This window comes from Mangifera indica, unplaced genomic scaffold, assembly GCF_011075055.1.
Source record: "Mangifera indica cultivar Alphonso unplaced genomic scaffold, CATAS_Mindica_2.1 Un_0003, whole genome shotgun sequence".
Taxonomy (NCBI): Eukaryota; Viridiplantae; Streptophyta; class Magnoliopsida; order Sapindales; family Anacardiaceae; genus Mangifera; species Mangifera indica.
In genome coordinates, this window is record NW_025401095.1 from 1268173 (window position 1) to 1340261 (window position 72089).

A 72089-nucleotide genomic window follows, 5' to 3' on the forward strand; every position below is an offset into this window, starting at 1 on the left:
AATGCACCTATTAGAGCGTATTTTTTATCTTTGAGTTTGCTTGAAAAAAGGATTTTTCAAAAACATAGGGAACTCCATGCCAAATTTTTCCAAAACCTTATCAAATGCATTTGTTTTAACACTAAAACTTGGTAAATATATTTGTTAAAATGTGTTAAAGTGAGGGGGAGCATATAGACATTAAATAAGTGGGAGTAATTTTTTAATTGATGTTGTTTTTAGCCTTGAATTGGAAATCAAATGAAAATAAAAATTTAATTTTTTTTTCCTTATTATTTTTTATTAATGCCAAAAAGGGAGAGAGATTGGTTGAATTAAAATTTTATTCGTTAAAAAAACTAAAAGAAATATCAAAATTGACAAACATTTTGGCATTTTGTGCAAAATTTTGACAATGTTAGGGGGAGTATTTTTTTTCAACTACATTTTTTCTTTGTTAAAATTTTGATTCAAACTTGGTTTTTGTCATTAATAAAAAAAGGAAGATTATTGGATCCCTACATGTTTTGATTATGCTAAAAACACAAGTTTAAATAACTAAAATTGTCCAAGGAATGTGTTAAAAACATTATCAAATAGACACAAATTGATCAATGTAGATAAAGAACATGCACACCCATGTTTCATGCTTACACGCCCGTGTATTAAGCTAAACACAAGGAAAATTTGCCGATGTAGCTTTTGCTTGCAATTTTGGGCAAAGTTAATGAAGTCAACTCAATACATGCTCTTGTGTCTTCCAACACACGCCTGTGTATCTTTGGGATCAAGAGCACAAGAAGTTTTCATCATGCAATTCTCATTATGCTTAATGAAGAAATCAAAGGAGAAATGAATGCACACCCGTGCTTATAAGGAGCACACCTATACATAGGTAAAATGGATGTTCTATGATGAAGAATATCAATTTGCATTCATTCCCCGTTCCATTACTTATACATAGGTAAAAGGTAATGAACTTATGCAAAGTTCCTATACATCCATTTCTTTGTATAGGTAAATTTTAGAGGCATGCAAAGTTAATAAAGTCACCTATACATGTTTCTCATTCCTTTCCTGTGTGATTCCCTATACATGCCTCTAAAATTTTGGAAGAATATCAATTATAAGGAAGGCATGACCGTGCTTCATCATAGAATATCTGTGCCTAAATTCTTCGAGAAGAAAATTTGATTGTTGAGAGCTCTGACTGAGATTTGACTAAGTGTGAAAAAGAGAAAATTCAAATGACACATACCTGTGTATCGATTAGTTTCAAGAAGAAAACTCTGCTTTCTAAGTTCAACGGATCTATTATGCTAACCAGTAGTCATATGAGCTATTCTAGCCATCCAAGATTATAAATTAAAGACTTTTTTATGTGGAATAGGTTAGAGTTCATTAATGTAAAATCCTATACTTTCTTCTTCTCTGAAAACTCTCTCACTAAGCTTATAACTCACACACTTAAGAGAATATTGTGCTTACTCTTGTATTAGCCTTGTAGAGGCAAAACAGACATAATTTTCTATATTCAAACACTTGGCGAAATCCTAAATAAACTATTATAATAGGAGCAATCCCAAAGAACTAGTGTATGTAAGCGAAATCTTGGAGAACTATTATAAAGAGATGTTATCTTTAGAAGTGAAACTTCAAATAGGTTGCTTAAAGAAGTGGATGTAGGAGGCTGGAAGAGAAAGCTCTGAACCACTATAGACTCTTGAGCATTTTTATCTCTCTTTTTTTTATTTTAAGCTTTATATATATGTGTTGGGTGTTTGAGAATTTATTGAGTATTGATTATGTTTGACTACCTTTGTTAAAATTGCCTAAGTGATTTTTTTATCAAATATTTGTTTAAAAGAATTTATTTGGTTTAATTTTTTCGATAATCTTATTCAACCCCTTTCCTCTCCCTCTCCTTTTCCCCCTCTAAAATTATTAGCTATTTGGGGTTTTTCAATGATAATAACCAAGCCTTATAAATATATCGATCAACCATATATAAGTAGATAAAAACCAATAGGAATGTATTGTTGGCCTATAAGGTGTTTGCCAAATACTTTGTTTTGTTCCAGTACTCTATCTAATAAAAACCTATAGAAACTCTATTTGATCCTATCATTCAATAATGAAAACCAATATAAAGAAAGTCCTAATATAAAACAAACTATATTTGATCTTATCATTTTACAAATGGAATGATAATTCTAACTAATTTTGAAAGACCAAATGACTATTTCAGACCCAATGTTTGATATGATAAATTCTCTCCCTTTGAATTTTAAAAAGCTAAATTTTGAACCATCATCGATTCAGTTAAGAATATATTTTTTCAACATGAAAACCCAAAATAATAATAACCAAACCATAGAGATATATGAATCAACCAAATATAAATTGATAGAAACTAATAGACATGTATTGTTGATTGATAAGGTGTTTATCAAAAACAAAGTTTGTTTTGTCTCAATACTCTATCTGATAAAAACTTATAAAATCTCTATATGATCTTATAAGTCAATAATGAAAATCGACATAAAGAAAGTTTAATACAAAACATATTATATTTGATCTTATCATTTTACTAATAGAAACACTATTAGTTGGTATCCACTATTTTGGGTTGCTGGTTAATAAATGATAATTCAATCTAACTAATGTTGAAAGGTCAAATGACTATGTTCCACCCAAGGTTTGGTGAAACAATAAATTCCCACCCTTTAAGTTTCAAAAAGCCTAATTCCCACCGATTATCAACTTCTATTAGGGAATTTTGTTTTATTTTCCTCGAAATAATTGTTATGCCCTTATATTAAAATTACAAAACTATTATTAACACTTGATATAAATATTAAATTACTTATATATCATTACCAATGCAAAATTTGTATTACTTAAACCCCTAAATATATTAAAACTCTAATCAATATTAAAATATTATGTTTTGTTCAATTATTTAGGGTATAACTACCTTTTTTGAAAAGGTTTTTTAAATTTTAAAATTTTCAAAATCACCTAAAATTTTTTTTTCAAATTTCTAAAACTCCTAAAAATTTTAATTGACACCCTTAATATTTTAAAAAAATTATAATTACCCTCTAAATATATGATATTTTGAAAAGAAAAAATAAGATAATAAAATTATAGAAATTGACATTTTTGCCCTTTTATTTAAAGGAATTTACTAATAAAAATGAATAATGGGTGAGAATTCCATTTTTTAAAACTTAAAGGATGAGATTTTGTCATTTCAACAAACCTTAGATGGGAAATTTTTAGCCAATGTTGAAATTTTGAATTAATATATTTGTTGAGAGACATTTACAAATAGGTTATTTCTCAACTACCTAAAGAAGGGTTATTCAATATTTATTTCTTTATAAGCATCAATACTAATATATTAGTTGAATTAAAATTTGTAACATAGCTTTATTTGATTATAGTGACTATAACTTTTGACTTTTCTATATGTGTGTGTGTGTCACACACACACAAGTAGAAAACCTTACTTGAGTTGGATCTGAATCGTCTGCACACGTGCACACACACAAAAAATTAAAAAACCTTACTTGAGTTTGATCGTCCTTTTGCATACACAAAAAATAGAAAACTTTACTTGAGTTAGATGTAGATCATCCTTGCACACACCAAAAAAACAAAAAAATTGGAAAACCTTACTTGAATCATATCAAGTAGTGACTCATTTATATTAACTGAACCAAACCCATACTGAAAGAACTTTTGACACTTTAAACTTGCAAAAAAGTCATATCGCATTTCAAAATAGCATTTGATAGAGAAACCATCCTTTGAGTGGACAATTATATGGCGCCTCCTTTGGCTCATCTAACTTAACCAAAATCATAACTCTTTTTAATGCAAACTAACTTCATTACAATAAAAGGAGATAAAGTTATGTTTTCCTTGGCATTAAGAGGATGCATTGGAGAAACTTCTTCTTTAGTACAACCTTATTAGGTTGGGCTTAAGAAATAGCTTCTTCAATCCTCTGTCCAAACAACCTCATCTTTCTATGGATACTTAATGGAGCACTTTTAAAAGGTAAACTTTTGACCCAGTATCATAACAAACACCATCATTATTCAAACTTCTAGAAGACATATGAAAAACATATGACATCCTCATCACCAAAGGAATAACAAACAAAACTTTAAAGATAAATGTCAATGTGAAAAAACCTTACCTTAGTGTAAGCAATAAGGAAGAATGTGAAAAATGCTTAGTTTTGAAAATTAGCATTTCTATAACTAATGTAAGAATGTTTAAGGAAAACTTTACAACTTATGTAAGATCCAATAACTCACTTAAAAGCAATTGAGAAAAGAGTAGAAGAATATCTACACCATTCAAAGCCATTCTTTAATACTTGTAAATCATCAACCTAAGGTGGAGAAACATGACCCTCAATACATCTTAACTTTTGAAGTGACTCAACTAGCATATGAATCACACATGTGATGTATTAAATGTTTATCATCGACTATAATCTAGCTAGTTGAAATCCGAATCATACTTGTAGAGTTATATTGTACAACAAAAGAGTTTTAACATTGTTACTCACATTCCTTAAACTAGAGGGCAATTGTGATAAGTCAAAATCTTATTTGAGGTCAACTCTCAAAGACTACTCTAACGGATAACAACTTCATAGATAAAGATTAACAAAGTGATTTTAAATCCAAAAATCAAAAACTTAAAGGAGAGTATTCACCTTTTAGAAGCTTCATAGCGAGACAGTCGAGATTACATGTGCCACAACTTTTACAGTAACTCGGTGATAAGGATAATTTTCCTATTATTACAAAATCAACTTCCTATAATTTAAAAATAAAAAATGAACTACATTTACTCTTCTTAACGTTTTGGAGGTTACTACTACATTATTACTCATAATTACTATATTTACTCAAATGTAACCCCTCACTATAATATAAACAGTGAGTTAGGAATTGAGAGAGGCAACAATCAAATTATCAAAAGACAAATTAAGCTCTTTTTATTATCTTGTAATACATTTTGCTCATATCACTAATCATATTGTGGATAAGGGCTCTCAAAGAGTTTCTTAGCTGAACCATATAAAAATGACTTGTTTCATCTTTTTCTTTCTTGACTCTTCATATTCTTGTGCCTATATCTCATTGATTATTTGGTATACTTCTCGTTGTAACAATTTACACATCAACAAAAGATTATGGACATTAGGCTTTCACCTAATAACTCTAGAATTTAATTATCTTATCATGTTATTCCTCATAGTGAAAATCCCCCAAACAAAAACACTTGTTAGTCTTTTTTCTCGAAAACACAACATACAATAGAAAAAAATTAATAAAAGACTTAAAACTGCGAATTCTCTAAATTTATTTTGGGTTATTTCATAGTTTATCATTTTGTTATGAAATAAGAGATAGAGACAAATCTGCTTAAAAAAGAATTATTCAATTCCAAGATTGTTTAACTCAAATATAATATATTTTTTTAAAGTTTGGTTGCATATTCATGATTGTTTTTTTTGGTAACAAGGAACCCTTTTTGAGCTAGACCTCCCTTTCAAGATTGTATCGATCATACCTAATATGTCAAACTCTGAGTACAGTGACTGACCTCATAATCATTGTATCAAGTAAGTCAAAATTTAATCTTGATATAGTTTTGCCAAGTCTTATACCCAATACCTCCATCTTGGGAATCTTGAGTTAACACCACTCAAATTACCCTTAAGGGTATGTCCATGATATTTTCACTATTGTTTGCTTACTTTAATCCATGTTGTATTGCTTTTGATTTTCTTTTTCAGAAATATTATTCTTTATACATGCATCTAGACATTTTGGATACATTTTTATAGTTGAAAATTATTTTTTTTTTACAATAATACCATATTGTAAAAAAAAAATTATTCTTCTTAATTTTTTTACTTTTATTAGCAGATGGTAAATTTTGTACACATTTTGCCCCTAAGTTAAAAAAACAAAATAACTAAGCTGAAAATGAAAATCTCAAACCACAAACCATTGATGACTATCCTTGGAGTAAGAGCCTTGGTTAAGTAGCAATACCTCTAACAAACAGCAAAATTTCGGGAAACGAGAAGACATCGATAATGGCTTTATGGGTAAGTTAGCATTTGTTATGTCGTATGTAACACTCAAATTCAGGTATGCTAGTAAACTCTACTTCCAAAATTACCTCTAGAGTTGATTTTATAAATTGTTATTTAAAGAAATTGTAAAAAAAAAATTAAAACTACTAAATGAGCAATAATTTTCAAAGGGGGTAAAATGGTCATTTTAGAAGGATTTAAGAGACAAAGTGTGAATGTAAATTGAATGGCACACTTGAAATTATATAATGGTGCTAAGGGTTTTTGGTAATTGGCTAAGGATAAAATAGTCATTTTTAGAGAAGGTTAAGGGTAAATTAGTCCAAAATTCTTATAAAACAACCAAACTATTCATTTTCTTCTTCCTTGGCCGAGAATTCCTCCTAATTTTACTAAAGTTTTTCTTCAAACAAAATTCACCAAAAGAAACCTAGCTAAATCACCTAATTTTCATAGTCTCTAGTTATAAAAAGTTTAGATCTATCAATTCGAGTAAATTCTAAGGTAAAAAGTTTAATTTTTAAGATATGTCAAGTTTAGAGTTTTGATGGATGATTATGTTTTTGGTTGATTAAGGTTGCTAGGAAGAAGAAAAGGAGGAGGATGGACTTAAATCACTTAATTAGCAAAGAAAAGTTAAGAATTTCATACTTTACATACTTGAAGTAATTTGAGTTAGGTTATTCAAATAACCTTTACTTGTATACGTGTGTAGGGTATAAAATTAAGGTGATTTATGCTTAAAAGAATAAAGAAATTTATTAGGACTTATGATGTAATTTTGTTTTGCCATAAGGGTATTTTAGACATTTCTTATTCCATGGGTTAGCTTAGTTAATTTTGTCTATTGAATATGTAAGAAATGATAAATTGATGGAATAATTTGTACTAAGGGTAGGCATATAACTTTTGACCATAAGGACAAAAGTGCTATTTTATGTGATGTAGGTTAATTTTGCTTAATTATGTGCATGATATGTGTGAAAACTATTATAATAAATATGTATATTCATATGGAATGCATGAGAAAATAATTTGATGCTCGATGAGGCTTGAAAAGAATAAGGAAAAACAATGAATGGACATATTTCATCTTATGGTTATACATGTATACATGAGGAATCATAGCATATGCATGATTTCAGAAAAATAAAGAAAGAGGAATAATATTTTCTAAGTTATGCATGTTTTTGAATAATGGAAGACAAGTGTTTTTGGTTTTATAATGACTCATATGATATAGGAAAGCAGAAAACATGCTTAAAATCCTTACATGCGAGCTATACCGTATAGAAAACAAAGAAAGATATCGGCTGTACTGTGTGGATAGCAATGAAAGATATTAGTTGTACTGTGTGGACAACAAAGAAATATGTTAACTTTACTAAGTGAATAACAAAGAAAAAAATAGTGAAATATGAGTGTAAGAGAGGATTGTACCTTGTATGGTGACTGCAAGTACTGTCCTATGTAGTCTAGACCGATCAATAAAAATATTTGACAAAAAAAAAGAATTAGCAAATATTTTATGAAAGTCATTTGCATTGGAATCATGCATGCAAGCCTGTGTGGCTGATAAAGAGTTGAGAAAGATGTAGTCATGACACTCATACATGCATAAATCATAACGAGTAAATCATATTTGTATAGTAAGGAAAAGAATAAATGTGTGAATGCAGAGAATTATGCTATATGGTTAATACGTGTTCCGTGTAAATTTTTTGTATATGAATAGCCCAAACATGTTGAGTATGGAAGAGATTAGTACTGATATGAAATGCTTTGAGTATTGAGTATGATTTTCTTACTAAGCTATGGTCACTCACTCCGTTTAATTTAATATTTTACAAGTAAAGAGTTGTAGCAATGGTTCCCGGGAAACACTAGCGAGACATGAGGTTATGGGAGAAAGGCACCAAATTTTTATCAATTTATATGTTTTTGGTGTTTATGTGCATATATGTATGTATATGTGACTTTATGTGTGTATATATATATCTTCTTGACGTATATAGGTCCATGTGTGTGTGTATATATACACACACACACACACACACACACACACACACATTTTGGTTTTTATATGTATATATGTAGTTATTGTATTGATGTGTCTATACCTCTATCTGATGGATAGTATATACTCATGAAAAAATATATATCTTTCTAATTATTGGATATATGTGATTGTGTGTATATATATATATATGGGGCTAGTCGTTGAAATTAGTTATGAAGTTTCTGTGGGTGGTAATTTTTATGATGGTTACGATTAAGTATTTATTTTATTAATTGTGATTAAGTTGATGAAAATCCAGTCGGTTAGTAGGACTCGTTTATGTGAATTGCTAATTAGGAGTGTTACAGGGCATAATAAAAAAACAATTCCCTAGACCCTCTAAAATAGGGGAACTCTTGCTATTTTTTTGTAACACACCTATTGGTTAGGAGAGGTGATAGCGCCATTAATTGTTATTATTTCGATTTATAATTCCCTTATGTTGTGTGGAAATTTAATTCAATCTAATGGAATTACTTATCTTTTTGCATTTAGGAAGCTTTGAGCAATTTTGGAATAAGTTGGGCCAAAAAGATGAAAAAACTGGAGCAGATCTATTAATCTGGAAATTCCGTGATGCAGACTAAGCGTGGGCACGTGAAAGATGAGAGCAAAATTTAGAAAACAGCTCTGAACACCTAGATCAGCTGCAAGAGTCCACTAAATATCAAGATTTGCTTCCTAGAAAAGGGATAATTACCATCTAGAAAAGAGGATTAATTGAGATGGATAAGTTAAAATATTTTTAGAGGAAGGATTTACATTAAAGATACATATCTTTTCCTTTCTTTTTGGGGAGATATGTATCACTTTGCTTGGTTGGATTAGGAGATTAGGATTGACTTTCAATTTCCAGATTTTTAGTAGGAAGATAATATATATACTTTTATTTTTATTTGAGATTATCAACCACTGTACCTAGAGAATTAGAGAGCAAAATATGGTTTACAGTGGCTGAATAATTTTTCTTGGTTGAAGGGATCTGAAACCATGGAACTACAATGATTGTGAGATTTATTTTTGTTCTTTAATGCATCTTTTTAATTATTTGAGTATTGATTATCTTTCTGAATTATTTTTCATGATTGTGTTGATCGATTTCTAAGGTGCGCAATTAGTTTGTCAATTAATATAATCTATTGCTAGTTTAGGTGCTGAATCCATAATTGTTCAATCCATCTAATCGAAGTGGCGACTAGGTTTATCGTTTGCTGCGTCAGAAACTATAAATCCTAGGAAAATAATCAACTAGATTAAATGCAACGTTGTACGTTTGTGTTGTTTTGCTTCGTTGGTCTTTCTAATTCGTAATGCTATTGTTTAATTAAATTCTAGATCGTGTCTGAATTATTAATCAATAAGGGTTAATTGGAATACATGTTTTTGGTTAACTGACCGTAAGGAAGGACAAGTAAATTTAATACCACAATGAATGTTTGAATAATTAATTTGATATTTTGTTTTGATGATTAATCGTAGTTCGAATGGTGGATGTGACCGAAGACCAAGGTTTGTTAAATTGATTTATTCCTTTTAGATTATTTTACTGAATTTTTATTTATTGTTTTCATTATAATTTGCATTCACTTCAAAACCCCCCCTTATTTCCTTGTTTCGATTTATTTGTAACGACGTACTAATCAAAGCTCTTTGAGGGAACGATCCCTACTTTCCTTTACTACATTTTTGTTGCAAGAATTTAGGATTTAATTTGGGTGTCAACGACAGCACGTACCAAATTTTGGTGCCGTTGCCGGGGAAGTTTTTAATTTGTATGTTCGTTACGCGATCTTCAAAATAAGCTAGTTTACAGTTTGATCGAGAAATTGAAAAGACTGTAAAAGGGTTGAGAAAAGAAGCAAAAATGAGACTGCAAACACACAGATCTACTTGCGAAACAGAGGAAAACATGGCTAAAAATCAGACTTTAAGAGAGCTTGCTGCTCCAGATTTGAATCTACAACTACACTGCATTACTTTTTCTAATTTAGATGTTAATACTACCTTTGAATTAAAATTTGGACTAATTCATCTTTTACCTATTTTTCGTGGCTCCGTAGGTAAAGATCCTCATAAACATTTGAAAGAATTTCATGCGGTATGCACTGGAATGAAACCAAGTGGAGTAACCGAAGAACAAATCAAGATGAGGGCTTTCCGTTTTCTTTAAAAGATGATGCGCAAGATTGGTTGTATTATCTACCCGTTGGAAGTATCACCACTTGGCATGAGATGAAAAGACTATTTCTGCAGAAATTTTTTCCAACATCAAAAACAGCCAGCATAAGGAAAGAAATCTGTGGCATTAGGCAGCAAAGTGGAGAGTCCTTATACGAATATTGGGAGCGCTTTAAAAAACTTTGTGCGAGCTGCCCAAATCACCAAATTAGTGACCAACTGTTTATTCAATATTTCTACGAAGGACTTCTATCAAATGAGAGAAATATGATTGATGCAGCAAGTGGTGGAGCATTGGCTGACAAAACATCTGAAGTAGCCCGAAATTTAATTACAAACATGGCATCAAATTCACAACAATTTGGGAATAGATTGGACCATTCGTCTCAGCGTGTCAATGAGGTAAATATATCTTCTCTTGAGAGACGACTTGATGATCTAACTACTTTTGTACGTCAAATGGTTGTAGGAAAAATGGAGGCGGCAAAAGTTTGCAGAATCTGTTCATTGGGAGGACATCCAACTGATATGTGCCCAACATTTCAGGATGACTACTCTGAACAAGCTAATGCAATAGGCGGATTTTTAGGATAGCAGCAGCGAAATCATAATTATAATCCCTATTCGAATACTTACAATTCAGGTTGGAGAGATCATCCTAATTTTCGTTATGGGAATGCACATGTGGATCAACCTTCGAATAATTTTCAGTCATACCAGCAGCATTATATTCCTAGACAGTAGCAACTAACTCAAAATTCTGATTCAGGTATATCTCTTGAAGATATTGTTAAAACTTTGGCTACTAATACTATGAAATTTTAGTAGGAAACCAGAACCAGCATTCAAAATCTGGAAAATCAAATAAGCCAAATGGCTACTGCAATCAGTAGGCTGGAAGCACAAAATTCAAGCAAACTGCCATCACAAACTGTGATGAACCCAAAGGAGAATGTTAGTGCCATAGAGGGAATTTGATAGCGCCATTAATTATTATTATTTCGATTTATAATTCCCTTATGTTGTGTGAAAATTTAATTCAATCTAATGGAATTATTTATCTTTTTACATTTAGGAAGCTTTGAGCAATTTTGGAATAAGTTGGGCCAAAAAGATGAAAAAACTAGAGCATATCTATTAATCTGGAAATTTCGTGATGCAGACTAGGCGTAGGCACGTGAAAGATGAGAGCAGAATTCAGAAAACAGATCTGAACGCCCAGATCAGCTGCAAGAGTCCATTAAATATCAAGATTTGCTTCCTAGAAAAGGGATAATTACCATCTAGAAAAGAGGATTAATTGAGATGGATAAGGAAAGATATTTTTAGAGGAAGGATTTACATTAAAGATACATATCTTTTCCTTTCTTTTTGGGGAGATATGTATCACTTTGCTTGGTTGGATTAGGAGATTAGGATTGACTTTCAATTTCCAGATTTTTAGTAGGAAGATAATATATATACTTTTATTTTTATTTGAGATTATCAACCATTGTACCTAGAGAATTAGAGAGCAAAATATGGTTTACAGTGGCTGAATAATTTCCCTTAGTTGAAGGGATCTGAAACCATGGAACTACAATGATTGTGAGATTTATTTTTGTTCTTTAATGCATCTTTTTAATTATTTGAGTATTGATTATCTTTCTGAATTATTTTTCATGATTGTGTTGATTGATTTCTAAGGTGCGCAATTAGTTTATCAATTAATATAATCTATTGCTAGTTTAGGTGTTGAATCTGTAATTGTTCAATCCATCTAATCGAAGTGGCGACTAGGTTTATCGTTTGTTGCATCAGAAACTATAAATCCTAGGAAAATAATCAACTAGATTAAATGCAACATTGTACGTTTGTGTTGTCTTGCTTCGTTGTTCTTCCTAATTCGTAATGCTATTGTTTAATTAAATTCAAGATCGTATCCGAATTATTAATCAATAAGGGTTAATTGAAATACATGTTTTTGGTTAACTAACCGTAAGGAAGGACAGGTAAATTTAATACCACAATGAATGTTTGAATAATTAATTTGATATTTTGTTTCGATGATCAATCGTAGTTCCAATGGTGGATGTGACTGAAGACCAAGGTTTGTTAAATTGATTTAGTCCTTTTAAATTATTTTACTGAATTTTTATTTATTGTTTTCATTATAATTTGCATTCACTTCAAAACCCCCCCTTATTTCCTTGTTTCGATTTATTTGTAACGACGTACTAATCAAAGCTCTTCGAGGGAACAATCCCTACTTTCCTTTACTACATTTTTGTTGCAGGAATTTAAGATTTAATTTGAGTGTCAACGACAGCACGTACCAAGAGGTCACATCGTATATTTGGGTTTATGCCTTTTTTATGCCAAAAAGTTGGAAAAACCCATTGTGGCTATTATTTGTTGAGTGTTATTTCATTGATGAAAATAGGATTAGACAAAATGTGCACTGTTTGTGGTGGTTTCCATGACAATTAGGGTTTTAGATTTAATCCTTGAATTAACTATTTTGTTATGATTTTTTAGTTTGGTCATTAATAGTGTGGCATAGATGTCTGAAAGTGTAGCTGTGGATGGAACGCAAATTTGCAAGGAACTGTAAAAACCTTACAATATTATGCAAACCATGCATTATGTGTGTTGTGCAATGTCCTACAAACTACACAAACCTGCAATATGTATAATATCATGCAAACCGTGAGGACATTATGAGACAGGATTATCAAATAATGACAGTCACTTCTTAGCCTATTTACTGACTTAATGAAATAGTATTGTCTGTGAGAAGAAAACCAACAAACAGACGTCAATTTTAGGTAATGGTACGACAAAGATAATAGTAACAACACGACATTAACTTATTTGCATGATCTTTACAAGAAGTTTAGTTGGTGTGTAAGATTTTTATAGAAAACAAGTGGCAATTGGACAAGGTGATCAAGTTGTCAACATAGGTTATTTTTATGCATTGCCGTTATTATTAACTACATAATTATAATCTATGTTTGTGTTGTATTTTCAACTCATTGATAATTACCTAGTATTGTTGCACCATTCGTACCCAAATGCAAGCTGGATGTATGTTGATACATCCTTTAATAGCTGACTACCATGTATTTTACAGAACTAGGATGCAACTAGCAAAGAAAACTTTGAATGGCCCCGAGTGTTACTAGATCCCATTGAAAGGATAAGTCAACAGGTGACAGATTGAGCAAAAGATATGGGATACATCCTATAGGTGAAAGTTGACAAAGTAAGACATATGTTCAACATTATACAAATGCAAACACTTTGACAATTATGATGATTTTTTATTAACATTTGGTTATCATTTCTGCAGTTATACATTTCTATCAATTATGATTGTCAACATTAGGCATGTTGTGAAATTGACCTTAGAGTATAGGCCTTGACTGTATACGACTTTTCAACATAAAGCCATTCAGGCTTGCACAATGCACTAATGTTCCCTAATAGAGTACGACATCAAGTGATTGTGGGCTTTTCATACTTATAAATATAGAGTACTTAGCCACTAGTCGCTTATTTAACTATCCAGTTGAAGACATAATCCGTATGCATAAGATGATAGCATCCAAGATTTTCTCTTATGGACACAATGTTTGATTTTTTTTTACTAGGTTTATATATATGTATATGTTTTCTGTTTCATGCTTAACGTACATTTTTTTTTTCCTATTATGTTATCATGTTATTTTATGATTGGAACGAAGTTTGGGTGGATTGAATATATGTATATATTGAGTGTGTTTTTAGATAAAATGGAAACATGAATGAAATGTACAATGAATAACAGAAATAATATAAGGGAGAGCATGCCAAAACTTTTTCAAAACGTCTACCATTCAATGTTTAACAAGTATAAAATGCAGTAAAAAAAAAAATTACATGTTTAACAAGTTTAAAATACAAAAACAAAAACAAAAACCAAATATTCCTTCCAAACAAGGTTATATTGTCAATGATAACATTATAATGTAACAATTTTTAAGATATATGGTTGATAGCAAATTAAACCATCCTTACACACGTTCAACACCCATAACAACACGAAATAAAACATAATTGTAAAATATGCTATTTCAAATTCCATGTTTAATAAACAAATTGATACTTGAATCATTATGTAGGACTAGTAGGCTTGTCCCTTGTCCTTTACTTGCCTTGGTAAAGGATCATACAAGTATTTCGAGTGTGTCTATGCTCATAACATTGATACAAATCAGTTGTCATACTTTCTCTTTTTGCGATGCCCTCTTGTTATGTTCCGATGGGTGGCCTGAACATCAATGTTGCATCAATGGTGAAAGGACTGTGGGAAGTTCCTCTGGATGTTCCCATTCAAATAGATCTTTCAATGGTTTAACATTCTTTTCATATACCAATTTCCAATAATTGGTTAAATAGTACTTGCTCACGTATTGATAACAATCAGAAAGGTTTTGGAACCTAGTCATTGCTATAACGTGTGTACATTCTATATATGATAATTGAAATTTCTTATAAGTACACTCCCTCATAGAAAGATCCACTTTAGTGACTAACCCATACTATGCACTTCATATCTTTGCACAATAATTAGCTTGACAATCATGTTGGCTGATTTAAGGATATGACCTACCAATTTCTACTCTGTCCACGAACTGAGTGGATTAACATAAACCTCTGCATGATTAAACAAACATTGTAAGTATACACTTCATCATTATACAGAAAAAAATATAATTTGAAAAATTATATAGACCTATTAGGCTGCATCGGGTATATAACCATTTCTATATTATGGAACATAAACGCTCAAGTAGCATTATAATTGGTAACTTTTACATGTGTCATGCCATAGCATTAAATGAATCTGCAATGTTTGCTGTCATCATATTATATCAGATACCAAGGAAGTAAGCACAAACCCACCATTGATAGTCAATAACTTATAAATAAATATTCACTAATAGATTTTCATCATTAATCATGTGCATTGCCTCCTGAAAATTTGGTATCTGATAAGCTTTTATGCTCTTCAAAATAACCCATCTACATGTTTTGTTTATTTATACCTATTGCGTATATTCCTTTTTATATGATGGTTGCACTAGTTATGGTATGCATTTAGGAACACTTCTTTCACAGAGTGAGTGATAGCATAATGTTTATCTAAAATAATGATCAAATTTAGAAGGTCACTTATGCACTCATGTAACACTATAAGGAAAGGGGTCCAAGTCATCACTTTTTTATTTCCTCTTACACCAAATGCCAAAGGATAAATCTGATTGTTTTCATTCTTGCCCACAATAACAAACACTGTACCTTAGTATCGTCCTTTTAAGAATGATCCATCAATACAAATGACAAGATGATAATATTCCTTAAATGCTCTAATAGAGCACCCTAAAGCCATAAAGACAAAATGAAACCGATTATCAACACTAGTGTCAATGTGTGTAACAATGTTGGGGTTTTTTCGTTCCAAGTTTAACAATATACTGGTAATTATCTAAATAACTCCTTAGGAGAACCTATAATCTCATTCAATGCCAAATTTTTATCATGCCAAGATTGAGTATAAAAGATATCAATTTTGTATTCTATCTTGTTCATCATGATTTTTTTTAGCCTATAAACATGGTCAGTCACCGTAAATATAGACTGTAACATTTTTTTCAAATGCCCTTTAATTTGTCTATCTATGTTAAGGCATAATGACCTCTTAAGGGCAACTGTAGATTTCTAACTTCTGCAACACAAAAATCTCAGTGTTTTGTAATTTCACCCCTTGTGCTTTTCATTTACATTGAGCATGTGCATATTTGATATCCCATCTTTTTTTGTTTGAACTTGCCATCTTGAACTAATAACTATTTTCCAAGGCATCCTTGTACATCATATCAAACAACACCTATTTACATGTAAATTGATCTTTCACTTTGAATTTCTCATCTTGTGGTTAAGCTAAATGTAATGCAATACACTCATTTTCCATATCCCTGTAAGGCTCTAGACCCACAAAAAGTAGATTTGAAACTTGTACATTAATAAAAATGGCCTATAATGCATTGTTGGAGTGTCATGAAATGAACTTCCCTCAACTAACCCATTTGGACTAACCCTTGCTTTATCATCACCCCTGTTATCACCCTTGTTATCATCCTTATCGTCATCAACATCATTACACTCATCATCACCATTATTATCACTACCACTACTATCATCACCAATATCATCACCCCTATCATCGCTAACATCATCACTCTAATCATCATAACCACCATATTCTTCTTCATTTGATAGGAAATTATCTATTAGAACATCACCTATCTTATAACATTTCTTCCGTGTAACTCGTAAAGGTTCTTACTACCTTACTATTTCATCATGTACCCCAACCTCAACACCATCACCTTTCAGCACACTTTTTGGTTGTTTCTCATAATATATATTATCCAAAGAGTTAACCTTATCCATGGCTACAAATGAGTGAAACCCAGGTTATGGTTCGATTTGTTATTGTTGTATGTTGGTTCTAACTTCTGTAGGACTTGTAAACATGCAAGAAATAATGGATTCCTTTTATGTGTCCTAGATAACCTCACCATAATCTGAATATCAAAGTCATCCTTTAACAAATACGGTAAATCACTGAAGGTGGTCAGGTTTTGCATATAAATTTTTACAACATTGCAACTTCAGTTAATGCATAAATGAGAACACACTGCATCTACTAATCCATCATAATTTATTTTTCTATTAATTGATACAAATGTCTAAACCCCACCGATGTACTTAAAATTGTTATCTTCTTCATCTACCTAATATCCACCATATCCAAGCAAATATATTAGCTTACCTATTTTCTTGAAAACAGAAAAATTAAATTAAGTAATCAAGAAACAAAATAAACAAAAATAGAAACACAAACCACAGAAATGTAAAACACGTAAACACAAACCCCACAAACCCAAACCATGCAAAACTCATAAATGCAATTTATCAGAAAAATAGCGATTTATATTTTCCTTTAAATCTAGGCATTAAAATTTGTTCACTTTGACAAATATGACAAATATTGACTGTATACAAATAATGTAATCTTTTAACTAAAAAAACGTTAACCTTTTTCACAAATCATCATTAAAGCTTTTGACTTTTATCCTCAAAAAATTTTTCGATTGAAAGTTTTGGATACAAGTTTTGATTTATGTATAAGAAACTTACTTGGTATATGATGATGATGATGATGATGAATGACAGAGAAAACAACTAGAATATGTTGTCATCAGAGTGTTGAGAAAAGAGAGAATGGTGAAAGTAGGGAAAAGAAGATTAGTTAGGTTAAGTGAAAACGAGGTATTGTTGGAACAAAAATTTGGGTTTGCTTAGAAAGGTAAAAAGTACAAAAGTTGGCCTAAAAAAGTAAAAATAGTAGCTCCTTTGCCTATTTAAATTAATTTCCCTTTTAATTTGGATGACTTATAAGCTTCAAGTTATTTTCGTAATTGTTTTCAAACACATGTTTCCAAAACCTTGAGATTTTGGGCTCTCAAACCTAACCATTTAACCAAATCTTGAGTTGGTCTATCTTCTTTGGTTGATATTATTGGTACAACGTTACAAGAGGACACTTGTTGAAGTTGTTTGCAAGAAGGTTGTGTGTTGGTTTACTGACTACTTAGAACTCGTGGTTGAAATAGGACAAGGAAGACAATAGATATCACTAGTTGATTGCTCCTAATTAACAATACTTGTGTCATTAGGCCACAACATCATAGGGCAAATTTTAGGAATCACTGTACAACAACATGTTACTGTAAAGGAAAAGCTTAACCAAATAGAAATTAGACAATACAGTAGAGATAACATTAATAATTATATTTGCCAGTTTGTATCACTGGGTGGTGTTTGCATTGCATCATTTCGGCTTAGAGTCAAAGACCCTCAATCTTAATCCAATACAAATTATGATCGTATTAAAATGTTTTAATCTTAACCCAATATGAACTATATTTAGGTTGATTTGACACAACTTAAATTAACCCAAATTATTTCCACTCTTCAAAGTAATTTTAGCGTTCTAATTTTTTCACCAAATTACCTTTAACCCACTGTTAACAAAAAATACAACATAACACTTTAAAACATGTCAATAATCTAATTGACCAAATCTAATTCTCACTATTGATAAAATAAAATAAAATTTGTAAATGAAAATCAAAAAATTATTGGAGTAATTACAAGTGATAGAACTATATGCAACATGTAAGAATTTTAGAAGTGGTTGATAACTGTCCTTCAACATTTATTTTCTACACCCCTAACAAATTCCATCATAATAACATTTTTTTAAACATTCAAATCAATTCAGATTAATTTGGATTACTTTTGTATTTGTTCCAACCCAAACACGACTCAATTTAGTTTTGAATAATATTGAATTGATCCAAATTAAATTTCAAATTAAAAAAATCAACCCTTGATTTTGTTTTGTATTATATCATGATATTAATGGATCATTTTGGATAGGTCGAAAACACTATTTCCTACCCAAGGTATAATGAATTCTCAAAGTAACCTTCTCCAACTTTTGAAAACCCAAACTTCCACTCATGAGAAAAATTCTATTAAAAAATTTAATTGAAGTTAAGGGCAAAATTATCATTTAACAAAAAAATTTTAAAAACATAAAATTCATTATATTGCCCCCTAAGTTTTTTAAAAACTATCAACTTTACCTTTGCCTAACATTTTCAAACTTTAAAAACTAGCATCCCCCCCCCCCCCAAAACTTAGTGTTTTCTTTCTCCCAACTCGAACCACCATATCTAATGAACAACAACTAGACTTTTTTCCTCTTGACGACCTTAGACGACGTATGGATTAAAAAAATCCATCCTTTGTCTAGATCAAAAATCTAAATGAAGGAGCCATTCATCTAGACGATGAAAATGCCATCCCAAATGATGACAACACCTTGGTCTCGTTGTCATTGTCTGGGATGACCCATTTGTCTTCGTCATCTAGACGAAGGGCTCTTTCCTCTGGATTTTTTGATCCAAATGAAAGACATTTCAATTTTTGGGTCATTGGAGGAAGCAGCTTCATCAAAAGGAAGAAAAACTGACCGTCATTTTCCTAAGATGGTGGCCAGAATTGGGAGGAAGAAATGCCTAAGTTTTTCTTTTTTTTTGGGGGGGGGGGGGATGATACTTTTCAAAGTTTGAAAACTTTAAGTAGTGGTGAAATTGTTAGTTTTCAAAATTTTGAAAGGAAAATATAATGAATTTTTAAAATTTTTTTGTTAAATAACAGTTTTACCCTTAATTTTATCTGAGTTTTGTAACGAAATTTTGCTCATAGGTAGGCATTTGGGTTTTTGAAAGTTAAAAAGGGCCACTTTGAAATTTCACTATACCTTGGGTGGGAATAAGTCTTTTGGCCTTTTGGATATTATCAACTATATCAATGTAAGTTGAAATCCTAACAAATAAAAAATAGACCTAAGATAAACCTCTTGAAAGCATGGAAGTAATCAAAGGAACATGACAAAGTACAAAATGAAGAAGAAGCTCGAGAAAAATGCTCCTTATTGCAAAAAATTCCATAATATGACACCTTTAGAAGAATTTGAACCTTTTTAGCTTTTAAATATGCAAAATGAAAGAAAAAATAAAAGAAAGGAAAAGGCTACACATTGATTATAAATAAACAAACGTCTACTTGATAACCAATGACTTCATCAAGATCTTTGTAAAAATAACGCTCGAGTGTATGATGTAAGATTTATTTTATAAAAACATAATAAAATCAATCAATCATAAATCCACAAGATCTACATACAAATTATAAAATACTAAATTAAACTTTAAGGTAGAATTATCTTGATCATTATATAATCTAAATACATAAAACATTTGGAAATCACCTGAATTACCTGTTGAGATCACCTCTCGATGTGACTTGGCCTTCAACTTCAGAAACCTTTTTGAATGAAAACTTTGTATGGACAAGCTATTCTGCAGTCATATTGCATTAGGTTTTGAAGCAAGGACCTAACCAATTTATACTAAGTTAATTGACTTCCTATCAAGATCCAATAAATCTTAAAGTCCATACTTATACTATCCAACTAGATTATAACTTTTAAGTGTATTAGACTTATCTTTATTGATCGCTTAAGCCCATCCATTAGACTATCCAATTACCTAATTTTATTAAATCAAAAATATAATTAATGTTAGCCTACATTAGGAAATTTCTAACGTTATCTCACTTGGGTAATATTAATTATTTTATTTTATTTTATTTTAAGAAAATAAAACAAATTTTGACTTTCGAATAATTGACATTTTTAACTTTAAGTGACTACTATTTTAGAAAACAAAATAGTCCAAAGATAATACACTTTAATAAACAATGTAGTTAATATGACCATCAATAATTAACTAAGACATTACTTATGTTCTCTATCAACATAAGATTATCCTTGATCACAATTACTAATAATCAAATCAACACAGATCAAATCTGAGAGTGTGGTAAAAATAACACTCAACAAAGTGATCATAACATGTGTTATATTTCTATCAATCCTTTTTATTATTTCTCTTTAACCTTATGTTTCAAATAAAACAAGAGAAATTCTTTTGCTTCTAACGAAGCCTATATGTTTCAACCTTATTCGAGACTTATGAAACATATACATACAACTATCATACTTAAGAGAAATCTTATCTTGAGACACATGTTATACCTTAACTATATATACGCGCATACATTCATAGATAAATAAATATGTCATTATGATCATGATCAATAAATAAATAAATAATAAGCAAGAAAACATATAAATAAAAACAATGATAATAAAAACTCCCACTAATTGTAGATATCAAAAGCCCTTAAACACTCTCATATTTTCAACATAACCTTATGAGGTTTAAGTATTATTCCTTTGGTTAGAGGCTTAAACTTTATCAACTTTGCATTTTATATTTTAGCCTAATGTCTCCTTTTTTTATAAGGTTCTTGACTGTAATATATTTTATTTTATATGTGTCAATTTACTAGTGGTCTTTTACCTAATTGCACTATTATAAAGTCTACATAAGTAGTTTAATCAAGTAATCTTTCAATCACACACTTGAGAAGTTGTCCCATCGCAAACTACAAATCCAATATCTATGGTTGATATTGCTATTAACAACTATTTAGTGTTTTTCCAAATATAACCCATTCAATAAGTATAATACTATATCAAAAATGAACTTTAGCTTATTTTTGCAACCACCAAAATCTTAATCTTTTGCAAACATCCCATTACCTCTTAAACTATAACACAATAATCAACCTTGGATTTGAGAGGTATAAATTAAGAACCTTAAATGCAAAAGTCATTTATGTATTCATCAAACTTTAAATATCACCATCACAAGGGACATTTCACATGGATTCCCTTTCACCCTTATTCTTTACTCAATATTGATGTCGAGCTTATCTCATTTCACAACAGGAACATTGTTTGCCCTACAATTCTTCATGTTGAGCATTTTAAACACATGCTTCAAATATGCAATTGAGATAAGCCACTAAGTCCATGAGTCCTTTCATAGTGGATGTTAATACCAAGAACAAAAGATATATCTTCAAGTTCCTTTACATCAAAACTCTTGAATAAAACTGACTTGATTTTGGAAACAATTTGGCATTAATACTACAATCATATTGAACCATACTATGAAGAAAAAATACATTTATTCCAACCATAGATAGACTTCTCAAATTGGAAACAATTTGGCAACAATTTAGTATGCTCTCATTGATCTTCATGCTCCTATATTGATCCAATTCATTCCATATGAAGTTATGAGCAATTGCACTTTATTAAATCTGAGATACTATTGTCAATATGTTTATTCTAACCATAGATAGACTTCTCAAGATCACACACCAGAAACTTCATCCTTTATGCTTTTGATAAACCTGATTGCACTATACAAACTCATTTATTAAGACTTTCATTCAGAAAGACAACTTGACATTCACTTTTTATAGCTCTAATCCAAATAAGTTTTCAGTAACATAGTCTTCCTTATTGAGATATACATAAAAAAATTCTTAACGATAGAAAATCTTCCTTTTATAGTAACCTTTTCATCAAGGTTTCCACCACTATATCGATCATATTTAGCTTATCTACTATATGATTAGCTATCAGTTTTTTGGTAGGAACATCTTTTAAGGTGATCTTAGATTCCATAGGTCTTTGTAAACCTTATTGACTCCCACTATTATTTTAGCCATGACATTATCTAACTTTATGAATATTTCAAGAATTAGATATCAATCACTTTGATACCTTAATTGAGGTAATACATATTATATCCTTTGGAATACTTTATGCAATCAATGATGTAACAACAAATTTATCTTGAATCCAGTCTCTTTTTAATAAGATCATAAATATTTACTTAAGTGAACTATCCCCAACACAACTAAAACTTTAGCCTAGGTTCTCTTCATATTCAAAACTTAAAATAGATCTTTAGCATAGATTCACAAATAAACTCATTGAGAACATACTATGCCAGCTTGACTACTTTACCCCATAAATATTTAGTCACATTTACTTCTTATCATATCTTTAAGCCTAAGACTGAGTTTTATAGCAATATTATTTTGGAGTCCCAAGATCTTGACAATTTTATCAAAATTTCTTTATACCCGTGTTGCTAACCTTCATGTCCATACAATTTTCAAACCTAAATGTGGACTCCAACTTACCTACTATTTATCTATTGACCAACTTCACATCCAAAACCTTAACATTATTTGGGCAATCAAAACTAGTATTTTTATTATTGCTCTTTCCTTTGCAATTGAGTATCAATTGAACAACCAAGCCTACCATTAAAGGCTTATTCACTTTATGCTTCCCTTATTTAAGAATATTTAAAAGTAAAATTAATAATACCTCATATTTGATTCTAAAGAATATATTAGTCTTGATTTAATTGAAGAAAAAAGAGGATCTGATAGTGCCTTTTAAACTATAACACATGCTCATTAATCTTTGACTCCTTCATGACTACCATACCTTGTTAGAGTCACACCACTCACCAAAATAGTATCTCCAATATTGTGAGATATTTAGTAAACCTTAGGGTAAACTTCCAATAAAGTAATCAATAATTGATTTTTTATGACAAGCAACTTAACTTGATGGATTTCTCCCACTCAACATAGAAGTCCTTTTATTCAATTAGACTTTCATCTTGAGCTTGGATGGTTCATCAACTCATTAGGCCAAAGATATATCCTTAATCAACAGTGCAAGTTCAAACTTTATCTTTAACTCTTCAAAGTTAGAGCCATTCAAAACTTCTATTGTGGCATTATTATTATTGTTTATAATAATGGATTTGATTAGAGATGAGATGCAATAAATAAACAATATTGTTAGCAATAAATAGCTTCAAACCTTATAAGCTATTATTCATAAGGGTTTTAGATGCATCATCATATAATCACCTTTAGGTAGGGAATACAACACACAATTAGGGCCTTTGAGCACAAGGTTATAAGTAAGAAGAGTAAATAACTTTTCGAAAGTCTATCACCTTTGGGCAGATAAACCCTCTAGGTTACTGCTCCTTTTTATACCAAAAGGAAAAACATATATTAATTGAAAAATCACAACCACCTTTAGGTGAATTGAATTTTTCACGACCAATGCAGTTTCACAAACACCTTATGCAACCATTAATTTTGACACATAATAAGAACCTTTGGGTAAGAAATTGTATGTGTCAATTGAAGAATATCTCTTTCACCGAATATAGAAATTTTGCAAGCTTCAATGAATGCATCGCTTTGATGATGAAACATCCTAACAACTTACAATAACTTCTACTGAGACTAAATAATATTGCCAAAATTAAGATTTTATAAGATATGTCACTGAATTATCTTTGACAATCTTAATTAAGTATTGCAATAAATTTGTATTGGGCAATAATTAAGGTAACTTTACAACTGTATAAGCCACAACTTACAAGGATTCTTGGTGTATCATCATTAAATCACCTTTGGCCAGAAAAATGACATGCTATTAGGATTCCAAACACAAGGTTAAAGTCATACGAGAACCTTTAGAACATATGGTTTTTGAAAGAAATATCACCTTTGGGCAGATAAAACTTTATAAACCGTTATTCCTCCTCCACTTAATAGGAAAACACGTGTCAATTGAATAAGCCCAACCACCTTTAGGTGCATTGAGTTATTTATAACCAATGTATTTCCAAAATTAGCCTTATGCATTAAAAACAAAAAAATGTGTCATTATTAAAGGAAAAATTTTGTAGGCCTCAACAATGTGCCACATTGGTGATTACTATCATGAAAACTCACAAAATATTTCAATGATACTAAAATTATTGCCTTTAATAAGATATCATGAGACATGTTACCTTATTGTCTCTGACAATCTTTATTTAAAACTGTTGCATCTAACCCAGTAAACAATAATCTTGTCCTAAGAAGGTAACCTAATCACACATGACAACGTTGATGTTATACTTAAATTTATTAAATCTATTAATAGGAGAGTATTTTATGCCATAATATTTAATAAAAAAATTAATTTACTTTCAAATTGAGACCTATAGAAGTCTATATGACTTTAATATGTTTAATACATTATTTGATACTCTTAATACACTTTAAAAACCTTTTACATGTACTTGCGTGCCTAGAAAATTTAAAATCTTATCACGTGCAATAACATGACGTAAAGGAAAAACTTCAAAACTTTATTACATGCTATTATAGGACATTCACATACCCTAATATGTCTATATGATCCTTTATGCATGCACACACCTATAAGGAACCAATTACACATTATTTACATGCATTAACACACTTTTGGAAGAACCTACAAGTTACTTGCTCACATCATAAATCTGCATATGCCCTTAAAGACTGCCAAAGCATTAAATGAATGATCTCATGCATTGAATAAGCCTCTAAAGCACATTCACATGCCTCATCCTAATTAGAAGCATTCCATGCACCTCCCAATTGTGGTAACGTGCTTTTAGATAAGCCCTACGTGTAAAAACATGTTTCATCCCATATGCATGCGCTTCCATGTGTTTGAATAGTGATTACACACGCTTCACGTGCGATTCATTTCCATATAAGATCATGTGAGGTGTGTAAACACACATGTAAATAATGGTCCAAAGTATCCGAGTTAGGTTTAATCTAGGTAGGATTTGGCCTGGTTTGACTTTGATCAGGTCGATTTAATTCTTTTGGCTTTGTGGGTCGGTCTAATGGGTTTTCCTAACTCGGTTTTGACCCACAAACTGAAGGAAACCCTAGCCTAAAATTCTTCATTGTCAATGTCAATTTGTCCTTGTTTTGATAGTAATCGAAATTCTAGAAGACGAAAAAGCTCCATAACATGTCATCGACGTGTGATTTGGTGTCTTTAACTCTGATTATCCCTAAAAAAATGCAAAAGAAGCTAAAAACATTCGATCTTAGATTATAGATTTTAAGCGCAATTGCATCCTCGATTGGTTTACTAGTCAAAGAAGGAGGGAAGCAAGGGTAGGACTGACGTTGGAGGTGGTCAACTGCCTCCAATTTCGTTGGGAATTATGATGTGATTAAGAAGACATTATTCAACTACTGTTTATGGCGAATGAGCGGGAATTTTTTTAATTATTAATTCAAAAATTTTAGATCTGATTTCTATTAAAAAAAATGTTGAATTCAGAAATCAAATTAACCAAATTGAAATTTAACTTTTAAAAAACAAACTCTTAGATTGTCAAACTCTGACTTGAAGGTTCAATCGATCAATTTAAAAACCTAATTTCAAATAAGAACCCTAATATAAAACCCTAATTTCAACCTAAACCAAAACCATAATTTCTAATTTCTAGAGTTTGATTTATAGAAAAATTTAATGCACCAGCATGAAATTCGTTTTTCAATTTATGTAATTTGGGATTGCATAATCCAACTATGAAGATTTGATTCATCAATTAAAACCCTAAAATTGAAATTGAATTAATCCCTAATTTAAAAATTTAAGCCATAATTCTGATTCAAGAACCGTAATTTTAGAATTAAAAATTTCAGATTTAAAATCATAAATATCCAAATTCTATAACCTAATGCGTTTCGCTTTGATACCACATGTAAGATTTATTTTATAAAAACAGAATAAAGTAAATCAATCATAAATTCACAAGATCTATGCACAAATTATAAAATATTAAATTAAACTTTAGGGTTTTAGAATTACTTAGATCATCATACAATCTGAATATATAAAACCTTTGGAAATCACTTGAATTACCTGTTAAGATCATCCCTCGATGTGATTTGGTCTTCTACTCTGGAAACCTCCTTGAAAGATAGTTTTGTATGAGCAAGCTACACTATAGTCATATTGTATTAGGTTTTAGAGCATAAATCTAACCAATTTATAGTAGGTTATTTAACCCCCTATCAAAGTTTAATAAATCTTAAGGTCTACATTTATGTTATCCACCCAAATTATAATCTTTAAGTGTATTGAACTTATTTTTATTGATCAATTAAGTCTATTTATAAGCTGGTATTAAATTATTTAATTATCCAGTTTTATTAAACAAAAATATAATTAATATTAGTCCACATTAGAAAATTTCAAACATATGACCCATGGAACACTAAAAGTTGCAATTAGGAGAGTCATTGTATTCGACTCTTCAAAATTGTAGTGGAAAACCAAATGCATCAATCAAATAGGTAATGATGAAAGAGAAAATTATCATTTTCTCGTGGACTGTTTAACTTATAAGTGTAAGGCCACAAGGCTATTTCCAATCCAAGATTAGGTGAAACGGCAAGTTTATTTAGGACTCGAGATTTCGATTCACATTTTTTTTAATATTTACCAGAGAGTAAAACATAAATTTGAAAATTACTCTTTCTTTAGCTTACATTTTTCTTGACTTTCATAACAAATATTTATCTCTACTTTCTCAAAACAAATTTATGGGGTTAAACTTGATAATTAGAGTGGGGTACAGTAGATTGGCTAACCGAACAAAAAAAAGTTTAATAAAAATTTACAATGGGTTAACAAGAGAAAACTATAGTTGATTGTCACCTATTAACTTAAAAAAAATTAGTTTTCCACAAATTATTAAAGTTATAACATTAGTTTTAACCGTCAAAACATTCTTACCAATTTGTAAAATATATGTAAGTTAATATTACTTACATATCCAAAAGACAACCAAAATACGTTTCTTTGTCTAGTATTTCATCATTAGATCTCTATCTTCAATTACAAATAAAAATTAACCAACACCATTCCAAATGGCACAATAGTGTCACTAAATGTGATCTCCACTAGATCATACCACTTGTGTGTAATCTTGCTTTAATCATATCCAAAATGATGAATTTAGGTATAATTACACTTAAGATTGTGTGATTTAATCAAATTTAGATTGAATTACATCGTCGTGATATTATTTACGCTAAATCACACTGAGAAAGATATGATTTGGTTGAATCTCACCCTCTTATATGCTATTTCGGTTAAATCATATCTTCGATTCCAAATGTGATATGACTAGGATTACACATAATTAGTCATTGACAATTTTTATTACCAAATACTTATTTTAATTTATAATTAGTAGCTCTAAAATTAATATAAACCATGAATGAGAAAATATTTAATAAAAGTTTGAGGGCAAACCATTATTCAATTTTTCAGTCAATATTACAAAATATAATAAAAGTTATTTTTATGTTATCAACCTAAGGGTCGGTGTGAAAATTGACTATCAAATGTTAAAAAGTGACAAGCTTAGGCGAGAAATGTTAAAGAGTCAAAGATAGCTAGTATGTACTTGCAAGCATGCACATCTAGCGGACCTGTACCACAATGGCGCCAGCTTTGCATTTGGTTGAGTCATGTCCTGTGTAAATGCATCCAGGTCATGTCTACTGGCTACTGACGTAAATTAATTAATTCAATCATATATAAATCAAGATAAATATCTCTGAAAATGGACAATTAATAATTATATTGCAGGAGGACAGAAACCTTGCTCTCTTTCTCTACATATTGTTAAAGAGGCTTTATATATATATATAGCCTCGTTATTGCTTGACGACAACAAGAAGAAATCAAAATATATAGAACGCAGCAACCCAACACGTTGTCTGTGTTAATTTTTGCAGAAAAGGTCAAGAGAAGGAATTATGAGGGTCAGGAAGAGGGGAAATGGTGTCTCCGACGCCAAAAAAGACATTCTTCCACATCTTGAATTGAGTCATAACTCTTGCTGCACGTACGCCACTTACTAACATGCTCTTCCTTAGCTTCTTAAACCTCTTCCCAATTTTGAGCTTTAGTCTGCATAATCGGATCCTCAGAAATGAGGGTTTTCTTCGAGAGCTTGAGTGATCAGCTTTCTCTAATACTTTGTGGATCAAAAACTGAGCCCGTTGATGCTTCAACTCTTCTGGATCTTCCTTGTCCATCTTTGTGTATCCATTTCTTGTCACTAAACTCATTTTCTATGAAACCGCAGAACAAATAAGAAGAGATAATGATGGCTCAAGTTTATGAGTCGCTTGATTTATGCATTTATATAATCGAAAATGGTAAGAATGTGGGCCTTGAGGTTTATGAAAGCATTGCATGTGCAGTCATGTTTGGTTCAATATTTTAATTAACGAAAATTGATACTGCCTCAGTTGGCCCTCCCAACTGACCCACCCTGGCACCTCCTGCATCAAAAAACTACTTAATAATTTAATTATGAATATTAGATTAATTAAGACATAATATTTATTAACTCTCTTTTTTTTAATTATTGGTTTAATGAATTTTTCACATTTCTAATTCAATATTAGACATCTTAACAGAAATAATTAATTTTTAAAATTATTTGTCAAATAATCACAATTAGATTTTAATTATACATAATCTAATAATCATAAAAAGGGATATAGCCATAGTGTAACCAATGGGTCACCTAACCGTACTAAATTTTTTTTTATTTGTGACCATATTAAATAATTTATAATACTAAAAAATATTTCCATTAAAAGATAAACAAATATATATATATATAATCCTCACATTATTTGCACGTATAAAAGATAATTCTTTTTATTATTTTTATATTTAAAAAAACCTCATTGATAATTTGTAAATTATAATATATCTTAGTAAACTCCTAATTGGTGATTTCTTCCAATTTCTCAACTCATACTTCAAGCTTAAAGTAGCTTTAACACTTTCTTTGTTAATTAGTAAATTTCTAATATATTATATTAGATAAATTAAATTTTCAGTTATCCAATAATACAAATTTTGTGTCTGAATTAGGCCATTAGCTATAGACAAGTTTCTAATCTGATACTATTTTCAATGAAACAATTATACAAAATTTTTAGAATATGAAGAATCATCGGGGGCAATTATAGAAATGATAATTATGTATAATTTTAAAGTTTACTTTTAGATTAATAACCATATTTATTGCTTTAATAAGTTAATTTTATTGCAAATTTAATTAGTTCAATATTTTGCCTCCAATAACAAAAATCCTTGCTAGGCCTTGATCATAAATTATACCAAATATGTAAGAATTAATTATCATGTAGTCAATTATTTTTAAAATCATAATTTATAATCATAATCAAATAATCATGAACTTTTTCAAATTGACACTTTTTATAACATTATTTAATATTAAACTCATTTAATCATTTTAAAAATTATTAAGGTATCTTATATAATTATTGAAAAAGAAAATTATATAAATACCTTAAATTAAGGGGGTGTAAGCGAAATTATCCAAAACAATCAAGATTAAGCAAAAATGTCCCTTTTTGTGAAATGACCAAACTACCCCGATATATAAACAAAGGATTTTACAAATTCTTTCTTTTATTTTCCCACGGTTTTACTATACAAATTCAAAGATTTTCGCGTCTCTCACGATCATCCCACGGGCAAAGCAATTTTCATCAAATTTCGTGTTTTTTGACCATAAAAAATGACAAAGAATGTCAGTACATCTTCCCTATTATTATTTGAATTAATTTATTATTAAGATTATTGAGATTTGAGGGAAATTTTGAGGTTTAGGGTTCTAGGGTTTTGATTTTGAATAATGCATAAAATGTTTTGATTCATGATTGTTTTGGTTGAATTTCTTAAGGGGTTTTGTGTTATAGGATATGTACATTTGATTTGTGTTGAAATTGGAGGCAAAAATGATGATTTTTGGGTTGGAAAAGGGGTTAGAATAGCTTGTGCTTCTGTCCATGGAAACAGCGGATCCCACGATCAGGAGGAATTTTCCCACAGTCAAGACAAACTGACCGTGGGTTAGGGGGCGAAGTAGCTTTTTCAAAATATTAGGGAGTTGGGGGAGAGCGGTTAGTCCACTAGGGGTCTTTGGAAATTTTACATAGGACATTGCACTAATGTCATGAATACCCTGGGTTGGGGGGGAAATTTATTTTTTACATATAGGGTTTCTCGACATGTAGTTTTCAAATTTTATATCTGTTTTTTATGTTTTAGGGCTTTTCAATATGTAGTTTACGAATTTGACATTCGGTTTTTTCATTTTTGTACTTTTTTGGCATATTTTTCGATGTAATGATGAAATTTCTATTTGATATTTTAGTTTGTTCATTTATAAGATATATCAATTCGTATTTTTGAATATTAGTTTTATTTTTTCGAATTTCACCGTTTTAAGATATATTGACTCATATTTTTTAGATTTCTAAATAATTTTTTGATTATTGTCATTCTAAAGTATCTCAACTTATAGAATTCGAATTTCAATTACATTTTTTCAATTTTTACCATTTTACGATATATCAATTCATATTTTTTAGATTTCCAAACAATTTTTTGATTTTTCACATTCAACGTATAGAATTCAAATTTCAGTTCCTTTTTTCGAATTTCATCATTTTTGAATATATCGACTTGTATTTTAAGATTTTCGAACGATTTTTTGATTATTGACATTTTAGGGTATTTCAATGTATAGAATTCGAATTTCAATTCTTTTTTTTGAATTTCATCATTTTTGAATATATCGACTCATTTTTTCATATTTTTGAATTATTTTTCGATTGTTGAGTTTTTAGGGTATTTCAACTTATAGAATTCGAATTTCAGTTTTGTTTTTTTTATTTTCGTCATTTTAGGATAGGTTGTATCGTATTTTCAGATTTTCAAATAATTTTTTCGATTGTTGACATTCTAAAGTATTTCAACGTATAGAATTCAAATTTTAATTTCGTTTTTTTTTATTTTTGCCATTTTAGAATAGATCGTCTCATATTTTCAGATTTTTGAACATTTTTTTTTATTGTTGACATTCTAGGGCATTTCAATATATAGGAATCGAATTTTAGTTTTATGATTTTCGAATATATCGACTTGTATTTTTTAGATTTTCAAACGATTTTTTAATTGTTGACATTCTAGGGTATTTCATCTTATAGAATTCGAATTTCAATTTCGTTTATTTGAATTTCATCTTTTTCAAATATATCTACTCAAATTTTTGGATTTTCGAATGATTTTTTTATTGTTGACATTTTAAGGTATTTTAACATATAGAATTCGAATTTTAGTTTCGTTTTTTTGAGTTTCATCATTTTCGAATATATCAACTTGTATTTTAGATTTTTAAATGATTTTTTTATTATTAACATTCTAAAGTATTTCAATGTATAGAATTCAAATTTCTGTTTCATTTTTCAGATTTTTGTCGTTTTTGTTGCATATATATACCACTGACAATTTTCATCCTCGTACTAAATATCCCATCGCTCCTTGTCAAACTTCTTGACCTTGAATTGAAATCTTTTCAGTAGGGCTAATTGTTTCACAACATCTTTCAATTGTTCTTTATTATGGAAAATATCACCAAGCTTTACATCATTCTCTTCTCGAATTGATCTTGTACCATCTGATGATGATGATGGCTATGGAGGAAAATCAGGAAGCCACTTAAATGAATCAGTGGGGACATTATCAAAAAATGGCCTAGAAGTATTTTCATCACCCAAAATAAAATCTTCAAGTTGTAAATTATTCAAACCTTCAATAATAGGCGGTTTATGTTTAGGCTCTATCTCTTCAAAAGGAATATCAATAATGTCATTTCCATCAAAGTCAACCCAGTCGGAAACCCTATCTTTCTCTCCATGAGCCTATAAGTTTGCAATGTACAATGGGTCATTATTGAAATCAATCAAGTTTTCTAAATCATATTTTTTTTTCACTTCACTAATTTCTTCTTTTTCTTCTTTTTCCTGTCCTTCAATTAGGGTACATGTAACAAAAACAGGAATACATTCCTATAAGTATTGAGACATATCAATAAGACCTTGGACATCTTCATCATTTTGGATCTGTACGGGCAGTTGAGCTTAATTTTTCTTGGTTTCATTGATAGTTGAAGGTAGTTTTTCACTAGATGAAGACCGGAAGACTCTTTCAAAAGATGAATAAATCTCTTAAATGTTATTCCAGAAGGAATTTTAATCAATAGTTTAGATCCTCCAACATATTTCATTGTGTTGTCGTCACTTTGAATCTATTCTCCTTGGTAACAAACCGATGTATAGCCAACCATTTTAATTATCAATCCTATAATGACAAATTTTTGAAAAAAATTAATAATTTATATCAAACAATCTGCAATAATCATTTAAAACTGTCTTACAATGATTAATATTAAAATACCCCTCATATTTTTCTAATATTTTTTTAACCCCCTATAATTATCTAACATTTTATTTAACACCCTTCTATATTATCTTGTATCAAAATGCATCTATTTATTCTTAACATTTTCTTTAAAGCGTTCTTACAATGATTAATATCAATATACCCCCTATATTTTTTAAACATTTCATTTACCCCCTTAATTATCTAAGCTTTAATTTTATACCTTTGTATGTTGTCTTGTATAAAAATGTATCTATCTACTATTAACATATCATTTAAAACCGTCTTATAATGTTTAATATCAAAATACCCTAATATTTTATGAACATTTAATTTTTCCCTTATAATTATCTAATATTTCATTTAACACCCTTGTATGTTGTCTCATATCAAAATACATCTATCTATTCTTAACATGTTATTTAAACCCTTCATATATTGTATAATATCAATATAGCCCGATATTTTTGTAACATTTCATTTAGCCCTACATACTTATCTAACTTTTCATTTAATACCCTCGTATGTTGTCTTATATCAAAATACATTTATCTATTCTTAACATGTTATTTAAATCCTTCATATATTATGTAATATCAAAATACCCCTATATTTTTGCTAATAGTTTATTTAACCTTCTATAATTATCTAACCTTTCATTTAACTCCCTTGTATGTTGTCCTGTATCAAAATATATCTATCTATTCTTAATCTGTTATTTAAATCTTTCATCTATTATGTAATATCAAAATACCCCTATATTTTTTAAATATTATTTTACCCCTATAATTACTTAACATTTTATTTAACACCCTTGTATGTTGTCTTGTATCAAAATGCATCTATCTATTCCTAACATTTCATTTATAATGCTCTAACAATGTTTAATATCAAAATACCCCTCATATTTTTATAACATTTCATTTGACCCCTATAATTATCTAAGACTTCATTTAACACCCTTGTATGTTGTCTTGTATCAAAATATACTTTTCTATTCTTAACATGTTATTTAAATCCTTTATATATTATGCAATATCAAAATGCCCCCATATTTTTTTAACATTTTATTTAACCTCTAAATTATTATCTAATATTCAAATACCCCCTTTACATGACACACAAACTAGATTTAACAAATAAAATTAAGTTTTGAGTTAAGATTCATATAAATACCTTTTTTTCATGAATTAATTTTTTTTTACTCAAATTTAGAAATACAAACTTTTTCCTTCTGAACGAACCAGTAGTAATTGATATTGAGAAAAAATAAGAGTAAGAGTGAGTGTTTGAGTGATATGAGAAGTGTGCGTAATAAGAGTGAGAGTGAGAGGGTTTACATAGATGTGGAGAAGGGTAATTTGGTATTTTAAAAAAAGTTTAGGGCATTTTTGCTTAAGAATAGGAAAAATGGGCATTTTTGCTTAATGAAAGGGTAAAATGGATATTTAATATAATTTCCCAATTGAAAACCTTGTATAAATAGGGAGACTTTTAATAATTTGAGGTTTTTGATTATTTTAAAAAAATTGAAAATATTTCATATTAAATAATTCCACAGTGAAGCATATGAAACAAACTCTAATTAATATTTATATATTTAAATAATAAATACTTTTATGTGTATTCAATTTTAAGTATCTAATTAGGTACTTAAATAATATATTATCATGTAATTAAATACTTATTTATTTTAAATTTAAAATTACTTATTCACGTAATATCACATCATCTAAATAGATATATATTGTACAAAAAGTAGTTAGAGTAAAGGAACAAAGTCTATAGCTTATGCCAAATAAGCACAAAAAATTACTCTTTAGAATATCATATATTGGACCAGCAACTTAAAAGCTTTCAGTGATTATATATCTCATTATTTAAGATCAATTATAGTTAATAAAATATAGGACTATATGCTGGCCCAATAAATAAATAAATATTAATAAAATATAATTTAATAATATACTAATATTTTACTTTTACAATAAATCAAATCAGAATAGTAGTTTTCACAAGTTAGGGTGCCTTTTTGAGGTAGTCGTGAAGACTTTGTGGGCTGTATTTCAGTTCTATAATGAAACGATGGCATGAGGCCTTCAGAATATCAAACAGACCTAGGTTGATACTTCAAAAAATCATTAATAAAACATACGAAAAATAATATATATTGACCAGTAAATTAAGAAGAAAATAATTAGTGTCAACTTGAAAGTGAAGAACTGCTTAGCAGAAAAAAAAAAAATTGAAGAATCAAAGAAAGGCAAATTGTTGGTTTAAAATTTCAGGTGGTTGGGCAGTGGCTTTCTAATGAGTCAACTTGATGACGCCTAACACCAATTGGGGATTCATTATTTCGACTTGGTTTAAAGGCTGGCACGGCAAGCAGCTCTTAATGAGTTGGTTAAATTTTGCGTGCAAGTAATGTGATTTATAAGTTGAAAATGATCTTTCATAGCTTGTATTTGGAAATTAAAATATTTTCCTATCAATTTATGGTTTGTTTATATATAAAATTGTTATACCATAGAAAATTTCTCCTTAAAGTTAATTGTCAAAGTATGACTAATTATGATCACTTGTGGATAGCGATTAAACATTATTCCAAACTGCTGTCTATAGCCGGCTGAAATTCTATCCAAATTATAGATATTATTTACATACGACTAACAACTAAAGAACTTCAACTTAGCAATCTGTAAAGTGAAAAGCTCTCTTCAATTCTTTTTTTTTTTTTTTTTTTGGTAAGTGAAAAAATATATTAACAAAGAATTAACAAGCCTACAAGAGAGATTGGAGGACAACTTAAGCTCTATTCAAATTGAAACCACAATCATACTTCTACCAAATAACAAACTTGCTCGAATTTTTTTGTATTAAATCTCAATAGCGCTCATTCAACAGGACATTTAACATCCTCGATTTGATAGAATATTGTAGATATAAACAAGATTTTCTCTCATTTAAGTTCAAATTATGGATGACGATCCTACTCTAGAAGAGTTTAAATGTATTTTTCCCTTAAAAACTTATATATAAACAGGCAAAAAAAAAAAAAAACAAAAAGGAGAAGAACACAATTGTAGTCAAAATACAACTACACAAATTATAATATTATTATATTATACTCATAATAGTAACTAAGACTAGATTTAAACCGAATCAAACTTGTGTTCATCCAAACTCAAGCTCAATTCGATTTACATGAAACCAAACTCGAATTTTGCTCATGTCAAAAGTGAAATTGACATTATGGTATAATTTTTTTATCTTAGGACCATATCTTTTTCAACTAATCAATTAAATATAAAACATATTTCATTAATATATTCAGATTCTTCCATTTTTATCAAAATTAATATCCATAGGGTTCATAAAATATGGACCAATAACACAATCTGAACACAGTCATTTGAAAATGGGTTTCAATTTGGTTTTATCGGTTTGGGTTATTAATAGGTTACCCCATTGATAACCTGTTTCATATCGACCCATGTTTGGGTTTAATAAAAGTTATTTGATTAATTTAACTTTTTCATTAAATTTATTTTAATAATAAAGTTTTGAAAATATAACAAATAACATATAATATTTGTATTATTCTTTTTTTTTATTTTGTCCAAATTGCTAAATTATTTTTCTTATAGTGAAATCAAATTAATTGTCCTAAACATTAAGAGCTTAAACAAAATTGTCCAATTCTGTTTAACTTAAGCAAAAAATGCTCTATCAACATGAAAAAACTGAAATACACTCATATATAAACAAAACAAATTGATATCCCAACCCATATTTTCCCCTAAATCACTATTCCCATAACCTGAGAAATCTTGAGTCTTCCCACGAGTTCTTGCAATAGCATCAACTTTCAGCTTTTGGATGACATTTTTGATGTTTTTCGGCAACAAAAAAGACAAAGAATGTGAGTACATCGTCTCTTATCTTATTTGAGTTATTTTGGTATTTAGATTTCATTGATTAGATGAAGATTTTGGGTGTTGTTAGTTTAGGGTTTTTAGTTTTGAACAATTGATTTTGTAGCTTGATTTTTGCTTATTTTGAATGAACTAGTTTAAGAATATTGTGTTTTAGTATGTGCATATCGTTTGTTGTTGAAATAGTAGTTGTAAAATGAGATTTTGGTTGGAAAATATGGTTTTTTCATGCCAACATGTCACCTCGAGGGAAATACTTTCACCTTGAAGAACCCTAAGTTTGATAAATATCCCTTGAGTTGGATCGACGCCATGGGGGAGGGGGGGGGGGGGGGGGGGGGGGGGGGGGGGAATGTGATTTTTTAAATAATAACCATACCAATAGGTCCATGGGGAACCCCAAAGGAGGGGAGAAATTGTGCTTTTTTTAATAGTGTCCCACAAGATAACCTCAAGGGAGGGAGGGAGGGAAATTTTGATTTTTTAAATAGTGATACCCATGGGAGGGGAAAATTGCAAGGTTTGTAAATATTTTAGACATATGGGAGAGAAGGAAATTTTTAAGGGGGCAAATTGATATTTTCTTAATTCTAGGGTTTATTGATGTGCAGTTTATGAATTTCATGTCCCTTTTTTCACATTTTATGATTTTTCAACGTCTAGTTTTCAAATTTCGAGTCAGTTTTTTTATTTTTGTTCTTTTTAAGTTTTTTGACATGTAGCTTTCGAATTTTTTATCATTGTTATTTTAGAGTTTTTCAACGTATAGTGCTTGAAATTTAGGTCTGTTTTCCAATTTTTATCATTCTAGGGTTTTTCGACATGTTGTTTTTGAATTTTAAATCTATTTTTCAATTTAGAGTTTTTTTATGTGTAATTTTTGAATTTCAAATCGATTTTTTGACTTTTGTTATTCTAAGGTTTTTTTTTTTTTTACATGTAGTTTTCAAATTTCAAATTAATTTTTTATTTTTTTTTCATTTTTATGGTTTTCAACGTATAGTTTTTGAATTTTAGGTTGATTTTTTTATTTTTGTCATTCTAGAGCTTTTTGATGTGTAGATTTCGAATTTCAGATTGCTTTTTTTAATTTTTATCATTGTAAGATTTTTCATTATGTAGATTTCAAATTTCAGATCAAATTTTTTTATTTCTATAATTCTTGAGTTTTTTGACATGTAATTTTTGAATTTCTGGTCAATTTTTTTTATTTTCTTCATTTTTTCATTTTTTCATTTTTTGACATTTAGTTTTTGAATTTTAGGTCAGTTTTTTATTTTTGTCAATCTTGTGTTTTTTAACATATAGTTTTTGAGTTTCAAGTCTGTTTTTTTATTTTATCATTCCAGCATTTTGTAATTTGTAGTTTTTTAATTTCAAGTCTTTTTTTTTTAATTTTAATATGCATTTGATATTAATTTCATATTTTATGTGTATTTTTTTTAAATTCTTATCAACTTTGTCATGATAATAATTTTTTTTTACAACAAGTTTCTGAAAAAAGAAAATGTGGAAACCCTAATGACGAATTAAGAATCTTGGACGAGGCACAATACTTTTGGGCAGCGCTGACTTCATGTGTACAGTGAAATGCAATGTCCAAAATCCACATTGACATAGACACAGTTGAGATTGTTTAAGAGGACATGTTTTGAACATTTGCTTAGGTTACAAGATATAAGATTTAGCAGAATGTTAATGCATTAATTCATGTTACGACAGTTGTATCAAGGTTTAGGGAAAAATGAGTTTTGATTTAGAATTAATGAGGTTGACGTGAGGTTCAACCTATTTGAGTTTGTGTTTATGATCGAGCTACCATTTAGTCATATCATTATCATTGCATCATATTTTCCTTAAGATTTTGGAGATAGAATTCGGGAGACCTATTTTCAGGGATGTTAGAAGATGCAATATCATGATTTGCAGCTAGCTTTCTTGACGAGGCCATAGAGGGATAATGAAATCAATGTCATCAGAATGGCCTTCTTGTATTTCCTTCTTATGGTGTTACTAGCAAATGATAGACAAAAAATCTAAAATCAGTGAGATGATTTGCTCTGGTTAGATGACAGATATGCATAAATATGATATCTATGGGTTTCCTCTCCTCTTCCACATAAATGTAAATTTGTAAATTATATATGTTTATTATCAAGGGAAAAAATATTAATGAAATTTAAACATTGATGTTTACATTACTGCTTTGGATCTATGAGATAATTGACACCCTATATAATTGAGTGGACTTTGTTGCTATTAATACTTCTCCATGAATGTTCAAGTGGCATACAAGAGATATTCCTAGATAGAGTCATATGGGAATTATATTTACCGATGATAAGGTATGTAATTGTTAATTAATTAGTTGATTGATTAATTTAAATATGTCTGATTATACATTTGAATGAGTAGGATGTGTTACTTTCTTGCTTTGACTGTTACCAAATAAGAAGACTACATGATGGTATTCTAACATCATTGCCTACATGGGTATGTTGGATCCTTGGTCATCCTTATCCTCTTTGGCACCCTCCTCAATAAAAGATAAAACTTCTCTCGTTATGCCATTTGTGGACATTCATGCCCCTAGTCCTGAGACACCTATCAATGTTCAAACCCTAGTTACTGAGTAGACTACATGTCCAACCATTAAGACAATAGCCACTAAGCCCAATACTCTTTATGGTGTTCAAGCCCTTGCAACTGACTACACTACATACGAATGCCTATTAACTACACTACCCGTTTTGTCTCCCTTAGATGTTGCATTAGCCTACTAGGGTAATACAATATTAGATAAAATTTCTAGTTTATTGGAGCAGATGTTTATCTTGCAAGACCAAATGTCTGCTTAGATGTCTTATCTATAGGATTGGATAAGTTGTTTGGAAGACATCATGACACATACACGACTAGATACAGTCGATTAGGTGAAAAAGCCATAACTTATTTATTCGTTCTATAATTTTTATTTACCCGATTGTTTAACATGTATATTTACTTTGTACAGGGCACTCGCAACGGTGCTGGGAGGCCTTCACCCCTTGGCCCTGCGATTTTATCACCTTCCCAGCCAAGGTTTGTAATTATTTATTGTTAGTATATTTTATATTCATTGACTAATTTATTATTAATATTCATATAGGATAATGGCCATAAAAGGACTTTTGGTTGAAAGTTCCATGGACACCATCCCCAATTGTAGAGGTAAGTAAATTGTTATTATTCAATTAGTTGAATGCAGTTAAATCCAAAAGGTTGGTAAATTGTTTTTTTTTTTTTTTTGTCTTTTCAGGATGAACAATTGTGGTTAATTGTTGACCTCTCTAGCACAAGTAAATAGGTTATTGATATTAGCTCACGGGTGGATAAGCTACTTGATGTTATGTTATGGGAGATCAGGATGAGGTATATCCATAATTAAATGTATATTTACTTCTATATAATAATCACTGATAATATTAAATTACTTTCTTAGTCCATCCCAGGGGTAAATATATTTGACTTGACAATCAATTGAGGATTCTCTTGCCAAACCTCCTCTTTCATGCGTCTATAAGGTAACATTAACCTATTTCATTGAGTGTATTAATTAAGATGAATTATTGAATTAATAATTTTATGTATTGTTTTAGTTGGTGCGGACCACTCATGGTAGGGTCATCCAAAATGGTTCATTCGTATGCACTTCGTACACAAATATGCTTAAATTAAGGGCAAAACGATAGATTTAGACTATCCATCCTTGGTTACATAGCATGAAGAAGCTTTCCTCAAATGATACAACGAAGCTACAACATCAGACGACCATGAAGTCTATTACATATGGGCCAAGTCCAAAACTGCTTTTTGGCACACTATTGTCAGGTTGTGTTAGTGGTTAACAAACAATATAAATGGTCTATATCCATTGACTTTGTTTAAATATTTTACATATTAATGAAATCATAAAACAATTCATGTTTTTTGTCGATCATCAACATGTAGATTCCTTTTTGGCATTACTATGTTAGCACTAACATAAGTAGTAGGTCGTCGTCCCACAAATTTGGACAAAACCCACACATTCTTCATAGGCCATATCAACATGGCATACGATAGTTGGAGTGACACCTCACAAGGTGACTATAAGTGGTTAGAGCTTTTCATAAAGATGGTGGAGGCGGATTACATGTCGGGTTTATTTTACAAACCATGGAGGGTGATCAATCGAGTACTACATATGTATGTTTCTATTATAATTTATTTATATACAACACGTGTCTCCATTAGAATTTCTCAATGTTTGTAGATTTTTATACTAATAAATTTCAACTGTCCCGACTGGGTCGCGAGGGTCTTAGATCTGCATGAGTGCAAGATTATTGTATATAACTCCTATAGCACTTTTACAAGTAGCTATGAGGGGCTTGCTCATCGGATGAGATCATACACTGCCTTTATCTTGGCATTATTGGCGTTCATGTGTTTTTTGACCATCTCAGGTCGTATACCATGACAATAGGGCATAGGATTCAACGATTTCGATGTTTTTATGTTACGCTTCATATAGTGTCTAGTGTTTTATCCAAGTTTGGATTTTCCCTACAAGTCCTCCACTTTGATCCGTACACGTTTGATCTTAGAGTTATTTTTCTATTGTATCAAGTAGATCACCAATACATATGTTTATTTAAGAGTTATTATGTATATATTTCATATACGATATTTTGTTAGTTATGCATATGATTTCATGTTTTATCTATTTTATCGAATGTCTAAAACAACTATACCAGTAGTTCATAATTAATTTTAATACAAATATAAATCAAACGTAATAACTGATTAATAAATGTCTGAAACATAAATTTTGTATGATATAATATTCCAATGATTATATCTCATTTCAACATAAACAATATTGATACAAGATTCCAATTATTACATCTTATTTCAACAAGTATATAAATCAAAATAAATCAAAGGTTTAGGCTGTGAAAATCTCTTTCCTTTATTTTTTCTTGATGAACCTGATGACACAGAGCTTGGAACTGGCGTTGGACTCTTATAGTGTGATTATACATGCCTAGGTTGATTACACTGACTACAAACCTTCGGTATAATGACTCCACCTTGTAAAAATTCAGGTGTGTCAGTAAACTCCACTTCTAAAATTACTCCTAGAGTTGATTTTATAACTTGTTGTGTAAAGAAATTGTAAAAGAATTATAGAAAACTACTAAATAAGCAATATTTTTCAAAGGGGGTAAAATGGTCATTTTATAAAGATTCAAGGGACAAAGTGGGAATTAAAATTGAATGGTACACTTGAAATTATATGGTGGTGCTAAGGGTTTTTGGTAATTGGCTAAGGATAAAATAGTAATTTATGGAAAAGGTTAAGGGCAAAATGGTCCAAAAGGCTTATAAAATATATATCCTATTCATTTTGTTCATCAATTGCCGAGAACTCCATTATTTTTTTAGCTAAAGCTTCCCTTAACCAAAATTCACCAAAAAATCTATCTAAACCACTTAATTTCCAGAAGCTTCAGTTATAGAAAGTGTAGATCTGTCAATTCTGATCAGTTTTAAGGTAAGAAATTTAATTTTTAAGTGATGTGAAATTTAGAGTTTTGATGGATGATTATATTTTTGGTTGATTAAGGTTGCCAGAAAGAAGTAAAGAAGGTGAATAAGCTTAAATCACCTATTTGGCAAAGAAAAGGTAAGAATTTCATACTTTACATACTTGAAGTAAATTTGAGTTAGGTTATTTAAATAACCTTTACTTATATAAGTGTGTAAGGTATTAGAATTAAAGTGATTTATGCTGAAAAGGATAAAGAAATTCATTATGATTCATGATGTAATTTTTGGCCATAAGGGCAAAAAGGTAAATTTTAGCCAGAAGGGCAAAAATGTCATTTTATGTGATATAGGTTAATTTTGCTTAATTATGTGCATAATATGTGTAATAACCCTTATATTAACCCTACATTGTATATTTTGAAATTAATTAAATGTATGAGATATATAAATGCATGAGAAGAGAATATGATGTTTGATAAGGAATGAAAAGAATAAGGGAAAACAATGAATGGGTATATTTTATATTATGATTATATATGCATACATGAGGAATCATAACATATACATGACTTAGAAAAAAAAATAAAGAAAGAGGAAAAACATTTTCTAAGTCATGCATGTTTTCAGAAAATGGAAAATAAGTATTTTTGGTTTATAATGACTCATATGATACAGGAAAGCAGAAAACATACTTAAAATCCTTACACGCGAGCTGTACTGTGTGGACAACAAAGAAAATAATTGGTTGTACTGTGTGGACAACCAGCTGTACTGTGTGGACAGCAAAGAAAAAATATCAGCTGTACTGTGTGGACAGCCAAAGAAAAATATTAGTTGTACTGTGTGGACAGCCAAAGAAAAAAATATTAGCTGTACTGTGTGGACAGCCAAAGAAAAATATTAGCTGTACTGTGTGGACAACAAAGAAAAAAAAATATGCGTGTAAAAGAGAATTATACTTTGTATGGTGACTGCAAGTACTGTCATATGTAGTCTAGACCGGTCAATGAGAAAGAAAGAGAAAAAAAAAATTAGTATATAATTTATGAAAGTCATTTGTATTAGAATTATGCATACAAGTCTGTGTGGCTGATAAAGAGTTGAGAAAGATGTACGATCAGAAAATAGAAATGTCATGGCACTCATCTAGGCATAAATCATAACGAGTGAATCATATCTGTATAGTAAGGAAATAAATAAATGTGTGAAAGAAAAGAATTATGATACGTGTTAAATGCGTGTTCTGTGTCAGTTATTTTGTTGTAAATAGCTCAGACGCGCTGAATATTGAAAAGATTAGTACTGGTATAAAATACTGTGAGTATTGAGTATGATTTTCTTACTGAGCCATAGTCGCTCACTCTGTTTAATTTAATATTTTACAGGTAAAGAAATGCAACAAAGGTTCCCGGGGAGCACTAATGAGACATGAGGCTGAGGGATGAAGGCGCCATATTGTTGTTGATTTATATGTTTTGATGTATATGTGAATATATGCATATATATATATATATATACTTGATGTAGATATGTATATATTTTGTTTCCTATATCTATATATATATATATATATAATTTTGTATAGCTATATCTATATATGTATATATATATATGGCTAGTTATGAGAATTGATTATAAAGTTCTGTGGGTGATAATTTTTATAATGATTATTATTATGTACTTATTGTAGTAATTGTGATTAAGTTAATGAAAATTCAGTCGGTTGGTAGGACTGGTTTGTGTGAATTGTTAATTGGGAGTGTTACAGGACATAATGAAAAAGAGAAAAAAAAATTCCCCGGGCCCTCTAAAATAAGGGAACTCTTGTCGTTTTTCTGTAACACACCCAATGGTTAGGAGAGGTTACAGTAAAGGACATTGATTCCTATTTGAAAGATGACCTGGTTGACGATGATCAAGAAATGATGGTAGGATAAGTCTTCCTCTGACATGTAACCATTCTGATTGATCCCTCAGTGGATTAACAGCTTCCATATAAATCAAATGGTAGAATTTTATGGTTTAGGATGGATGAACCCATTCATAGACATTGGCAATCCTTATATGTTTTGTGACAACAATAGCATATGTGTATGGAATACGTGAACACTAAAACTTCATGCATGTACATGCTTGCTCATAAAAGTCCATAATACAACGTATCTGTCACTACCTATAACCTGGTACCGAACATTTGTGATTGAATGAAACTAAAAGTTTGTCAACTTCAACACATGGTGGCTAAACTTCTCTGCTGTCCATGGTGTAACCCAATAAGCACATTTCTCTGTAATTTTTAAAAAGCATTAGCACATCTATTACTAAATACGCATAAGTGTAAAAAGCCATAATCAATTAGATAATTAGTATTAATACTATATATACTTGTATGATTTCTCCTCTTATAAAACCATCGCTATAAGGAACCAAGAATGAACTCTGCCAGTATTGTATGGGCAAACCCCATGCATGTCTAACAAATGCATTAAATAACTCTGTGATGTTGGTTATCATTATGTTAAACTTGTTGCTCCGAAAATGTGCCATACTTTATCATTGATTCCCTACCTCACGTAGGTAATCTCCCGTTTCAACATGCACCTTATCAATAGATCATATCATGAACTCAAAATCTGCCTCTGTATAAGCCTTTGCTGTTTTCTAGTATAAACACGTGACTTGTGAATTATGCTTGTATTTTGATCAATTGTTACGAAGAAGGTGTTGACAACAACATCCATGGTGTACATTTGGAAATACCTTAACCATTGTAGAGTAGATAACATGATATCAATATGAGATTATTGCTAACTTTGGTATTTCACCAATGCAATCTTTAAGCTTTGTGAAAAACCAACACCATATTGAATAATCTTCTTTTTTTCCCATGCCAAAAGCTATTGGATAGATCTGGTTATTACCATCCAGGGTTACAATAAGAAATAAATGTCCAAGATATCGACCTTTTAAGGAAACAACGTTAATGCAAATAACTGATACAAGATATTATTAAAATGCAAGGATAAGACAACCTAATGCCATAAAAAAAATTGAAAGCGACATTCCTTGTTTGTTTTTATATACTTCACAATACCCGAATTAGTAAGCTCTAAATTATAGTAATAATTTGGTAAAAACATAAATAACACTTTCAGTGAACCCTCAATGATTGTATTACCCAATTCTTTGCCTATAAAGCTTATGAATATGATATATCAATTTTATGCCTATCGATGATGTCGATAATGATCTTCTTAGACCGATAAATATGGTCAATCAACATAAATTTTGATTTCATTAATTGACCTAAAGCTTGAGCCCTAGTTTGCCTATAATGTGGTTTTATATGATCTCTTAAGCATGTGTGTTTAGGATTCATAAAACGAATTCAAAATATGTCACTTTTTTCTGATATATACCATTCATATTGCTTATCATTGCATTTAATCTTCCATCTCTCCGTGTTTGACTTAGCCACTTTGTATTGGAATCCTTTCTCCAATACAAATTAAACCATTACATCTTTCAAGTGTTTTTTTTATCCTTAAAAATGTTACCAGTTTTTACAACATTCTCCTTTCACATTGATCTTACACCACTTGATGTTATTGAAGGCTATGGAGGAAAATCAGGTAGCCACTTAAATGAATCAGTGGGGACATTATCAAAAAATAGATCAATATAATTCTTGTCACCTTGAAAAGGATCTTCAAGTTGAAGACTACTTATATCATAGTTAACAGGTGATGTATTGTCTAGGTGTGGCTTATCAATAGGAACATTAGTCATCTTGTTTCTATCAAAGTCACCTCAACCTAGAATTTTCTTCTTGTCTCCAAAACCGATTATGTAGCAATATATAATGTATCGTTATGAAAATATGTCAACTCTTCATTATCAGATTCCTTTTTCAATTCACCATAATTGTTGTCACTTATTTCTTCTTTTCCTTGTGCTTTGATGGGGGTACATGTAACAAAAACTAGAATACATTCCAAAAATATTTTGATATGTCAATAAGACCCTCGACATCTTCATCACTTTCAATTTTTACAGGGGAGTCTAACTCAATATGTTTTGGTTTCATGCATAGCTAAATGTTATTTTAGATTGAATCGATACCACATTTTTCACTTAACAGTTAGATAAATCCCCCAAGTATTGTTTTGAATGGAATTTTAACCACTATTTTAAAACCTCCAATGTATTTCATTATATCCTATTAAATCCATTGTCTTTTGAAATGAAGAGTAGCATAATCTATCATTTCAATTATCAATCCTATATTAAACATGATATATTAAACTTTACCTGTACAAACAAAATGCCCCTTGTTTTTTTCTTGTATTTTTTAACCCCTTTATATATTATTAAAAGTCAAAATACTCCTAAAATTTTTCTAACATATACAAACTTGATATTCTTATAATATCTAAATGCCCCCTAATTTTGCTATATTTCTTTGGCACCCTCATATTTTTTTTCTAATTTTAAAATACCTCATATAATTTTCTTAATTTCGTTTAACTCCCTCATATATTATCAAAGATAAAAAACCCCTTATATTTTTCTAACATAAGTGAACTCGATATTCTTATATTATTGAAATACCCCCTTAATTTTGGCATATTTCATTTAACACCCTCATATTTTATCTAATTTTAAAATACCTCTTACATTTATCTAACGTTTCATTTATTACCTTTATACATCTTCAAATCTCGAAATGTCTCTATATTTTTCTAATATTTTACATTTAACACCTTCATACATTGTCTAATATCAAAATGACTCTCACAATTTCTTAACATTTTATTTAACCCCCTCATGTATTATCAAATATCCAAATTTCCCTCATATTTTATCTAATTTCAAAATACCCCTACATTTATCTGATATTTTATTTACCACCCTTATATATCATCAGATCTCAAAATACCCTTATATTTTTCTAATATTTTTCATTTAACACCTCATTTAACCCCTTATGTCATTATATAAATAAAATATACAGACTTGATTTAACGAATAAATTAAATTATAGATTAAGATTTGTAAAAATACTTTGTTATCACAGATGGATTATTTTCGACTCAAACTCGAAGCACAATTTTTTTTCCTTTCAACTAAACCCATAGTGTCAAATATTAAGTGAAAAATGAAGATTTAAATAGTGTAAGGAAGGTATGAGGATAAGAGTTTATATAGAAGTTGTGAAGGGTATTATTGGTATTTTAAAAAAATTGGGGCTTTTTTCGAAAAGAGGGCATTTTTGCTTGACATTATGTTTTGAGGGGGGGAGGGGGTGCAGGGGGGCATTTGCTTTAATTTCCTTTTCTATTATTACTCATCCTAAAAGAAAAAGTCTCGTATTTTGGCTATGCATGTCATCTTTAAGTGCAATAAAGGTATTTTCTTTTGATTGTTTAGTTTTAAATTTATAAAATTTAATGATAAAATGGGATAGTGTCATGATTTGCTAATACTTGGATATTGTTTCAACTAAGGGTAATCGGTTCAATACTTTGTGAAAAATTATGGAATCAAAATCAACTAATTCCTAAAATTAGGAATCGTCAGAGAGTAAAATCATACATATGACCTACAATTCCCTTTCACTAAAAGGGTAGGAAGAATATCAAATGAATGGGAATAAAGTCATAAATAATTGGGATGAAGAAGTGATATGTGTGCCCAACTGAATACTTAAAATTAAATACATATAATTTTATTGATTCAAAAACAATTGAAGGTTTAATGACAAAATCCTAGTCCAAAGTTTGTCTAGTAGCTTTAGACCCAAAACTCCCTCTTAAGACACAAGACTTAGGGTGCGTTTGGTTAAAGGTTTTTAAGATTACATTGGTAATCTATCTTTTATTCCCTTGTTTGGTTTGTCAGTAATAAAATATTACCGTAATATTCTATTACCAATGCTGATGTCGCAGGTAATATAGGTGGTAATCTGATTACCACCTTCACCTTAGGTATTTAAAGATTACTGGGGTAATCTTGAGTTTATTATAGAAAAATTATTATTTATTAATTTTTTGAGATAAAAATAAATTTATTTTTAATTAATATGACAAATAATATAAAAAATTATTTAAAAATAATTATATTTAAGGGCATTTAAGTAAAATAATTTACTAGTAATCTTTTATTACCTTTAACCAAACACAATAATTATTTATACCTATCAAATTTTATCAAACATAGTAATCATTTATACCCAGTAATCTTCTAAGTAATCTATCTTCAAGGTAATCTTTCTATTTTAGTAATCAAACATTACTCAAACCAAACGCCCCCTTAAGGCAAAGTGCTGAGGACTCCTGATACTAAGAGTTCCTTTAGATAAACCAGTTTGAGCCACCAAAAAGGGAGAATTGATGTGGCACATAAGTTGTTCCACTTGAAAATCCATTAACCATTTTTAAAGCTCAAGATAACATAATAAAGCCCATTAAGGGAATAAATTTGTTATGCAAAAGTAATAAATTATAGTAAAATTATATGTACTTATAATATATACTAATTTGTACATTAATAGTGATATGTCATAGTGCAATTGAATAATTTTGAATTTATAATAAAATAACACCAAATTATACGGTGATATATCATTGTTAGTATATAAATTTGTTTTTATTATTAGTGCACATAATTTTACTTGCTACATGCTACCAAATTAACATGTGGCAAGTTTCCAAAGGTTATAAATTAATGAACACTTTTGGGTCCCATTTCATGGCTGATAAAATAGAAAGAAATTGTATTTGTAGTATATTAAACTATCTAAATGATACATGAATTTATACCTATCATAGATTTTATATAAGAAAACACAAATCAAAGTAATCGATATACAATAATGTACAAAGGAAAAACATATATTTAGAATATATGCTAACCTAGGATATATTCTAACATAGAAAGTATATATTTGAAATGTATTCTAATATTTTCTAACACTTCCCTCAAACTTAATTTAGCAAACTCAAGTGAGTAAAGAATTTGTTGAATTGAGTTTGTAATGCAAGTCAAGAGGTGATAGTGCTAATGAAAAAATTACTATGTGAGTGTACCAAACTAATAAACTTATCTTTCCACGGAAGTGGTAGTGTGAGCATGCCAAACTAAAAACTAATTTTCCACGGAGGTGATGCATGAGTGTGCCAAATTAAAAACTCATCTTTCCATAAAGGTAAAGGCGTGAGTGGGTTAAACTAATAAACTCATTTTTTCACTTTCCACATAAGTGAAAGCGTCAATATACCTAAACAAATGAACTCATCTAGATCAGAAATACAAAGTTATTTATTTTTTAACAATGGCATTGGACTTCGTTCTAAAAATTTATCAGCTTGAGGGAGGCTAAGTTATCAAGACATTCATGGCCAAGCTATAATGTTTTTCTTCCTTGCCACATTAACTTAAGGAAGGCTTTTGAATTGGATATTCTTAATTCATACTAGATTAGTATGTTGTTTGGGTAGGTATAGCTTACTTATACCTAAGATGAAATATATATGAAGGAAATGTGATGAATTACCTATATATTGAAGGATCGAATGACCTAAGAGGGAGGTGAATTAGACAATTTTAAAACAATCTTTACCAAATTAGAGAATTAAAACAATTTATTCAAATCAATGAATGTTGCCTATTTTTAATCCCATTTATGAGAATAACAAAAATATTTCAAATAATCAATACAATCAAAATAACATAACATAAAGTATGAGAAGAAAAAATCAAACACACGATATATAGTGGTTCGGCTCAACCTAGCCTACGTCCACTCCCTAAGCTTTCTCCTTTGGAGTATTTCACTAATCCTTGGTTGACCAAAAACTCAACCAAACTTTTCTTCACAACCAAAATAGCTTCCAAGGTGCTATTAATCTTTACAAATGTTAAAGCTCAATTTCTCTCCCTAAAAATTTTCTAATCTCTCCAAGAGTGAATCTCACTCTTTTATAGTATGAATTTTAATATAAAATCAAAATATGATCTCTCTCAAAGAGTGTATATGAAAGTTTAAGCTTAGTACATCTCAATGCAAATGAAATTACAAAGTGTATGAGCAAGAGTTTTGATTAGACAAGAGAATTTACAAGTAAATAGCTCGAAACTAATTTGCTCTCAAATATATGAAAGTTCTTTTCGAATGAATTTGATTAGGTTTATATAAGGGAAAATGAGAAAAATTATCGTTGTGCATAAAGACTAATTGTTTTAATTTTCCAGAAAACATATAATTCGATCAATCAGATGTAATTCAATCAATCGAATGTGACATGGCACTCCTATGGTGCTTACATGGCACTAGCCGTTAGAAAGTTCAAACTAAAATTCAGTCGAGCGGATTTAATTCGGTCAACCAAATTTCTGAAAGCCAAAATACATGGCTTTTGGACAATTCAAAAGCTACCATCGAAGAATTCGGTCGACCAAATTTTATTATAATTTACCCCTTGAATTTTCAAAAATTATATTTGACCCCTAAAACTTTGAAAAGTGACAATTTAACCCATTTTTGAAAATTCTTTTAAAACCAACTTTAAGATATGAAAATGTAGTTCACAAAAATTCATCATTTTAAATGAATTAATAAACTTTAGTGAAAAAATTGGCTTAACCCAATAAGTTTGAAAGACAATATTTTAACCCAAAATGTGAAAGATATGAGAATAAATTTTCAAGTAAGCTATCACATGCAAATAAATATTCTAATCAAAACGAATGCTCCAAATTACAAATATATCTACTTAAACTTGAGTTTTTCTTTAAATCTTCAAGAATTCTTCACTTGAGTCTTGTCTTTCATTTCCATCTTGAAACTTCTTCAAGTGCATTAGATAAATTTTTGTAATCTAAGCTCACACTCAAGTAAAATCATTAGTTAATATGCTTAAAGACATATTAGTTTATTATCATCAAAATAAGAGCATAATGACTCCTTGAGTCAACATATATATGTATGTAGGTTTTGGAGTTAGTATATTATGTTCTAAAGTGAAATGCAATTTATCTTGATAAATTTTTTTGCATTGGGTGTATTTAACTTCTTGTAGTGTTTCTAATGAAATATGAAAAAAATATTGAGGTATATATGAAAAGCTCAAGTTCTATACTGATTATTGTAAAAAGAAAGTTTTAACTATTCAAAATGGAAGTGATTATTTGAAGAAAATTTTATAAAACATAGTTTAAATTTTTTAAATTTGTATAGAGAACTACCCCTTCATAAGTGAAAATGAAACCTAGGAAGATAAGAAGGAATTGTATTGAATTACAATTTGAAATTGTTTATTAGTAGATCAATTAATTTTGTGCACATCATTAAGACATAGAATAATTTCATATAGGAATTAAGGCGTAAAATATTGGGTCTGGGTCCCTGTTTCATGGTTGACTTGATCTGATTTACTAATTGCTAAAGGGCAATTGGTAGGGAAAAGTTATTGGTAGTTAGACATTTATTTAAATGTCCAATTTGCCTCCCTAACCATTTATGCTACGCCATTTTTTAAGAAAAGCTTATTTTTCCCTTGGGAAAGAAAAAAATTGAAAGGTAATAAACATAAAGACTAAGTCTCCTAATCAAAGTGCAGTACTCTGGCAAATAAGGGTCATGGAAATGACTAACCTTAACACCTCGTGTTATATCCGGATTGCTTTTGTCACAAATTAGAAACTGGATACATAATTTGTGTTTACTATAATTCACAAAATTCGATTTGGAATGCTTTAAATTATCCAACATTAGTATCAGAGCATCAGTTATGTGTATACCATGTATTCTGTGAAATTAAATTTTTGATAATACGAATTATAAATGAAAATTTTGTTAAATTGGCCTTTTGGGTATGAATTAAATTCGTCCAAATTGCATGAAATTGAAGGTTACAAATGTGTTGTTATGATTGTCGGATGTCCTTTACATTTTTTGTGTGAAAATCATGTTGAAAATAGCTTGAAATTGACAAAACGCAAGCAAAAAATCGAGACCAAAGCTATGTTCTTCTAGTCATCATATTACCAGAATTTAATGACATTTGTAGCTGCCATTGGTCCAAGTATAACGATCGATATGATAGCTACAAAAGCGCTAAGGTTTTGTCACCAAAAGATGACCACTTGAATGACAAAAAAAATTAGGGTTCTTTGCTTATTCAAGTTGTAATCAAGTTGGGAAAACCCGATTGTCAAACTTATTTAGTCAATGGGTTATGGTTAGCAGGTCAACTCGTGATAAATTGAGTTAAACCCAGACTAGTCAATGCCCACATAGGTTAATTATCAATAGTAGGTCCACTAGTGAGTGAGAGCATGTGAAGGCATGTGTGGCTCAACCCTAATGCATGAACATACGTGCATTTATTGTTTCAGTGTGTAAAGGCATGTGCGACGTTATCTAGGTGCTTGAATGAGCATAAGGCCATGTTTTGGCATGTGATAGTGCATAAGCTATTGTTTTCAATGTGTTTACGCAAGTGAACCCATTTTTTGGCATGTGGAAACTGTGTGATGCTTGGATCTACTGTAAAATATATTTTATAGGTCCTACAGTGTGTAAAGGCATGTAATACCTCATTCCGACTCATGAAAACACATATCCATGTTCCAAAACATATGTTTATAATTCATGTAGGTTTGTTGACTAAGGACCATCACATTTAGTATAAGATGTGATCATTTAATAATCAAATAGTGCATGTTAGGACTATATATACATAATCAGTCATACTCTTTTAATTGGCAAAGAGATGGTATATAGCCTAATCATATTCATGCATGACCATTAGCCCTCATAATAAAAGATCTTGTTTGGGACAAGAAAACGAAAATTTTTGGGACTGAGTGGATACATTATAGCTTGCTAAGAATAATACAGGTTGATGGAATCGTCCTAATCATAATTAGTGATGCATTTGTTGTATCGCATATACTATATGTTAAATGTGGGAATTCTGAGATTGGTAAAACTTAGTGAAATTCTCATCCAAAATTAATATTGATGCATTTTGATTCAATTTTAAAATATTAAACATTTGAGTCATGGAAGATGATTGGGAACATAGTGAATTTATGTCTTATATGAGATATTTTAAATTTTAATATGCAACTGCAATAATTGATGTGTATTTGGTTGCACTGATTAAGTTGCATCAGATATGTCTCTGTGATTTAATGAATCATAACATTTTAGAACATGATGACTGATTTGAATAAAGATGAAACTGAATAGGGATAATAACGATGTATGGCATTTAAAGATGCACTATATCCTAGATGAGCAAAAGACTTTAGAGGTCATAAACCAGGTTATGATAAAGTCGTAGCTGACTAAGGAATAAAAACTCAAATGGTGCCTTACATAAATGTGATGTGGACACACATCATATATGTAAGAAGCAAGACTCACTTTATATGATATCTTGACTAGTTCCATGAATAACAATATAGTATACGTGTATTAGTAATATTCAACTACGTATGTTATAAGCATGGTTTTGATAGAAATGTTTATGGAACTACAATTCCCTAAATGAAGATAGTTGATCATTAAATTTGATAGAATGTCAAATATGATAAGGGAATTGAAGTTAGTCAGGCATAACTTGACAAATAAACAATAGGTTCATACAGTAAAATGAATGTTTCCTGAGAGTGGGAGCGTAGAAAAGTGCATTTGATCCATTATGAGAATATGAAGACTTTGTTGATAGTTCTCACAACACTTAACTAAAGGACAAGTGCCCTTGAGGTTGTTGGATCAGGTACTCATGCATACGTTATAAAGTCAAGTTCCAAAAGTTATTTATGGTTTCAAAAGTAAGTGGTCTAAGTTTGAGTAAGGGAAAAAGGTCGTACAAGGCTCAAAGAACAAGAATAAGGAATTAAAACGACAAAGTGGCAAACATACTAGAAGAAGAGACAAAAACAAGATAAATTATTGCAATTAAAGTAAAAAGAGTCACTTTGCATATGAATGAATGGAGCTAAAAATGATATTGTCTCATTTTACATAAAGTGATGAAACTTTAGTTTCCAATATGTGATATTAACTAAGTATTATCCTAAGTGAATTACAGACTCAAAAACCACTAACCAAGTAACTTATGACAAACGAGCTTTAGTAGATTTTTGTCAAATTTTGAATAAGGTGAATTGGATTTATGTAGGCAATAACACAAAGGTTGAAGTAAGATGGATAGACATAAGCAAACAAGTTTTGCAAGGTAGTTGAATCCTATACCTACATGAAATCTAGTATGCTTTAAATATTCAAAGAATCTTAGTTAAAGTATATGTTTTTTTTAAATTATGACATAATTTGAATTTCTCTACGTGCTGTGTTAAAATGTAATAGAAGTGATTTCTGTAGATTTTGTTTGTTATTGAATGGTTATATGGTTTTTGTCACCCTTTATTATAATTATGTTAGTTTTTTTGTTATTTGCTACTCCAAAATGTATGGATGTGAATACAAATATATGACATGCTATATTAGGGCACGTTGGCTGAGATGAAATGAATAAATTGAGTCATAAAAGTTCATTAGGAACTTTTCCATAACTTAAATTTTCTACATGCGAGCATTAACTAATTGGAAAAATTATTAGAAAACCATTTGACAAAACTATAAGAGTTTAACTTCCTTTGCAATTTATATACTTAGGTGTATATGTGATCCTATGAATGTAAAATTAGATATAGTGTCTCATATTTCATTACTTTTATTAAAGACTATACTCAATTTGGTCTTGTCTACTTGATCTCCTATAAGTCAGAAGCAATAGACTATTTTAAACAATATAATTAAGGTTAAGAAGTAAATAGACGAAAGGATACAAACTTTAAGATCTAACTAAAGTCTTGAGTATTTTTCTGAAAAGTTCTAAGAACTAAGTAATGAAAAAGGAATAGTATGATAACTAATAATTCCAAGAACTTCATAGCAAAATGGTGTAGTGGAGAAGAGAAATTTAACTCTATTAGAAATGATTAAGTTAATGATGACACAGACAAATCTTTGACATCACTTTGTGATGATGTAATGTTAATATTGTTTATGTACTTAATCGACTGCATGTTGAATCAGTTACTTCCACTCCTTAAAAGTTATGGATAGATAGAAAACCTAAATTAATTAATTGTGACCTTTAGTGGTGTTTATCCATGACTTTTCCCATGAGTTTGAAAAATTGGGATCGAGATGATAGAAACGCATCTTTACAAGATATGTTAAACACTCTAAAAGATATATGTTCATTAAGGAAGACTTCACTGGAAGATTAACTGAAATTGTATCAAGAGATGTTACACTAATAAAGGATATTTATTTTAATAGGGATAATATTGATAAAGGTTTCATTTGCATGAGATGGAAGAAAAATAAGATAGGTACATCTTAATGACCATTAGCTGAAACTTAAGAGATAATTCCTACATTTGTTTCTAACAATAGAAGCAAATGCAATTGAGCTCCAACCTATTTTGGATAATAGGAGCAATGATTCTTAATTGTTTATTCATCCATCTCAACCTAGTGAGAGCATTGAGATTAAGTTTCAATCTATTTCGGATAGTAAGAGCAATAATCCTCAATTGCATAGAAGTGGACAATCGAAAGTACTCTAGTAACATATTTGAAATTGAAAACGAGGTTTTCATTACCACTCTCCAAGGTAATGAAAAACCTAAAATCATAAAAGTAGTTGTTTCATCCCTTGATAAAGAAAAATGACAAGATCATTGGAAGAAGAGATGAAATACATTGAAACAAACTAAGTCTTTACTTTGGTTGACTTATCATCAGGTCAAAAATTTATTGGGAACAGATGTATTTTCTAAATCAATTGTAAGGTAGATGTTTTAATAAATAAATATAATTCCGTCTTGTGATGAACAAACTATACTTAAACTGAAAGTATAAATTACTAAGAAATGTTTTTGCGAATTGAAAAATTTACTTCAATCTGTTTGATTCAAGTTATAGTAACACATTTGGATTTAGAATTGCATCAAATAAATGTCAAGAAAACTTTCCTTAATAGAGAACTTGATAAAGAAATCTACATGAAATGACATATAGATCTCGTTATTAAAGGTTAGAAGCATAGAGTATGCAAGCTTCAATAACATTATATGACCTAAAACAATCACTCAAATAGTGGTGCTTGAAATTTCATAAGGCTATAAAGTCTTATGACTTAAAAATTATTAAACAAAAACATTATATCTATGTGACGAAGTATGATGACAAATTTGAAATTTTATCTTTGTATGAGAAGATGTATTGATAACTAGAAATGATTTGAAGTAAGTGATGACCATCAAATGATGGTTATTCATGCTTTTAACCTGATGGATGTGAGTGAGGTAGATTATGTATTGGAAATTAAATTCCAGAGGGATTGCTCAAAGAAAATTTTGACTTTGTCATAAGAGCATTGTATTTAAAAGATTCTAGAATCGTCCAGTATAGTGAACTACACACCTATTGATACTCCTGTGTCAAATGACGAATTATTGAGTTGAGAGATATATCCTAAAACTCAAAATGAAGGTAAAGAAATTTCAACAATTATCTATTCAAATGCCATTGAATGTTTGATGTATGCTATGGTATATTCATGCCTAGACATTTACTTTAGTTGTTAGGTTAATTAGTCAATATAAGTCAAATCTTGAAAAAAAGCACTAAAAGGTTGTCAAGAAGATATTGATATATCTAAAAGGCACTGTGGATTATTATTTATATGATTAAGGATTAAATTTGCATTTGATTCGCTATTTAGATGCTAATTAGGGAGGTGATTCAGACCAACAAAAATCAATTTCTAGCTATATTTACTTACCCTAAAAGGGCTCATATCTTGAAGCGATAAGAAACAAACATGCATAGCCTTATTCATAAGGAAGGCCAAGTATATAGTCTATTCAATGATTGTGTAAGAAATTGTTGGTTAATAAAATTCTTTGTGAATTTGGGTAATCAGGACAATATTGTTGGAGCAATAATTATCTGTTGACATAATTAATATGGGATAACTTTCATAAAAGATTCGAGTTTTATAGTATAACCAAATATATTGACACTAGACACAATATTTTAAGAGACATCTTTTCCAAGAGAGAAATAAGTGTACAATATAATACTACGCATCATATGGTCACTAATCCTTTGACCGAACTTTTTTCAAAAGATGTATATCTTACACATGTTAAGTCTCTTAATTGCGTAGATTATGATTGATAAGTTGTTGAGCTTATATATTGTATTGATGACACAACATTGAAAACCATAATTTCAAGTTCATTTTGTTTTGGGTTTTCACTGTATACATATCGTCTTTAGCTCAATAAGTTACAATGTCACACAAGTTAAAGAATGACTTACTCACATGAGCAATCACTTTTGGCATTGAAAGAGTAAGCAAAAAGGGATATTATTCTTGAGAATAGTGGCGTTAAGAGGACGTGCAAATGGGAGACAAATTCCTTGAGAAAAGATTTGTCAAAGAAAAAAATTTTCCTTGATAATCGATCAAGATGAGGTTATAGATAGATACATTTGAAAATAACTGATTTGGATTCTCCACATCCAAATAACTTATGAATGCTAGATGTGAGTTCTTAATATGAATAAATACCTATAAATGTGAAGATAATTAAAAACCAAGTTAGACACTGGGTATAACGATTGAACTAAAATCTGTACAATGTTGAAGTAATGACATTTGTGGAGAATACACAATATAACACATAATTCATACCATGTATGCATAAGTAAAACGACTAGTTGAACTAGTGAAAAGATGAATCTCTAGTCCCTTATTATGTGAAACTTTATAAAGTTTACCTCATGTTGGTACTGTTTGACTTTTTACTGTTATTCGATGTTCACTTTAGTATTGTTATCTTAGCTTGACACCTATGGACACCCACGATTTGGTTTATAAAACATAACTAGAAAAACAACTAAGCTTAAATTGAGAATTTCAAGTACAAAAGGAAGACTTATATATTATAGGTGTCCATTGGCTGATCGATCATGTCACTTTTATGGGAGAATGAATTTGATCATAGATACATATGAAAATAACACAATGATAAATGAGGGCTTATATGGAGCTAGTGTTACTGAGCAAGTCTTGGATACTGTGAGTCTAACACTTTATTATATTTTACTCAAGTTGAAGTAGCTATGTTATTCCTAATAAATGCATAGTATTTAGCTCTCAAGTGCATATTGCTTACGAGGTCGCACAACATATTTGCGAATATGAAACGTACTGTCGTATGAGATTCCTATGGCTAGCTAAGTATTTGGTTCGAGTCCTCTATCATGTATGAGTCAAGATATTAGGTCTGGGTTTACTCATGATGGGTTAACCTGACTCGATTTACTAATTGCCAAATGATAGTTGGTAGGAGAAAGTTATTGACAGTTGAACATCTATTTAAATGTCCAAATTGTCTGCCCAACCATTTTTCAAGAAAAGTTTATTTTTCCCTTAGGAAAGAAAAAAAAAAAAGAACACAATTATAGAAGGTGGTAAACACAAGGACTAAGTCTCTCAATCAAAGTGCAGTACTCGGGCAAATAAGGTCATAGAAATGACTAATGTTAACACCTCGTGTTGTATTCAAATTGCTTTCAGCACAAACTAGAAACTAGGTACGCAATTTATGTTTACTATAATTCATATAATCTGATTTGGCATACTTAAAATTTTTTAACATAAAATGATTTACAATTTTTCCCATATATACTACCGAATTTAAAAATACCAACGAGAATAAAGGAATGAAATAAATTAAAGGAAAATATATAGTGAATTTTTATTTAATTTTGGAATGCATTTAACTTATTATATTCCACGAAACTTTAACTCTGGAAGCTAGAAAGGTGTATATAGGGTGGAAACCAGCTCGTAAAGGGTGTATCACACAAGCAATCTAACATGAAGATAAAGATGAAGTTTGAGCATTAGCCTTCGCCTTTTCCCAAACATTTGCAAAATAATTCTTGTTCTGACTTACCAGAATAATGGTAGATTGAATATATGTAGAGGGGCATGCTTCACTAGCATGTTCCTAATAGTAATAGTGGAAGAATCAAATTCATGATTAATTCTCTCACTATTGCTTGCATGACTTGTAGGGGAAATATTTGACCACATAATATCCATCAAACTTGTGTACCGGGGATCCTCACACTCACATGTAATTAAATCATTTCTTGCTTCATCAAAATGGTGTTTCTTATTAAGTTTGATAACTTCTGCTTCCATTGTCATTATAGGTAGATAAGATGGTGGGCTTGATCATGTTGAGAGAACAAAATGGATTTTAATGGACTTCTGCCTTTGAATTTCCATAAATGTAGCATTTTACTAGTTACAATTACCTATGTTTGATTCAGTCTGGGTTTTGTTAGAGAGAAAGATTTGATTGATGTTTATAATTTTGTTTTTCTTTGTTTTAAAATAAAGGCCATCCTTTAGTGTAGGAAAATGACTTGGACAAATTGGAATTAGTTGCTTTTGATGCTTAAAATTAGTTGATAAGGAAATTTGTCAACATGGCATATATTAGATAATTCTTCTACTAACAATTGATCTTAGCATAAATGGTTTGAGATTTGCATTCTTGTTGTCTATTACTCTTTTCATGGTAATAGAAGCAAAGATGTGCCCAGGTCGTTATATAAGCCGTTTTAGACTTTCCTTTTTTGGTGACATATAATTTACTTACCAAAAAAAAAAAAAAACAATTGATCTTAGCATAATTGATCAATTGTTTCCTCAATATATTTGGAAATTAATGAACAAATAGTATGTATGTTTCATCCAAGCATAAAACAAACATGTAATTTGTTTGACCCATATCAAGAAGGTTGTTAACAAACATCCAAGCATATACAAGGGCCCATTTCTAGTTGTCAAGAGGGTTGGAAAGGTTGCCTTCAATTAGGGTTATCCTTAAGATATAACATTCACCCAATCTTGAATATGAGTTGTTTGAGCCATATCATCCAAACATGGAAGATCCTGATGGAAACGAGCCCACATGAGTTCCATTTGGTGTCACATTCGTACACAAAAAGGATGAAAAGACCATTCTAAACACAAGGATAGTTCTTTGGTAGGGCAATAATCTAAGTTGTGAGTATCTCATGAAGTGGCATGGCTTATCCTAACATACACTAGGACAGTTTAAAAGCAAGATTTGAGAGTTTCACAATATTGCTTTGTAATGAAAACATAGCATAATTAGGTGGGAAGAATGACATGTGTAGACCAAGTTGGAGTTTGCATGAAACCAATTTGTTGATCCATACTTGGCCCAAAAATATCAAATAATATACTCAAGAATTTTTCTAGAAACTTTTAGAATATTCACACCCGAAGAGGAATATGTAATTTTCTTAAAATATAATCAGACCAGTATTACAATGCCTACTTTTTTAAAGTAAATCCAAATCTTCTATCTAGATAAATATGTAAAGATTTGAACCTTTGGATCTATTTGAAGATGCGTATAAAAAGCTAGCTCTAGTTTCTTATTTATTCCAAACATTATATTCTTTGTGTTTTTAAGTATTTTTAGAGTTGCTGATATCCTAATTAGGAATTAATTAATTTGATTAAATATACTTTTTTTTGTATTAAGGAACCTTAATTGAGCTGGATCGATCATTTGGGGTTTAACAAATCACAATGAACAAATAAAATCCCATATTCAATGATCGACCCCACAAACATTGGATCAAATCAGTCAAGAGTATTATTTTAATATGTTGCGAGGGAACTAAAGCCCAAGCTCTTATCCTTAGCACACACCCCTTTGCTACTTAAACCTCCCCTTAGGCAAATAGATTTATTAATAATAAATAGTTTGAGGAAAATTAAAAACAATTCCTTAAGACATGAACCCAAAGGCTTGCTTATTGAAAAAAATATTTTCTAATGAGGAAACATAAAGAAAACCTTAGTACAAACATTAGATCAAGAAATCATATTTTCTTGATCTTGAGTTTTAGCAAAACATTTGAAAACACCCTAATGGCTAATTATCTTAAGGGGGAGGGGGGGATTTTAAAACTTAAAAGAAAATTAAAAATTTACTCTACAATTTATCAAAAACACACAACACAATGCAAATATTATGCACAACTTAAAGAGAGAGGGAAAAAATGTTCAAGATATATAGTGATTCGGAGCTTTCTTTACCAAGCCTCTTATGTCCACTTTTCCAAGCAACTTGCTTGAAGTTTCACTCATAAAGAATCCTTTTTCTACAATAGTTCTATGGGATTTTGTTGAAAAAGGTTTGAATATAGAAAGTTTAAGTGTAAATTCCTTTACAAAGATTGAGAACAAATGTTTCTCTCAAATATATGAGTTCTAAATGTTGGAAAAAAGTTTGGAGGAGAAGAAGAATAACTGATTTCACATGAATGTTCTCTAACCTATTCCAACTCAAAGAAGCTTTAATTTATAGTCTTGGATGAGTGGAATAGTTAATATCACTATTGGATAAAGATTTGTATTTATTGGGCTTCAAAAGGGACGTTTTCTTCTTGAAAAATATGGGTACACAAACATTTGTGCATGATGTATGGGCATCCTTGACAAGTAATTATTTTTTTCAGGCATAGTCAACCTTGACTAGAGCTTCCATTGGTAGAATTTTCTTCTTATGATATACACCCGAATAGGCATTCATTTCAAATGAATGACATCATTCCTTTATAGCTAAAACCTTTCCATAATTCCAGAGTCATAAATATGGATTCAAAAAGAGAAACGAATGAGAACTTGAACGCATAAAATTTTGCCTATGAGCCGACATCTATGGATTGTGAACCGTCATTCATTGTCTTCACCTATGAATTCTTCATGAAGCATGACGAGGTGTGAATAAGGAAAACTTTTTGTGAGTTTTCTTATTAAAGATGCATAGGCTTACAAGAGCATGTGTTCTCACTTAACTTTGGTTGCGTTCATTTAAGCAAGTAAGGAATGATGCACAGTGACTTTTCCTCATGATTGGCTTGTAAAAGAAGATATAAGGGCATGTATCTATTAACATATGACCGTGCATGTTTGATTCCTACATTTTTTAAATTGCGTTGATTTGGTAATGTTTTAACACATTTCTTAGATAATGTTAGACATTCTAACCTAGGTTGTTATCATTATTTAAATACCTAAGGATCAAAATCTCTCTCTTTTTGATTGATGACAAAAACTAAATTTGATTCAAAATTTTAATAAGTGAGAAAAACAATTGAAAAAGCTCTCTCTAACATTAAGCAAATTTGCATAAATTGCCAAGTTGTTTACCAAGTTTTTTAGCCTCCAATCATTCTTCAATATACAATTCCAAATTATCAACTATTCCAAATTATTAAAGCGATTAAACAACGTCAAAGCCATTTATTAATATGTTGCATATCCAAACATAAAAAAGTATATCCAATCAGAAGATATTTTCAACCATCATAACATCTTAACCAAAACATTAACATAACAATTTTTAATATATCTCAACCTAAACATCAAAGTAACAATTTCAATCATATTTCAAGACATTTCAATCAACCCAATCAATGTCATAATCAAATGATACAAGATAATCAAGTAATTCACTATCCAAAATGAATATCAAAATATCATTAATATGTCAATTAAACTATGTCAACTAGGATGTACATGGTTTTAAGATTAATACCTAGATGTCAATGCTATGTCAACATACCTTAATATCAACACAATCTAAGATTTAAGACAAACATCAAGCCAATAATGTTCCTCAAGATAGTATTAGATGCAATATGAATAAGAACATAGTAAAATGCATGAAAATATGTCATGATTGTGAATAAGGGAGATAATCATTTCTATGTTTGGATAACCAATCTCAGTAGAAGTCTTCTCTTGGTCGAGTGAGTTATCCCTCTATATCCTTGATTACCACATTCATAGCATTTTGAGACAACTGTATAACATTAAGATTAACATTTTGAGACAACTTCATAGCTTCAAATCTTCTTTTCATGAATTGAATGATGCAATCCATGCCATCAAGAGATATATCCTCAATCAATGGATCAATTTTTACCCTTTTTCCATGTCTTGAACTTGATTCAAGCATAAAAGCTTCATTTGGCATGGTTGGCTTAGCTTGTTCTCCCCCAGCTTGTTCTTTCAAACTTGTTATTCTTTATCATCATCATCTTTTTCTTGATCTATGACAACCACTAAACGCCACTTATTTCTTCCAATGTTTTCAATTATTTTCATCGTAAATAATGCATCTGCATTTACCCAATATGTTCTCTTGAACTTTTTATAAATTCTTCCTCATTATCATCAAATGTGAATCCTAACTTTAAGACAATAAAAGTTACCAACATAGTAGATATTATTTCAAATTCATAATCTTTAATCTTGACCAGTTTATAGATTAACTATCTTGTTGTGTCTACTTTTGGACCATTTAAGGCAACTTTCAATAGTACCATATCTTGTACCGTTACATGCCCATATATGTTCTTCCCAGTGTTCAAAGTATATAAAATCATTCAATGTAAAATTCTCACTACTAGACCATTAAATCTAGTCAATTTTTTGGTGTTAGAATAGTACTCTCATCTCTCTTCTAATTCATGCTAAACTACATTCGAAACAATATTCACTAGAGTATTCAAAATCCCATCACAATTATAGTTTAACCATTCAACTAACTACTTTGGTTCAACTTTATATTCATCACCTCTAAGTCTAAAATTCATGGTAAATCTAACAATATTTCCATTATCATCAAATGGCACTATCAAGTAACTCTAAAATTCATGCTCAAGATCTTCATAAACATGATGATTCATCAAAAATGATGTATCTTGTCTTTACTACCTAGTAATTCTACTAAACTCACTACCAATGTCTATTTCATTCATAATATTGATATCTGAACAATGTCCATGAAAAGTACCTTTATGTTGCATCTCTTTAAGCTTATCTCCATTGTGCAAGGTCCCTAGTTTTGATGCCAAAATTGTTCTTGGATCGATTTTCCATTATCTTCTTTCTTAGAGCCATTAGGATTTTTCAATTGTGTTTCAATCAAGCTAAAGAGAGAGAAATCATGGAATGCTGAGCAAATAAAGATGATTTGATGGATGCAAGATTTTATGAAAAACGATAAGTTTTTGGCTAGAAATTAATGTTGGAGCCAAAAGGAGTTAAAGAAATTCAGTCAGTGAAGAGATTAAGGTTCGTGCAAGTGAAATAAAGAAACCTAGATTTTTTATATAGTGACTCAAACACGAGCATGTGTTTGCAGATTTTTAAATTAAAAGTCCTAAAAGTAAACAAGTGTGTACTTCATGTACACAGTTGTGTATATAGTTTTTTGAAAAAAAATTTGAAGTAGATACACACGAGTGTCTATACAACAAACACAACCATGTTATCATGAAAAACAGATTTAAATGCTTTAAAATAGTTGGTTAAGAGGCATGAACAACATTCATATAAGATGAATGGTCATTCATGTCCTAAAATGTAGAAATTTTCAAAGACAATGATTTTATGCTATGGAAAACAAATGATTCAAGCATCAAATCAAAACATTGCAAGATACAAATCTTGATCCTTCTTAAGGAAAATTTATGTAAATCAAGTTTCACAGTTAATACATTGTTTTTCACTTTTAAGTCTTTCTAACTCATCTGATACTAAAATCTTTTCATTTTTTTATCAATTCTAGTTCTCACTTTATTTTATCATACTTATTCATGATCATTTTTTATACATGTCATCTGTTTCCTTAATAATTTATTTTTAGTACACATGCATTTGTATTCATCCTTCAAAAAGTCAAATGCTTCTTACAATTCATTAATGAGTACAAGTTAGAATTGCTAACCTTTTTTCAAACTTCTTGTCATTCTTCTTCTTTATAAGTTGAGAACACTCTTGTTAAATGTGACCAAATTTCTTGCATTCATAGCATATTACTTCATTGTCACCATTTTCCTTATACTTTGATTTTATAAAGTTTTTCCCTTTGCTTATTAAAAGGAATTTATTGAATCTCCTTGCAAGAAGACTCGTGTCTTTCCTATCCATTAAGGAATCACATTCTTCACTTTCCACATTCGAGGCAATGTTTTTCTTTGGCTTGGTCTCCTTCTCCTTGGGCTTTTTCTTCATTTCTTAAGTCAATAGAATTCCAATAAGCTTATTCATGCCCTTTTTTTAAGATCCTTTGATTCTTCATTAGTCGTCACCTTTATGTTCTATGATTTCGACAATGATTAAAAAATCTTCTTAACTAATTCGATTATCTCAAACTTCTTCCCAAGGCCTTTTAGAATGTTAACCAAGTTTGAGAACCTCTTACACATATCAGTTATGTTCTCCTCTCACTTTATTTTGAAAAGCTCATATTATCAAAAAATAAGCTCAATTGTGGACTCTTTTACTTGTTAGTTCCTTCATGAGTAGTTTAAAAGATGGTCTATATCTCTTATGTTGATTCACATGAAGAAACATAATTAAATTCAGTTGAATCCAAAGCACAAAATAACATATTAATGGCTTTTGTATTTAAACTCATTAATCCCTCATCCTTATCATTATAATCCTTTTCATTTATAGGTAAATTTGTCTTAAGGTCCCTAAGCACAAAGTTACCATTTTTATGATTCTTTACAATTTATAATCTACTGATTGAATATGAAGTTTCATTTTAATTTTCTATTGATTGTAGTTTACACCACAAAACAATGATGGTCATGTATTACTATGTTCTTCACCAAAAACAGGGGTAGATGTGCTAGCCATTATAAATATGATCATAAATTTTAAAAATCATTAGATTTTCAACCTAAAGTCTAAGCTCTGATATCAATTGAAAATCCTTTAATGACTAATAATCATAGAGGGGGTGAATAGGACTATTAAAACTCAAAGCAGATTAAAAATTTACTAAACAATTTATCAAAAACACATAACATAATGCAAATATTATGCACAAAATAAAGAGAGAGGAAAAGAAAACTAAGATGGGCATCCATTTTTGAGTATCTAATTGGATACTAAAATGATATGTTATTTGTAACACTTCTCTCCAAATATATACCCTTATCTGAAATATGCACCTGAAGAGACGTGTTAACTTAAAAGTTTCTTACACAGAGTTTGTAGCAAAACATTTATAATGGATTAACATCCCATAATCCCCAAAGTGTATATATTAATTCATAAAACAAAGTTTAGAATTCTAAAAACCAATTAATGATCGACATAGTGCACAAAGAAATACAAATACATAAATATTGTCCAATAGTGAAAAAGACTAAAAAGTCTTTGCTTTTATACGTTGCCTCAAGTTGACCAGCTAACTTCCCTGCCACTGTCTTACTATTTTATAATCCTATTTGAAAAACCACAAAGGAATACATGAATAAAACACATTTAGTAAGTAAATGATCTCATGACACTCAATGAATACACATATACATCACAATAATTCATAACGTCATGTGTCCTTTATTTAACTACTTGCAACAACAGGGATGTTTTCTTGGGCATCCCAAATACCTATACAAATCACATCAACGCCCAGTGCCTAATCCTCAATGGTGGTGTTATCTCAAATGACTAGTGTCAAATAATATATATGGTATCTCAGACACCTCGTGAAAGCATAAGACATCTCAAATGTCAATTGTAACGTGTACCCAGTACACATACTGGTTGAGCTTTGGGTTGTATATACTATATAATAAAATGAATAAGACTTTAGGCCTTTCCTAAAATTACTTAACTATCCTAAATGCTAAGACATCTTGTAACCTCTACTAACCAATGGGTGTGTTACAGAAAAACGGCAAGAGTTCCCCTATTTTAAAGGGCCCGGAGAATATTTTTTTCTTTTTAATTATGCCCTGTAATACTCCTAATTAGCAATTCACATAAACCAGTCCTACCAACCAACTGGATTTTCATCAACTTAATCACAATTAATAAAATAAGTACATAATAATAACCATCATAAAAAATTATCACCCACAGAAACTTTACAACCAATTTTCATAACTAGCCATATATATATACATATATAGATATAGCTATACACAATCACATATATACATATAGGAAACAATATATATACAGATCCACCAATATCTATATCAAGTATATATATATATGCATATATTCACATATACATCAAAACATATATATCAACAAAAATATGGTGCCTTCCTCCCTTAGCCTCATCTCTTATTAGTGCTCCTCGGGAACCTTTGCTGCATCTCTTTACCTGTAAAATATTAAATTAAACAAAGTGAGCGACCATGGCTCAGTAAGAAGATTATACTCCACACTTAAAACATTTTATACCAGTACTAATCTCTTTCATACTCAACGTGTCTAGGCTATTCATATATAAAATAATTGACACAGAATACGCATTAAACACATATCATAATTTTCTTCTTTCACCAATTTATTCATTTCCTTACTATACAAATATGATTCATTCATTATGATTTATGCATGTATGAGTGTCATGACTTTTCTATTTTCTGCTCCTACATTTTTCTCAACTCTTTATCAGCCATATAGGCTTACGTGCATGATTCTGATGCAAATGACTTTCATAAACTATTTGCTAATTCTTTCTCTTTTTTCATTGATCAGTTTAGACTACATATGACAGTACTTGTAGTCACCATACAAAGTACAATTCTCTCTTACACGTATATTTTACTTTTTTTTTCTTTGCTGTCCACACAGTACAGCTAATATTTTTCTTTGGCTCTCCATACAGTACAACTGATATTTTTCTTTGCTATCCACACAGTACAGCTGGTTGTCCACACAGTACAACCGATTATTTTCTTTGTTGTCCACACTGTACAGCTCGCGTGTAAGGATTTTAAGTATGTTTTCTGCTTTCCTGTATCGTATGAGTCATTATAAAACCAAAAATACTTGTTTTCCATTTTCTGAAAGCATGCATGACTTAGAAAATATTTTTTCTCTTTCTTTATTTTTTTCTGAAATCATGCATATGCTATGATTTCTTATGTATGCATGTATAATCATAATATGAAATATGCCCATTCATCATTTTCCCATATTCTTTTCACTCCTTATCAAACATCATATTATTTTCTCATGCATTTATATATATCTCATGCATCAAATTAATTTCAAAATATATAATATAGACTTAATATAAGGGCTATTCCACATATCATGCACATAATTAAGCAAAAATTAACTTAATGCAAATTCTTTCATCAATTCATCATTTCTCATATATTCAACACACCAAAATCCACAAAGCTAACCCTAGGAATATGAAATGTCTAAAATACCCTTTTGGCCAAAAATTACATCATGATTCCTAATGAATTTCTTTATCCTTTTAAGCATAAATCACCTTAATTCTAATATCTTACACACTTATATAAGTAAAGGTTATTTAAATAACCTAACTCAAATTTACTTCAAGTATGTAAAGTATGAAATTCTTACATTTTCTTTGCTAATTTGGTGATTTAAGCTTATCCTCCTTCTTTTCTTCTTCCTAACAACCTTAATCAACCAAAAATATAATCATTCATCAAAACCCTAAACTTGACATATATTAAAAATTAAATTTCTTACCTTAGAACTGACTAGAATTGACAGATCTACACTTTTTATAACTAGAGGCTCTGAAAATTAGGTAGTTTAGCTAGGTTTTTTGATGAATTTTGCTTAAGGGAAAAGTTTAGTTTAATTCATGGAGTTCTCGGCTAAAATGAAGAAGAAGATGAATAGGCATAAGTTTATAAGCCTTTTGGACCATTTTGCCCTTAATCTTTTCCATAATGACTATTTTATCTTTAGCCAATTACCAAAAACCCTTAGCACCACCATATAATTTCAAGTGTGCCATTCAATTTTAATTCCCACTTTGTCCCTTGAATCTTTATAAAATGACCATTTTACCCCTTTTGAAAATTATTGCTCATTTAGTAGTTTTATATAAATCTTTTGCAATTTCTTTTTACAACAAGTTATAAAATCAACTCTAGGGGTAATTTTGGAAGTAGAGTTCATTGACATACCTAAATCCGAGTGTTACACATTTAGTGTTGATACCTGCATGAGCATCCTAGATGTGAAGGTGCCCAACACGAGTGGATAATTATCCAAAGGTGTTAAGGTCACACAAACTAAACTTGGTACTTTCACAACCACATTAGAGACAACTTGGTGGCTCAAAGTATTATATTTCATCGTTTTCAATTTTCAACTCAGAATCAGAGTCCATGTCATTGTCTACATAATCAAATACACCCAAATTACCCTTTGTGCCATCTTTTACATTATTTGGCATATTTATCCAGTATTAATCTAATATAGCCTTTGTTAAGGCCTTATCATTTGTCTCCTTATAATCATCCCTAAAGGGGTAAAATGGTCCTTCTCATATTCATATACAACCATAACAACTTCATACCAGCATTGTTATTTTTTGATACCTTTATTCTAAATTTCCTCAATTGTACATAAGGGTATGTCCTTTATACACAAGATGCACCTAATACACATGGACTTGCAACATAGGGCATGACACATGGTTATGTGTCTCATACCACACAGGCATGCACCTAATCTCAAATTAACATGCCAATGTGTTCCTTCTACATGAGAATTATTTTTGTCTAAACATATACTGGTGTGTAGCATGATTTCTCTAGAATTTCAAATCAAGGTTTTCTTGTGTTTTCCAACTATAGTTCAATTATTTCAATCATCAGTCTTATACATTAAATCCATTTCACACAAAAAAGCATCTTTACACATTAATTAAGGGAAGAAAATGTAAAACCTTGCCAACATTTTTATTTTAACTAACTATAAGATTTTTTGTGCTCAATAGGTGATTATCAAACTAGATGTCACTTATTACATCCATAATCAACATAATTATGCATCATCCTATTATAGTCTTATGACCTTTCTAATATACAATGTCATTTAGCATTTCAACTCACTTTACAGCACAACTCATAATAAATAATAGTGTCATATAAATTTTTTCATATACTGCCAATTAAATTATAAGACAATAGCCATGTCAACAAGTTTACCATTCATATATAATTAGAATCATGTGAATCATTGCACCAATCAAACTATTGAAACCATAAAATTCATTCATAATCTAATCAAGGAAAGTACATTGTACTTACCTTTCCTCCAACATCTTAATGTTCTTCACGTGGCAAGATGACTTCCCTAAGTGATTCTTTGGGTTCCTAGGCTCTAAGAACTAAAAATCTTCTTAACCTATTTGATGAACGCTAGAAAAATATGAATGAATTTAGCAAAACACATTTGTAATTATTTTTATTTTTCCAATAACGTATGATACACAATCGTGTGTCCTACCATACACAGGCGTGCATGCCATTACCCATTAATAGTAATTTTTGAAATCACCATGAAACAAATCTTTATCCAATATTCAAATGCATTGATCACATACGAGTGTGTATGTCAACCATACTTAGCCAATTCACATACATTACATGAGAAAATACTATTTTGCCCTTGCCAATATATACATGGGCATGTGGCCTTCCCATAGGGTCGTACAACCCCAATTTCTCATACACAATAATACTTAAGCACAATTAACTAAAATCATTTAATCGTATAATGACATATTATCTAATTATTAAATTAAATACTTAAAACTAGGTAAATATAGTTTTATTGTACCAAGATTCTAGCACCTAAAACTCTTTGTTTTTCTTTTATGTTTTCAAAGAATAGGGAGCAATATTATGGTCAACCATTCAAACTAGAATGAGTAGATCATTGTTCTCTAAGGGGTAAGACTTTCAACCCAAGTTTGGTGCAAATTTTAGTAACGAAATTTTTTAAAACTTAATTTGATTAATGTAATGGCACAATAATTTTTGGAAATAAGAATTTTGATAAATTTAAATGCAGGGGGGTTTTTGTTTGTCACATAATAGAAAATTAATCCTAATATTAATTTTCTTATAATTTTACTCTTACTCATTAATTTTTCAAAATAAAAATACCTTTTCTATCAAGTTGAAATAACAATTAAATCTAAAAATATATTGTAACTATTTTACACTTATTGATGTACATTTTAGGATAAAAATGTTCTTGTATTCAATTAAACACCACCACTTTTTGACACCATACTGCCACTAGTACTTGTTGAAACTTTGGATCTAAATGATTCCAACCAAGATTAAGGAAGCATTCACTTGCAAATTTGGAAACAATCACCTCTAGAACTAGAAGCAGTCACCTTCAAATCAGTTTACCCCCTACTACAGCA

The 72089-nt window shown here is 29.9% G+C and overlaps 1 protein-coding gene across 1 annotated transcript; it reads right to left on the minus strand.

Moving 5' to 3' along the window:
- Positions 1 to 28438: 28438 nt before the first annotated feature.
- LOC123205322 lies at positions 28439 to 29022 on the minus strand. The gene has a single exon (XM_044622274.1). The coding sequence runs from the start codon at positions 28956 to 28958 to the stop codon at positions 28629 to 28631; it is 330 nt and encodes a 109-aa protein (XP_044478209.1). The 5' UTR covers positions 28959 to 29022; the 3' UTR covers positions 28439 to 28628.
- Positions 29023 to 72089: the final 43067 nt, after the last annotated feature.

Excerpts from the sequence above, each read along its gene's own strand:
- LOC123205322 (XM_044622274.1), bottom strand. The coding sequence starts at position 28,958 with ATGAGTTTAGTGACAAGAAATGGATACACAAAGATGGACAAGGAAGAT.